The sequence below is a fragment of the Chanodichthys erythropterus genome, chromosome 16 (genome assembly GCF_024489055.1).
Source record: "Chanodichthys erythropterus isolate Z2021 chromosome 16, ASM2448905v1, whole genome shotgun sequence".
NCBI lineage: Eukaryota > Metazoa > Chordata > Actinopteri > Cypriniformes > Xenocyprididae > Chanodichthys > Chanodichthys erythropterus.
In genome coordinates, this window is record NC_090236.1 from 8,682,885 (window position 1) to 8,754,973 (window position 72,089).

At 38.0% G+C, this 72,089-nt stretch overlaps 3 protein-coding genes across 4 annotated transcripts; all 3 read left to right on the forward strand.

The window, feature by feature from the left end:
• The first annotated feature begins 4,673 nt into the window (after positions 1–4,673).
• LOC137002885 (CD48 antigen-like) lies at positions 4,674–17,511 on the forward strand. 2 transcript variants are annotated; one of them, XR_010891919.1, is made up of 8 exons: positions 4,674–4,743; positions 12,200–12,505; positions 12,738–12,998; positions 13,129–13,251; positions 14,007–14,062; positions 14,142–14,288; positions 14,447–15,849; positions 17,205–17,511. XR_010891919.1 is itself a non-coding variant. In XM_067362814.1 (7 exons), the coding sequence occupies exons 1-7, from the start codon at positions 4,701–4,703 to the stop codon at positions 14,633–14,635; spliced, it is 1,125 nt and encodes a 374-aa protein (XP_067218915.1). In that variant the 5' UTR covers positions 4,674–4,700; the 3' UTR covers positions 14,636–16,535. The 2 variants fall into 2 exon arrangements, 1 of the variants encoding a protein (XP_067218915.1); XM_067362814.1 differs by lacking the exon at positions 17,205–17,511 and having other exon boundaries at positions 14,447–16,535.
• Positions 15,974–40,887, forward strand: LOC137003735 (CD48 antigen-like). The gene is made up of 9 exons (XM_067364025.1): positions 15,974–15,979; positions 17,205–17,351; positions 31,649–31,724; positions 32,394–32,699; positions 32,977–33,237; positions 33,379–33,471; positions 39,826–39,884; positions 39,961–40,098; positions 40,266–40,887. The coding sequence occupies exons 1-9, from the start codon at positions 15,974–15,976 to the stop codon at positions 40,422–40,424; spliced, it is 1,245 nt and encodes a 414-aa protein (XP_067220126.1). The 3' UTR covers positions 40,425–40,887.
• A 26,811-nt stretch (positions 40,888–67,698) lies between these two features.
• LOC137003665 (CD48 antigen-like) lies at positions 67,699–70,600 on the forward strand. The gene is made up of 6 exons (XM_067363886.1): positions 67,699–67,822; positions 68,391–68,699; positions 68,982–69,242; positions 69,375–69,497; positions 70,051–70,107; positions 70,483–70,600. Exons 1-5 carry the CDS (start codon positions 67,774–67,776, stop codon positions 70,095–70,097), a joined length of 789 nt encoding a protein of 262 aa, XP_067219987.1. The 5' UTR covers positions 67,699–67,773; the 3' UTR covers positions 70,098–70,107; positions 70,483–70,600.
• The last annotated feature ends 1,489 nt before the right edge of the window (positions 70,601–72,089 follow it).

Below are 72,089 nucleotides of genomic sequence, written 5' to 3' on the forward strand. Positions count from 1 at the left end.
TGTTAACTGTTGTTACATTTCTGAGCGTTCCTGATTCTTGTCTGTCTTCCTGTCTGTCTTCCTGTCTGTTCCTCGTTTACGATACTCTGCTGCCAGCCCTTTGGACCCTTTGCTCTGTTTTGGATTTACGTTTGTTATCTGCCAGCCCTGACCCATTGCCTGTATCCTGACCACGATTCTGCCTAGCCCTTGCTGTTCCTGTTTGCCCCTGCTTTGACCCTGCCTGTACGACCACGCTTACTTTTGTAATAAAACTTGCAGATGGATCTTACCATGAGTCCCGTTTCATTACAGTTTACAAGTTATTGTTACAAATCAGTTTTTACTTCCGAAACTGACTTGCACTCTGATGCTATGCTGGATCTCAGGGACCACTTGATGTATGTGTTGACAATGAAAAGTTGTATTCTTTTTAACTGGTTATTCGAAATTAAGTGTTCATGATCGCATAAGGGAGTTGTACTCTGTTGGTGATTATTAGTAGGCCTATAGTCTACTGTTTATTGAAATGATAAATGTTGACTTATGAGAGAACTGTTTATCTATCTAGTAAACATTATTTCCATTCATTTTCAATGTATGTTTTTGGCTTTTTATAGTCTTTTGAATTTGTGAATAAAAAAAATAAAATACAATTTCAGTTACATGTGGGCTTAAGATGCTGTCTTTATTAATGAAATTGTTCAATTTATTTAATATCTTGTCAGATTCATTTGAAATGTTCTTCTCCTTCTTCATTGAAAATCATGACACTGTGCATTCCAAAAGAACTTTGTTAAAATGTTTTTGCGCGTTATTTATTTATTTTTTTTTTTTAATTGGTTGGTGCAATTTTCACAAATAATTGGTAAATATTAAACTCTTAATACTAATATCACAACAGATCATCTTAAGCGCACTTATTCAAAACATTTCAGCATATTTTTTAATTGTGTTAGTACAAAAATACACAAAATCACAAAGTATCCTTTTCACAACACAAAATAAGTGTTTCATCTATAATAAATGTTTCATTCAAAGTAACTGACTTTCATAATGCTATTACTATTAAACTTTTGATTTGCATCTCTTTTCGTTCACTTTAATTCATTTGTCTATTATTACAGTTTTTCTCAATTGCTAAAACACAATTTCTGAAACCTTGCTCCATTTTCTGAAACCATTAAACACAAAACCTCATCTTCAAGCACTATTTACAAAACCTCTGACTCCTCTTGCAAAATTAAACTTTCGCCTCAAAACAGTTTTACCTGTGTTCAAAATCAAGCACTGCTCCCAAATCATAAACAAAGTGATCAATATGATATACATTATCAAGCAGTCAGTAAACAATACACCAAAAAAACAGAAAACACATTGTTCAAAACATAGTTCTCAGGAAGAAATAAATTTTTAATCTCAAAACAAATGTAATATTTCTCCATCATTGTCTTTTGATGAACGAAAACATGTTCATACTAGTAGCTCAAAATTGATCAGAAATTACTACTCTGCTTTGCTCTTTGCAATTTTTTGTCTTTCTTCCTCCTCCTCTTCCTCTTTCTTGCCCTCCTCCTCCTTTTTTCTTGCCCTCCTCCTCTTCCTCTTTCTTGCATTGAACATCTCCTTCTCTTTATTTCCCTCCTCTTCCTCTTTCTTGCCCTCCTCCTCCTCATCGCCCACCTCGCATATGCACTCAACCTCGTCCTCTCACATTGTTTCTTCTATCCATTCTCAGACTTTCTCCTTCCCACCTTCAACAACCTGTTTGCTCTCTGAACTGGCTTATATTGGTTGTGTCACATCATTTGAAACAGGTTACTTCAATTTTGAGTGGTTGTGTTCAATGAATGACATGTGTTCTTTATTTGTATTCGATTGTTGCCACTTGGGTTTACCAGTATGGATGACGTGCATTAGAGTGCAGAATGTGTTTTGAGAATGAGAACGTGTTTAGAGTTTTGCTGAAAAGTCTAAGATCTGCAAATTGTGTTTTACCATGTGAAATGGTTTAAGCCATTGACAACAGACTGCACAATTAGCTAAATGAGGTCAGGCAACTGAGAACTTTGTTCAGCCAATGGGTTTTAGTGTTTTAGCAATTGAGAAAAACTGTAAATCTAATTTAATGGTTATTTAATTAATCATTTGGAACACCTATAGATTTCTATTATATTGATTTTATAGGCATAGTTTCTATAGAACATATTTGCAGTTTATGATATAACCAAATGCAACAAATTCTTTTCACATTATAAGCAATTTATCTTCGATGATAACCACAATTTTTAAAGTGTGTGTGTGTGTGTGTCTGTGGTCCTGGTAAACACTGTGTTGTGAACCAAATGTCCCAACAAGGATGATAATTCCAGTAATTTAGACCTTGTTTGGACATTTTTTGGTCCCCATGAGGAAAACGGCTTATAAATCATATGAAATAAAACTTTTATAAAATGTAAAGCTTTCTGTAATGGGTAGGTTTATGGGTAGGGGATAGAATATAGTGTTTATAAAGTATAAAAATCATTATGGAAAGTCCCCATAATGGGAAACCAACATAATTTTACATTATTGTATGTCATGTGACACTGTAAACAGAGGCATTACTATGGTACAGAGACTGCCACATTACTATAACTCACCCTTCATCTGTAAAGATCAACTATAGAACTGTATAGGTACAGTTAGAACATTTACTGTATTGGCAGCATGCCCTGTTCTAGCACAAAACCTCATGACTGTGTCATACTTTATCATACCTTTTGATAACACTGAATTACAAACATTATGGATTTTATCTTGCATTGTTTGCTATTGTATTAACTGAATGTTAAAAGTAAACTGAAAGAAGATCATACTGTTGTGTTTAGGTGATTAAACCAAATGTTATTGTTATATATCACAATAATCTTGTGTTTTAGTGTTGTTGTTTTTTTTTAATTTGCTTTGGTACTATTTTCACATTTAAGGTGTATATTTTCAAAACTCTTACAAAAATCCAAACTGATCACACTTGTAACACAGTCATTCTTTCACAACCTGATCTCATGCTTTCATTCTAGTTGTACAAATTGTCATTCTACATAATGTTTCAAAACACAAGATCATTGTGATATGTAAAGAGAACATTTGGGACATTTTAATCACAGAAACACAACAGTATGTTCAGTTTAGTACTTTTAACAATCAGTTCATTCAAAAGCAAACAATGCAAGACACATGTTTCAAATCACCCTTGATGCTGAAAAAATTACAGTTATACAGGCTACGGATGGCACATTAGAAAATGCACTTACATTACCTAAATTGCATATTTGACATAAAATCCATAATGTTTGTAAAAGTATCTATTCAGTGTGTTAATAAAAGGTGTGAAGTATGACACAGTCACAAGCAATTGGTTGTGAAAGGATGACTAGCTGTGTTACAAGTATGATCAGGAGTTTTGTAATAAGAGTTTTGAAGATATACATCTTACTTGTGAAAATAGTACCAAAAGTGAATAAAAAACCCCTCTAAAGTCAGGAAGTTGGGTTTTCCCTTCTGAAAGCAGCCATATTTTAGATTGTAGAGCAATCCATTGCTAAAAATAGCATTTTGCACGTTGGCAATATAATGGTGCAAACATATATAGGCTTCACATTTAAAATAATGATAGATTTAATAATTTCACATGATTATAAGGCATGGATCTAAATGCAAGCTGTTTGTAGATTAAGAAAACAACACTGTAAAACAAAGGAAAGCAAAATCAGAATACAAAAGATAATCCACAACATGAAGACAAAATCCAAATGAGCTCCAACTTAACAGTCTAAAATAAGTTAAAGCAAGAAACAACCAAGAACAAGGGAAACCAAAAGGCACAAAGGCACACGAGGGGCTAAAAAAGGCACAGTTGATATAAATGGGTTAACTTACGAGACACAGGAAGTAAACACAGGAAGTGACACTGGAAACCAGGGAGACAAAGGCAAACTAAGAGTCCTAAGATGTAACAAAATAGACAGGTTTGACATGACAACAATGCATATTTATAGCTATAAAATTCAGTTGCTTATAAGTATTGTCAAAATATTTAGGTCTGATTGGATGTTCATTCACAACCTAGCTTCTCGCTTTTATATAGCAGTTTTTATATCTGCATATTCATGCATATTATATAAACTGTGCCTGTTATGACTTGTTGTGTGTTGTGTATAGTTAGGGTCCTTAACCAAAGGTGCAAACAGGATGTGTGCTGGTGTAAAGAAGTGAGACATAGGGGAACAGTGAAGTGGAACACTGAAGAAAGACCCTTGGTGAATTTAAAATAAGTTAGATTGAAATATACACCCCTTCAAACAAACTACATTTACAGGCTTTAGGATAAGATATAAAGCCTGCTGAACAAAAGCAATGTTCATTCAATATTACAACAGTTTTGTGTTGTTTGACTTTGCTGTGTTTTTCTGGGACATCTTTGACTTTGACTCTTTAGGGTGAATCTTCTTACATGAGCTCAAAAGTCAGTGTTTTATCCAAATGTATCATATTTGTGCTTTGCCTGTTACAGTAGACTCCTTGCGATCATTGAACAAGCACAAGAGCTAATCTGAGTTTGATGATCTCTCGGGAAATTCTGACAGTTTCTCTCCACCTGTGGTTGAAAATGAAGTCACACTTCTCGTAGCCTAACTTCCTTTATCGAAAGACCCGCATGGGCATTTCTGTTTTCTACAATGGCGTTTAGGCTGCTCATGTTCATTTCTCTTCTTAAAACAGGTACAAAATTTAATCATTTCACAATGATAAAAAAATAATTTTATTAACGATTTTTCTTCTGGTGAAAATAACTGAAGTGAAAGGAGGTTTTAAGTTTTTTTTCACTTTGTTTTTTATTTGACAGATTGAGTCTTATTTAAATTATTTTGGCTTCACTTCAAAAATGTTTCATTTAATGTTGCCAGGATTTAATTTAACTGATTTGTTATACAGCAAAAACCATTGTTCATAAATAAGGGTGATTTACAGGATTTTTTTATTTGCTTTGGTACTATTTTCACATCTAAGATGTACATTTTCAAAACTCTTAGTACAAAAATCCAAACTGATCATACTTGTATCACAGCTAGTCATCCTTTCAAAACTTGATCTCATGCTTTCATTCTAGTTACATATTTTCATTTTACAAAATACACAACAGTTCTTATTTCAGTTTAGTACATTTACAGTTTCTTTTTTAATGGCTTTGGTGCAATTTTCACAAGCAATATATATTTTCAAAACTCTTAGTACTAATCTCACGACAGATCATCAAAGGTGCACTTATTTCAAACATTTCAGCATGTTTTCAATTGTGTACAACCAAGCGGCAACCTCCCCCAGTCTCTCGTGAAGCCAATACGGAAGTGACTTAAACTGCGATTCATCGACTGGCCGCTAGGGACAGGCTCCAAAAGAGAGCAGAATCTCATAGAGTCCCATGTTAAATTGGCCAAGTTTATAGCAGAAAAAAACATGTTTACAAGTTGGTTCAAATTGTGGTTTTGGTCTATACTGCTAATTTTGCCCTTCATGACAACTGTGAGGGGGGTGAATTTTTTTCTAACTCATTCGTTTAAATTATATTAAGCCTTAAAGTTCTGCATAATTAAGGGCGTGGTCACTTGAGTGACAGGTAGATGCCGCTGCTGTCTGTGAGCAATCACTTTACCTCAGCTAATTCCAGCCGCTGAATTTGGCATCTCAGCCGTATTTGTGCTCGATTATTTTACACTCACACAATTGTTTTATACTCCACAGATTTCTACAAAATAATTTGTTCACACAGAGTTCACACAGAGACTCTAATAGAAATAAAACTTAAACCTAACCCTACACATTTAGATGGTGTTTGTATTAATCCGTCTGTTTGCATCTGTAGATTTATTCTAAATTAACCAAAACAAGCTTTAAACACATCAAGATTTTTTTTCCTGAACTGTTAATGGTTAATGCATTATATATTATAACAAATGCCTGCAGAGGGCACCAAAAGCCTACTGATTTTTGTTGTTAGACAGCACAGCACGATCAAATCCACGATCAAAGCCAACCACCATGATTAAAAATATATTATTAGTTAGATAATAATATTCAGCCACTTCTTTAATAGAAATGCCACAGCCACTGTAATTTCGTCAACAAGAATATGTGGACATCAAACATGCAAAAACAGAGCGATTGATGTATTATCCTGTGTAAGCGTAGATTTAAGAATAGCATTATGTAGCTATTGCTGTATTATGATTTTTAAATAGTTTTAACAAACCATGCATCCTTAGAAAACTGTCTAATAATGCGGTTCATGGATGTGCGTCCATGGAATGCTCCTCTTCTGGTATTGACAGCCCAACCGATATCTTTACCATGGTTCAAAACGCAATGCATAGCACAATAAAATAATTGAAATTATAATATGACATAAATTTCATTAGTATCAAATCAGGCAGATGCGTTGATGGTGGTCAAACTATTAATGCAGCGTTATTAGGCCGTGTGTCCACCAAAGCGTTTTTTCCAGCTGCTAGCATACTTTTTCAACTGTTTTCAATGGGAGCGCCGCGTTTTTTAAACGCCAGGAGCATAACGAGGCGCTGAGCGTCTTTTTCACGCTCAAGCGCTGACAGCTCGGCATTTTTTACTGGTCGCCTCGAGTTGAAGAATGTTCAACTTTGAGTAAAACGCTGCGCTCATCACTGTCACTTTTTAGCCAGCCGTCCAATCAGAGTGGAGGAGGGGCGGGACCGGGACAAATACAACACCGACCAACTGTCACAACATTCTTGCTGTACAACGACATTAACAAGCAGAGAACGGAACAAAATGGGAATGAGAAAATTAATATTGCTGGTCTCCGAACATACATAGCAAGTAATTCCACATTGTGTGAACATTTTTAGTCTGAAACAAATTACCTGCAAAATCAGTTATAAGTAACAGTGACGCGGATATTCCGTATCATAGCAACAAAGCGTCTCAACGGAAAAAAACGCTGCGCTGCAGAAGCGCTCACAGATAGGCGTTTTAAGCAGAGCGCCTACCATTTTCAGCTGGATAAAAACGCTTTGGTGGACACACGGCCTAAATGTAAATAACCCTTAAACAGCCAAAACTTTCAGGTTTGTGAACATACTGTAGGCTAGCCTACCTGAAAGAAATTCACGGGATGCATCCATCTAGGGCTTTTTTTGTTTTTCGCTTCTTATCGCCAGACAGCAGTTGCATTTTCGCGGGAATAGTTGTCACAAGTTTTCAGCCAGCAGCAAACTCGAGGTGGGGTGAGGTGAGGTGGGGTGAGGTGGGGTGGGGTGGGGTGGGGTGGGGTGGGGTGGGGTGGGGTGTAGCGAGGCGGGGCGCGCCGCGCGTGTGGGAATGAATGGCGCGTCGCGGAGTGAGGGCATCTGAACTCGACAAAGCCGACCTTATAGTATTTTTTGTTATTTGTTTTATTCAGTAAATATATTTGTTTGACAGGGAAGCTGTGAGAAAACAGGAATATATATTCATTTATTTTAAAAAAGAAAAAAGGGCACTTTCTCTCGAAGAAGGAAAAGGGCAGGTGCTCAAGCCCCTTTTTTGTCTATGTGTGTATGTGCCTGGGCTGAGTTTTGGTTGTGAGATTTACTACAATGACAATGGCGGGAGGATATCACAATCTGACAGCTCTGCTTGGATATTATAACTAAAACTGCTGCACTATTTTGAAAAAATATACTTTAGACACGGCTCATTTGTTTGTTAGATACAGTTTTACAACATAAACGCTGCTCAGATTGCATTATTTCTTGAAGAACGATGACAGAGAGCAGATCATTCAGAAGAAATGTGATGCAAACAATGGATAATATATCAATATTTCATGGACAAAAAGTACTGTTTTTTTGTTTTTCATTGGACATTCATATTTTACTCAAGTGCCACAGATTGGATTCATCTCGCGATCTCTATTTCATTATAAAGGTATGAAGTCCCATTTTGATTTTCCATGTTGTTATTTGCACACCCAACACAAATTACTGGTGTTGGAGCATCTATATCTTAAAAAAAACACCGTAGATTGACAGTAAACCTTTAGAACTTTCTGGTGATAAAACTTATCTTCATTAATAATTTAGAATCTAAGATAGATAGATAGCTCCTTTGCTTGCTAACATGGTCACGTCGCGCTAGGCGGGCGTGGTTTCAGCAACCTGTCACATCAGCTCAAACCACCTCCCGCCTCTTTGCCCATTTTCAGTTATCCGGGAGTGACGTGCGGTGACGCGCAGCTAAGATGGCCGCGGCCTCATTTTCGCTTCAAAAGTGCTGTTCAGAAATCTATGGGTGATGTCCCGGACACTACGTCCATATTTTTGTACAGTCTGTGTGTACAACACACAAAATCACAAAGTATCCTTTTCACTACACAAAATAAGTGTTTCATCTATAAATGTTTCATTCGCAGTAACTGACTTTCATAATGCTATTAGTATCAAACTTTTGATTTGCATCTCTTTTTGTTCAGTTTAATACATTTGTCTATTATTTAATCCAAATGATCTAAATGGTTAATTAATCATTTCGTACATCTATAGATTCTATAGATATTTTCTTTGTTTGCTATTTCCGATATGGATAATAAGTAGGCTAATTAATTTTTATTTTACATTATAATCAATTTATCTTAGATTATAACCACTATGTTCAAAGTGTGTGTTTGTGTGTGTGTGGTCATGCCATGGTATTTCCAATGTTATGGGGACCAAATGTCCCCACTAGTATAGTGATACCAGTAAATTCTGACCTTGTGGGGACATTTTTTTTTTTTTTTTTTGGTTCCCATGAGAAAACAAGCTTATAAATCATACAGAATGATCTCTAAAATATCAGAGTTTTCTGTGATGGGTAGGTTTAGTGTAGTTGGATAGAATATACTGTTTGTACAGTATACAAACAGTATATGGACGTCTATGGAATGAGAACATTTACTGTATTGGCAGCAAACTCTCTCCTTGCCCAAAACCTCATGGCCATTTCATGACTTCATCACACCTTTTGATAACACACTGAATAGATACTATTACAAACCTTGTGGATTTTATGGCAATTTAGGTAATACAGTTTTTTTTATTCACTTTGGTACTATTTTCACATCTAAGATGTACATTTTCAAAACTCTTAGTACAAAAATCCAAACTGATCACACTTGTATCACAGCTAGTCATTCTTTCAAAACCTGATCTCACGCTTTCATTCTAGTTATAATCACTGTTTCAAAACACAAGATCATCGTGATATTTAATGAGAACATTTGGTTTAATCACCGAAACACAACAGTATGATCTTTCAGATTAGTACTTTTAACAATCAGCATTCAATAGCAAACAATGCAAGACAATGTCAAATCACCGTTGATGCTAAAATAATAACACAGGATACAGATGCCACAATTAGAAAATACACTTACATTACCTAAATTACATAACTGACATAAAATCCATGATGTTTGTAATGTTATCAGTGTGTTATCAAAAGCAAAAGGTGTAAAGTATGACACAGTCATGAAGTTTTGTGTAGAACAGAGTTTGCTGCCAATATAGTAAATTATTTCACTGTATATGACTGAATCTATAATGTAGTTGATCTTTACAGATGAAAGGTGAGTTACAATAATGTGACAGTCTCTACCATAGTAATACAATATGTTATGTTACGAACTCCACAAACACAACATTCGGTCGTAACACAGAGAGTGACACATTGTAACGTGTCGCCCAGAGTCCCGTCTCCTGCTCCCACAAACACCACAATGTCACAGGTTGAATCAGAGAGGAAATGTTTATTTCTTAAATAAAAATAAAAAATAAGGATAAATACAGGAAAATCAGTAGGTCAGCCAAAACAATAAACAAAAGATGGGTGTTCTATACTTTTAGAGATCTTCCCTGGAAAGAGATAACAAAACAAAAACACAAATCTTACCTCCCTGCTTAACAGAAAAAAAACAGGAGAAAATGGTCATTAAACAAAAAGGGCCTCCAACTAACAAACGGTCTGCACGAAAAGGGGAAAAGGGCAATTGAACATTTACCGGCCTACACCGCTAACAATTTGTACTCCACACGAGGATTTTGTTTAAAGGTTAATCCAGCAGTGTCACCCACACTTTGCTTGTACAACAACACCAAGGAAGCAGGAGAGGAAACTCATCGAGCCGACTTCCCTCCAAGCTTATATTCACTGAATGATCTTCGGCTCCGCCCACGTAAACAGCTGCACCTGCGTTTACACCAACAGAGTGCCCCAGCGATGACGCGTTTTTGTAGGCCAACCCGGAAGTTAGCAGCGCACGGGTTCCCTCGACTGAAAGCCTATTCATTTTTCCCATAGACTTTTGGAAAATCGCAGAATATAAGCTCTGTGTTTAACAAAGGATTATGACACTTACACGTTTTGTCTATCAAGATAATCTTTACAAGTTAACACAACATTTATAGATTTTGAAGCCTGAATAAAGTCGTCAGATATAAAAGGCTAACAGTAGGCTATAAACGGACTACAGCACACCATGGTCGCGGATCAACGTCGTCACCACCAAACTTCCTCAAACTGTATTTAGAAAACAACTTTATTTATAAACATGCTCGCTGATTATGATCTGTGCTGTGTATGAATACTTATCCACTTTTTCATGAGAAATGCTGTCCAAATGTCCTGTTTGTTATGGTGACGTCTAAAGTCCCTGCCAAAGGAAGTAGTCCCTTTTAGCAATTTGTTAGCAACCGCCGAATTTAAGACACAGTAAAAGTTTAAAAAATCACAAGTGGGTTATAACTGGTGTGTTTTATGTCATAGATCAAAACGTGAAAGTATTTAGAGGCTTTGTTTACCACAGACCTTATTTCAGGCGATATAGCAAAAAGCCATTCAAAAAACCCATAGACTTTACGGCGTTGGAACCAGAAGTCCTAAAATGCTAACACGCTTCCGGGTTTTGCCTACAAAAACGCGTCATCCCTGGGGCACTCTATTAGCGCGGAGTGACAGGGGGAGAGCAAGAGAGAAAGAGAGCACTTCACACATAAATAACTTTGCTCCACACAATAATGTTACACAATATCAAAAGTGATGTTCAGACCCGTAAAACATGGCACTATAATGTAAAACGATGCCATCTGTCTCCCTTGTTCTGAAGCATCTCTGATCAATCTGAAGTTATAGCCAATGATTGTTTCTTTTCCCTTACTCTGTCCTGCTCTGTGTTCATGTTGGGTCTCCATGTTTTATGGAGACTTTCCATGGACAGAATGATTTTTATACTATATACACGGTATTTTATCCCCTACCCCTAAACCTACCCATAACAGAAAACGTTCTGCATTTTTACATTTTATAAAAATATAATTTTGTATGATTTGTAAGCTGTTTGTTCCTCATAGGGACCAAAAAAATGTACAATGGACATTTGGTTCACAACACGTTTACCAGGAACACACACACACACACACTTTAAAAATTGTGGTTATCATCTTTTTATATAATTATAATATAAAAAGAATTCATTACATGTGGTTATCCATCAGAAATTGCAAATAAGTTCTATAGAAACTATGCCTATAGAATCAATATCTCTAAGAAATCTATAGATGTTCCAAATGATTCATTGATTAATCATTAAGTTCAGTTGGATTTAATAATAGACACATGTATTAAACTGAATGAAAAGAGATGCAAATCAAAATTCAGTTACTGTGAATTAAAATTTATATAGATGAAACACTTATTTTGTGTTGTGAAACAGATACTTTGTGATTTTGTGTATTGTTGTACTAACACAATTGAATATATTCTGAAATGTTTGAAAAAAGTGCACTTTTGATGATCTGTTGTGATATTAGTACTAAGAGTTCTGAAAATTTACCAATTGCTTGTGAAAATTGCACCAAAGCAATAAAAAAAACTGTAAGGTAAAATAACCAGATTATGTCACATAAAGGGATTCTATTATGGAATACATACGCCCTTGTACATACAATTTGATCATCATTATATTTGTGGTGGTTAGTCCTGCAGTTGGTTGAGGATTTGGGTTGGTCTTTATTTGATCTTGAACTTGGTCTTCAACTCTTCCTATTGGGTATTGTATGCTACAAAGCCCATTAGCAAACAGTTACTAAACATTGACCTTTAATCAAAGTCTTATTTTCTCTCTCCTCAGGGTTCAGTGCTGAGATCTCTGCGTTTGTTCAGACGGGAGATTCTATTCAGCTGGATATACAGACACAGAAACTACCAGAGTTTAATATTTTATTCTGGACAAATGAAAAATCAGAGAATATAGTTACGTATATACATGGAGCTAAAGTAAAACCTCACTCTTCCTACAAGGACAGAGTGGATTTCAATGATGAAACCTTCTCTCTCACACTGAAGAACATGCAGAAGACAGACAGTGGACTCTATACAGCAAGAACAAGTGGAGAATCAGAGAAGAATATTGTTACATTCAGAGTTTCTGTTATAGGTGAGTGATGTGTACTGCTTAATCTATGATGTTACTGCATGTAAGATCATGTTAATTATATTCAATTTTATTTGAAAACAATAAAAATTATGTAGAACATGCATGACAAAATGCTGTAACAAAATTTTATATGATAATGATGATGATGTTTGGTCCTGGTTTACTCAAGTTTTAAAACTGGCAAGTTATCTGTGTATGTGGTCTTAAACATTTTAGTATATGTGTGTTTCAGATGCAGTGGAAGATCCGGTCCTGACTGTAAACTCAAGCTTGTCCAGCTCTGACCCCTGTAGCTTTACATGTAAAGGAATTAACATTATTATCAGCTCCCTTTATAATAGTAGCAGCTGTTCTCCAGAGGAAATGACATCATCTGATAACTACACTCTAAGACTGAACTGCAGTGATGACTTCATCATGTGTAACCATAGCAACCCAGTGAGCTGGAAGAATGTAACAAAGAAGGTTGATGAATTCTGCACGGTTGATCAAGGTACATGGCCATATACTCACATATGGAAAAATAACCCAGAAAATAAATGAGAGAATGTTACTAAACACTGATCTGAAATGCCTGTTGGTTTAAATTTAGTGATTATTTTGCTCTTATCTTTCATGTCTAGAAAAACCACAAGCTGTTTTTTTTCAATCAGCACTTCCCTCGTGGTTTATCCTTCTTATTTGCCTATTGACAACAAGTTTGTTGGCATCAGTGATCGGCTGGTGTCTCTACAAGAGAAAAAAAGGTACAGAATGCCTATACACGAGTATATTTGTCTGAAAATAAAAAGAATTTACATATGTACTGTATGTAAAATGCCTTTTAATATTTTATAAAACATATAATGATCATTTATTTGTACAAAGATTATGCCGTCCATTAAGAATTTCAGCAGTAAGAAAAAGACTTTAAAAGTCCTTACATAAATCAATACTAAAATACACTAAAATAATTAAATAAACATTAACTAAATAACATAAAATGCAACACAATATATTTTTCACTAATGTACATTTCTGATTAAAAAAAAATTATTCAAATGTGAAGTGTAATGCAATGAATTCTGGGAATGCCCTTTTACTGTTTTTTTCTTGGTTTTTTTTTTTTTTTTTTTACAGGAAATTATATGTTAATTAGGTAACTCATAGTTTTTATTTGCAAAAGCCATCAATTTTATTAGTATTTTACAGTAATATTACATAAAATCTGATGTTAAGCTATTTACAGGTTTTCACCCGTATATTTTTGTTAACACTAACATGTTTTACTGTACCATTTTTAAATTATTTTTCTGTAAAAATTACAAACATTTTTTGTATGAACATTTTATTCATATATGGATGCCCTAATTATTAAAGTTCTAAATGCTTGAATTAAAATGCTAGAATGATATTTCTTTTGTTGTGCTTTCAATAATAAAGATATGTTATAAACATCTTTTAATCTATTGTATTTAAAGAGAGTCTGATGAGATTTCAAATGTTTACCCCCACTTTTCAGATCATTCCTACTCCCCTGACCAGCAGAGTGAACCTACGGTCTATGAAAAAGTTGGCGTAAGTTTCATATTACTGTCCTTTATTAACCACTGACAATATATGCTTAAGTGTGATATTGAATGGATTTTGTCTGCAGGAGAATATTAAGCCACAAATGCCACTGGATATGTTGGAGAAATCAAAAAAACCTTCCACAATTTATGATACTGTAAGAGAACATGGATCTCCTGATGTTATGATGGAAACCAACCAGTCTTCACCCAATCATGACTCAGTTAATCAGGTGAAGATTAAACTGTTACTCTAATTTTACTACAAAAATAATAATAATAATAATTTGGCTTAAAGGTCTTGACATTCGGCAGTGAGAACCTGTAGATGTTTAAATGATGTGTTGAAAAATGTAATGAATGCAATTGATTTTGTTCTTCTTTATTTCAGAGTGCAACACTAACAGAGAAGAGCCAGCCAAATGCATCCCTCACTATCTACTCTACCATTGAAAAGCAACCAAAATCTGAAACTGATTCACACAATCACACAATTTATGCTGCGGTCAATAAACAGCCAGCTGGAGATGAATCTGTACATCCAAAACTGGAACAAAATATAACAAAATTGGCTGTTTAATAAAGCTGAACTGTTAGGGGGAATTTTGTGTTTGTTCTGGAGGAACCTTTTCATAGTTCCTAGAACTATTGACTGAACTACCCGGATTTTGCACCGCAGGAACTAAGAATGATTTTAGTTCTAGGAACTCCTCAACTGGGGAACTATTCGGATAACAGCGAGGCACTGTTGTTCTGAGTGTAAATAAGCAGCAAGTACATTGTAGTTTGAAATTTTTCATGGTAAATTTGTAAATTAATCTAAACCAGTCATGTATAGATTTCTGTTAGAAATTCCTTAACATTTTTGCAGTCAACACCTGAAAACCTGTCTGTCCTTATGTTTTAAATTTGTGTTTAACTGTTCTTGCACCTTTTGTTCATTTGTGCAGCTAGATTCTAAGACAAAAATCACAATCCTGTATCTTTTGTTAAATTTTCTATTGCATAAATGTAAACCTCAAGAATTCAAGTATTGTCTCTAAATATGTATGTACCTTTCTGCATGGCATTGTACATATTGTATAGTGTAAGTCTGTTTGTACAGTGGGAGGCAGTGTTTGTTAATTTATTGAGGTATCAGTTATGGCTTGATTGTCAATGAATTAAAAGCCGTATATTTCTATATTGATGGAAACCATTTGCAGATTTAACTGCTGAATAATAATATAATATTTTCTGATCTCAGTCAGGCCTGAGTTTTTTCCCTTTGGCCACAGAAGCATCAATTTGCAATCAACATACACTGGAAAACTGTGATGTGGAATTGCGTAATTCACGTTTGGAAATAAAAATATTCCATGTAATCTCCCAATTAACATGAGGTCATAAAAACTATTTAAAACAGCACAATGCTGTTTAAAATATTTTTGGATGTAATGCCACAGGACTTGCCAATTTCCTGTTTTTGTTAACAAACTTAACACTTCTGCTTTCAAATCTTCTGACTTGTGATTAGATTACATGATTGTAAGTACATTTACTGTAGTCATTTCTCAGTCTTGCCACAGATGCTCATCACAGACATACTGTAAGTTTGAATATAACACTGAATATTCCTTTGGATGGAAATAAGAAACATTTTCATCAGAATTTTAAAAAGTGTTTTAGAGCAGAAAGTTCATACATGTAACATGTTCTATGCTCGTACACTGAAAATTGTGGTCTTGAAAATTGATATTATTTTAAACATCATGCACCCAGCAGAATGAACATACAGTATATGCAGAAGTTGATGTAAGTATCTGTTTTGTTCATGTTTAGTTTCATTGTCTTGGTTGGTTTCTACTCATGCTTTTCTTTGTAACTGTTTGCCTGTTCTAGTTAATCATCAGATGTGCTGTGTTCACGTCATGTCGTAATGACCGTAATTTCGAGATGACACCATGTGACGCTCTGAGCTGTTGAACTGTCATGGTTCCTGATTATTTCACATATGTTCCCTTTTTCATGAATGATCATTTTCAGTGTATTTAAGCCCTCAATATTTCTCATTTTATGTTTCTCGTGCTAATGTCAATGTTTATTTGTAGTTTAGAAAAGAGTCCAAGAAACTTCTACTGATACAAATAAGGTTAAAAAGCCTTTATTCACATCAAAGTGCCTTTGACTCTTTTCTAAAGTACAAGTATATGCAGCATGTTTTGTATCTCTAGTGTTGTAGTACTCGAGACCGGTCTTAAGACCATTTTTTGAAGGTCTTGGTCTTGTCTTGGTCTCGGTCTTGTCTTGGTATCAGACTAAAAGGACTCAGGATTTTATTTCAAGACCGGTCAAGACCACAACTGCGTATCACTAAATCACTTAATTGCCGTTGCATTGTCTGATTTCTTTGTTAACATCATTCATTTGAATGGATGTAAAACTTCCTGCTTCAAATGCAATCAAGAACTTATTTCTAATTTCCTTTATTTTGTTACTGTTGTGCCGGGTCAGAAATCAACAAGAGATTGTGTCAAAAATGTCACTAACATTAATACAGATGCCCACAATATTCAATATATGATTGCAAAAAAGTACTTGTATAAGATCTTAATATTTATATGATATAATTAAGCAATATCACAAGAAAGAGCATAATTGCAAACATGATATTGATTTTTTACAAACGTTCAGTGAACAAAATTTTATTTTTAAAAAATTAACCCAGCATTATTTATGCATTTGTAATTCAACCTCTGGAGTGTAAAGATGAACTTTATTGTTAGTGATTTCAATTGATTGATAACAGCTCTAGTGTCTTATTATACTGTAATTATTGATGAAAAATAAGACATTTCTCAGGCAGTAAATGTGAATCTTTCAGATGAATTTGAGGAGTGCTAATCTGGTCTTGGTCTTGACTCAGTCTCGCCTTGCCTTGGTCTTGGTCTTGTCTCGGTCTCAACCCCCCAAAGTCTTGGTCTTGACACAGACTGGTCTTTGTCTTGGTTTAGGTGGTCTTGGCTACAAAACTAATCTCTAGGTCTACAGAAAGTACAGTTTTTTGTAATAAAAGCCTGGCATATCTGTGTTAGTGTCTGTATATGAACACTGACCGTTCATTTCAGCCAAACCAACAGTTTGACATTTTAATTGCGTTGTGTCTGCAGGAGAACATCAAGCCACAAAAGTCACTGGAGATTTTGGAGAAATCAGAGAATCCTCACACAGTGTATGATACTACAGGAGAGTCAGAACAACCTGATGTTACCATGGAAACCAACCAGACCACAGCCAATCATGACTGTGTGAATCAGGTGAAGATTAAACTGTACTCTCACTGAATTGTATTTCCTTAAAAATGAAATCATGGTTAATTTGGATTAATTTGGAATAAAGGTGAAGATAATCTTAAATGAACAACTTTAATTGAATATGATAAAGTTATTATGCTTTTTTATGGGTAACTACCCACCTTCTGACAACCTGTATATGTATAAAAGATTTGTTGGAAAAGAACGTTTTAAATAAAAGTTTGTTTTTCATTTTTCAGAGTGCATCACTAACAGAGATAAGCAAAACCTCCCAAAACTGAAAGTGAAAGCACCATTTATGCTGTGGTCAATAAACCGTCAGCATCCAAATGTACATCCAAAATCAGAATAAAACATAATAAAAGTGACTATTCAACAAAGCTTAACCCTTTCAGTGATTCAGTGATGTTTGACATCATGTGTTCAAAGTCAGTGTTATTCTCAGATGTAAATAAGCAGTATATTTACCATGTGCAATATTCTAATGTATGGTGTGTTTGAAATATTTGAGTATGTAAGTTCTGTCTCTCTTTTCTAAATTAAATATAAGCAGCAATAAGCAGCACATAGATTTCCGTTAGAGATTTTCACTGCATTGCAGGCAACACCTGACAAACCACTTCCTGAAAAGCATTTGTCAGCCTATTTTGAGGGGACCCTGGGGGCGTTTACTTGCTCTTTGCTCTCATCCCCTGTTTATTATATTGAAAGTAATTTAGATGAGAATGTGAACAAAAATATACTGTACAGAGCTGCTTGCACTAAAGGAAGTATAAAAAATATACAGTAATAAACTAATAAAATAAATGTACCTTGTTCTGTTTCTTTATGAAGTCTGTCTTCATGTTTTAAACTTAAATCAAGCTTGAGTTTAACTGTTCATGCAGCTTTTATCAGAAAATATTTACATTGTTTCTCATTTGTGCAGCTAGATGCAATTTAGCATTATTGTGTGCCGTAGCAAGTGTATAATAAACTAAATCAATTGAAAATCTATCTATCTAAACTGCAATAGGTCTGTGCAGAAAAAAATGCTCCATTTCAGATAATACTGCTTTTTTAAAATCACACACTAGATGGCGGTGTATATATTGTACAGTGTAAACCTGTTTGAAGAAGATTGGTTTGACAAAAAATCAACACTAGTAGCTATATAACACTTGTTTTGTCCAAACTGCAAAAAGTACAAATCTGAAATAAAGGGGAAATTATTCCTGAGTCCTGAAAAGTCTATGATTAATTTAATGTTTAATTAATGGACACCCTGAAACCAACCATTTATGTAAAAAATAATAATAATAAAAAAAATCATTAACTGAATGCTGAATGCAAAATCAATGCTGTTTAACATGTAAACTGATACAATAAAAATGCTTATTTGGAAGCCCTAAAGAATACATACACAACACATAGGTTTGGGAAGTAACTGCTCCTCTTCTCTTGGTGTCACTAGAGTCCTATTCCAAGCAGTTGTCTCTTTAGGTCATTATCAGAAAGTCAGATCTCTATCCATTATTGTAAACTATTTCTACACAGATTATACAGAACATAGATTAGGCCAAAAATTGGCAAGATATATTGGCAACATGGAGCAAAACCCACACATAGAACAAAAACATTTTGACAAAATGTTTAACACAATGTAAAAATATTTTTAGAGCTGTCAATATAACTATAAAATAAAACACAAAAAATACAATCTCTCTCTGTTTGGAAATAATTTTTAAACTATATACAAATATCAAAAAATGAAGTGAAAGACAAATATTCTCTGCAATTATTTATGCATTATTCAAAGAACAATTAATTGTTAAAGATGAGAGCATCATTCTCTCTCCAGCACGCTAATCAGTCTGTAGATCAGTCCCAAAACAAAGAGCTTAAAAAGAAAGAGTGATTGTTATAAAACAGAGAAAAACCATCTGTCTTGTGATTTAAACAGATTATTTCCATATTAACAGCATATAATATATCCAAATACATGCTAATGAAAGAACAGCATACACATACAATTCTAGTAGATGAAAAATTAAAGGTGCCATCGAACGTTTTTTTACAAGATGTAATATAAGTCTAAGGTGTCCCCTGAATGTGTCTGTGAAGTTTCAGCTCAAAATACCCCATAGATTTTTTTTAATGATTTTTTTTAACTGCCTATTTTGGGGCATCATTAAATATGAGCCGATTTATGCTGTGCGGCCCCTTTAAATCTCGTGCTCTCCGCCCACGGAGCTTGCGCTTGCCTTGAACAGTGCATAAACAAAGTTTACACAGCTAATATAACCCTCAAATGGATCTTTACAAAGTGTTCGTCATGCATGCGGCATGCATGCGTCGGATTATGTGAGTATAGTATACTGTTATATTGTTTACATTTGATTCTGAATGAATTTGAGGCTGTGCTCCGTGGCTAATGGCTAATGCTACACTGTTGGAGAGATTTATAATGAATGAAGTTGTGTTTATGAATTATACAGACTGCAAGTGAAGACTTCAGATGCAAAAGCCTCTAAGTGCCGTCTGAAATTTTCTTCTAAAATGAGCATTTTTATCAAGCTCGTATGTTTATGTTCAGTTATTTCACTTTAATGGCAATGAAAAGGACCTATTAAATGCCATAAAGTGAAATAACTGAACATAAACATACGAGCTTGATAAAAAATGCTCATTTAAGAAGAAAATTTCAGACGGCACTTAGAGGCTTTTGCATCTGAAGTCTTTAAGTGTTTAATAATGAAAATAGCGACGGCTCTTGTCTCCGTGAATACAGTAAGAAATTATGGTAACTTTAACCACATTTGACAGTACATTAGCAACATGCTAACGAAACATTTACAAAGGCAATTTACAAATATTACTAAAAATATCATGATATCATGGATCATGTCAGTTATTATCGCTCCATCTGCCATTTTTTGCTATTGTTCTTGCTTGCTTACCTAGTCTGATGATTCAGCTGTGCACAGATCCAGATGTTAATACTGGCTGCCCTTGTGTAATGCCTCGATCATGGGCTGGCATATGCAAATATTGGGGGCGTACACCCCGACTGTTACGTAACAGTCGGTGTTATGTTGAGATTCGCCTGTTCTTCGGAGGTCTTTTAAACAAATGAGATTTATATAAGAAGGAGGAAACAATGGAGTTTGAGACTCACTGTATGTCATTTCCATGTACTGAACTCTTGTTATTTAACTATGCCAAGATAAATTCAATTTTTCATTCGAGGGCACCTTTAAGTCAAATGTCATAAAATGTGTAAAACCTACTTTCGCAAAGTCTCCACAGAAAAGCCGTGTTTGTTTAGCTGAATCTTCACCCGCTGGTTGCAGATCTGCTGGCCTATACACCACATAAGGTCTGTGCACCGATTAGATGATTTCTTGTATCTGAACCTTCATAACAAACATTCAACAACCGGGACAAAGTTCAATCAGACTGTTACAACATGATACATTTCAATAATATTTCTTATTATAGTGTTTGGTTAATTGCTTCCACTTAATTATGTAAAATGAGAAAATATGGGAATTGTATTGTATGCAACAAGTACAAACCCTGTGAAAGTTAGTGTGCATCCAGGCCTTGGGTGTGAGATCTGCAAGACACTGACTGCCATAGTAACCAGTCGGCTTCTAAGCTACAGAATAAACACAATATACCTGTATTATGATCAGTATATAGTACGACATGCCTTGCTGTCAACATTTTTTTGAACACTCCAATCACCACAATGTTTGTGAATGAGGGCAAATGTACAGCTGAAAGATCTTTGTAAAGACAAAGCTCTCAGCCTCAGGTGCTCAACAGACCCGGACAGCTCGGAAATCATAATTACAACATTTATGAGCATTTAGGCCATAAGGTGAACTAGGAAAAAGTGTCTAGAAAGTGATTTTCGTTTCCACACCTTGGCACTACTTTTTAAATGCATTTTTGCATAGACAACACCCTTATGGACTTTATGTTAGAAGTTCTCTGCAAAATATCCTGCAGTTTTTTGTCAAGATCCATAAATGTGTATAATTGTGAATTTAAAAAAAAAAAAATGAAAATCTTATGCTGCTGGTTTTGCTTATAACTTTATTTTTATTCATTTTAGCAACACAAAATCTCTCTCAAACTGTCCTTTACACATGTAGGCTACCTCAACATTTGAGACAGGTACTGGTGCATTATATACTCAAGTGTGAATGTAGACCATGAAATATGGCAAATTTGAAGAAAATACACTTTGCGGATTGGCACCAAGCAAAATTAAACATACACATTGTAAATTTAGCAAAACTGTGATGTATTATATATACATCATGTATTTCAGTAGGCACTGTGTAATCAAAGAAACATAAAGAAGCAGCACACTTTGGCCTAAGTTGGCTGAAATGGCTCAAAATGTGACCACACCCCCTTTAAATTATGAATAATGCCAAAAAATTAACAGTTCTACAATAGATTCGTTACAGCTTAAAATCAGCCTAAAATAATGCACAGCACATCTTTACTCATCAGTATCATATCACTATCATCAGAGCCATTTGTACAATTTTGGATCCAACAAAAATCAGTACAAAAAGTCTTGCAGACACACAGGAACATCTTCCAGTCTGCCTCTGGCCCTTAGATGCGAAATACACAATGTCTTGACAAATAGATTTTACTTTTAGGTTCAAATCATAAATAATAATCCAGGAAATCAGATTGTACAGTTCGAGGGGCACAAAAGATTTTGCTTCACTCACATTTAAATCATTTGATGTGGGTGGCCATGGACATGTCATGCCGGGAGAGTCACATGAAGCATCTTTATTATAAAGCGTCCTTGTGTCCTCTAGTATTTATAGAGGCACTGAAGTTTGTCTTTGCAGACCAGCTGTTGTACTTGGTGTGTTTTCACCATCACTTTGGCCAGTTATTCTGTACCTGATGGATGAAGTAGCCTGTCGATCATCTTATCTGTAGAAAGTGTCTCAACAAAAACCTGATGTTGCGCTTGTTGGGAGAGTGAAACACCAGCAGGGGGAAATCACGGATCAACCTCCTCTTCAGTTTATCCTGCCTGAAACAAAGATACAGCAAAAGATGATCAAAACAATATAAATAAAGATAGGCTATTCACACTGAAATCAGGTGTTGCCTGTAAAGGCAGTGAGTTAAAATACACTGTGTACCAGCTTATAAAATATCATATGATTATGATTATCATTATTGTAAATTCCATTGTAAATTCAAACTATAATTGTATTGACTAAATTTTAAGATTTTAAATTTAAAGATGGAATAGATCTATATTTAAGATATAATTATTTTAAAAAGGTAGCCTTATTTGACTAATTAATTTATGACGGTAATATGCTGGCGATAAATAAAAATATATATTCATCTCTGGCTTTATTGTTCAAAGTGTTATTTCATAGTCTACACATAAATGAACGGCAAGCGCGCATTAAACGTTTCTGTTTCTGTTCTGTTTTCAGTTAAAAGGGTGTCATTTAAGCGTTATTTGAGGTAATAATTAATTATTTTTACAACCAAAGTGATTCAGTCAAAAACTTTAGCTTAATAAATTTTATCTTAGAGCTCCTTTAAAGCCAAAACAAACTCTGTCTATTAATTTTCCAATTATCACAGTGAAGCTGCTTTGAAACAGTCTGTATTGTAAAAAGCGCTACATGAAGATGACTTGACCCTTGAATCGATTCTGCTCTATGCTTCACTACAGCTCATACTCTCCGCGCTGTCCAGTACTGCGCACAGCCTCCGGCACACTGATTTTGAGAGTTGGTCAGCTGAATAAGTAGGCTAATAAGTGTGCCAAATATGCCAAATGTGCCAAAAGCCAGTTGTGAGAGCAGATGCCACGTAAATTATTATTTAATACGATAAATTAGTATTTCACGACACGTGAATCACGGCACGCAAATGTATGTCTACACAGAAGAAAGCTCTGGCTAGGTTTTGCCCTGGTACGGGTTGTGTCGAGCCACTTATTAGTCTGGCTGTTTGATGAGAACGAGATTAAATGTAGTTGCAATAAACTCTGTAATAATTCGTACACAGGGTTAGGAAGGTTACTTTTAGAATGTATTTCACTACAGATTACAAAATACATGCTTTAAAAAGTAATCTGTAACGTATTTCGTTACATTACTCAAGTTTAGTAACTTTACTTTGGATACTTTGGAATACTTTGAAATACTTAACACAAAGGACCATATTAACTTGATGTTCTGTTTTAAGTTTACAACCTGCAAATAAAAATGACCTCTATCCACCAAGATTTGGTTTTCCACTAAATTGTATTTTTAACATCAGTTACAAAATATATATCTGCAATTTATTAGATATAACCTGTGTGTTGGTAAAGAATTTCAATATCTTGATAAACAAATTATGAAAATAGCCTATTTGTTTCTTTTAACATCACATCCATATATAATTACTAGTGATATATCATTCCTAAATTATATTTTTATATTTGTAAAGATGTGCATCAGAGGGATAACAAAATATTAAATAACAATAAAATATTGTTAATAATAAAGGTTGTTTTATAGGTGTATAGAGTCAAATTGACACAGTGGTTTAAATTGTTTTATTAACAAAGTTTGTAACATTTAGAATGTATATCAAGAAAATGAAATGAAATTAAATGATCTACCCAATAATCTCGAGAGAAGGCCTATATTCAAAGCTGACTCCTACAGTTTTTTTGCATCTCTCCACCACCACATTTTACAGGTTTGGAAAAAACATATGATCATTTTGTGTGAACTATCCCTAGTATAAATATGTTTATACTAATATTTAACCTTAGTGCACTGATAGCCACATTAATATTAACCATATAAACAACAAACAGCAAAGAAAAAAAATTGATTTTTTAAATAATCCTTTATTTATTTATTTATTTATTTAATAATTTATTTATTTTTATTTTTTAATTATTATTAGTGATGCACCTATTTTGATTTTTCATGGCCAAAAGAAGCAAATTGGCCGATTCTGATACTGGTTTCAGATTGTTTTTAAAGCAAATTTATTTGTTGTTTATTTGTTCAAAGAATATGTGTAGCTCTTTGATATTAAAGGCAAACACTGGATTTTTATCACAGTCCCAACAAATATGTTACGAACATCAGTTGTTTTTCATTTAAATTATTGTATAATTTCAGGATTAACAGCAAAAACAGCATGGTCTGACTTTAGCTTTGTGAAATTATGCTACATAAGACACCTGCACAAAACAATCAGCAGACGGACTGAATGAAATGTAAATTCACTCTCTGACAATAGGGAGAAGGGTCTGGCTGCAGACCATAAGCGAGTGGAGCTCCACTCGCTTATGGTCTGCAGCCAGATCCTATTGACAATAGGTGGCGCTTATGGAACAGCAGCGATATAGTGTTTCCATGGTTACAGCCATACACAATGCAGCGCTCCGCTGGAGATAAGAGAAAAAAACACCAAAACCTTTCTGAAGACAATTCCCTTCAGAGATACATTCATATCAACCCCAATTCAATATTTATATATTCTTCCTATATTATTATTACCTTTATATTATCTTCCTATATTATTACTACCTAAATTATTACAAAGCAGTTTGTTTGCAAGCCCGGAATAAAAATAGACCAAAATAAAACAAAAAAAACCTTTGGATTTACGACCTGTGGACTACTGCATCTAACCTACGCGCCATAGCCTACCTAAACATTTAGAATGAATGAATTATTAAGATTTAAAGTTTGTCTGTAGAGTACACCAAGAAGTTGGCTTTATAAAACATTATTTAAAGCATGATTAAGTGGATGTTAACTATATGAGGATTTCGTGTTATTTTTCAAAGACCTAATAAATTCTTATAAATATTAAACATAGGCTAATGATAACCATATGAAGCTCAACCTACGAGTAAATGGGAAAATAAGGAGTAAATAAGGAAAATAACATTTTCAAAGACCAAGATGTTTTTTTTTTTTTTTTTCAGATTAGATGTTGAATCCTTTGAAGCCGATAGAAGTTTTGTTGCAGGTATAGGCTTGCATTGCACTATGATGTTAGGCTACTGTACGTCCTTTTTCATGTTTATAAGTAAAACTGTCTTTGATTTTCCACTAGAGAAATGCGTTATGCCCTGTTTTCCCGTCCATTCTTTGCGTGTGATCTCATGTCTGCACCCTGCAGGTTGCTGATCTGAACAGGCTGCGCGCGCGTTTTTTTTTTAACAGACAGAGTCGGAGAATCATCAGCAATTGGCTCGTTGGTTAAAAATCCTCAAACAGCAATTACGTTAATAGTCTATTAAATGAAATAAATGACATAAAAATTCAAAGTAATCCCTTTGGTAATCTAAAATACTTTTTGAAAGTAACTGTAATTTGACTAGCTACCATCTATTTAAAATGTAACTGTAACGAAATACAGTTACTCAAATTTTGTATTTTAAATACGTAACGTCGTTACATGTATTTCGTTACTCCCCAACCCTGTTCGTACATGCATCGGATAGATATAGGCGATACTGTTTTGTTGCCCGGAGCTGAGTTCTGGAGCTAAGAACTGATGGCGCGGCTTGATCTTTGGTTGACCGATCAGTGGAAAGGGGCGTTTTATTCCCGCCCGTGTAGAGATCGAATATTCAAGCCGTTTATCCATTTTGGTTTTATTGTTTTTCCATTTGGCGGATTAGAACAAAGTGTAATTAAAACAAATATAAAAAATGTGAAAAAAATGACTCGAGATTTGTTTATTTATTCTCATGAGGAGGGTCGAATATGTGATAAATGGTTTCTTCTTTTTTCCGTGAAAAGCGAGAAAACAAATTATTCAAATGTACACGGTCCGTGTACTTTTGCGTCCATTCGTTTTTCCTTTTTTAAACCAGAAATGAAATGAATAGAATTAGCAGATACAACCCAATTTTCTTTATGTTAGATTAATATTTTATTAAAAATAACATAAATGATATACAACTTGTTTCTTAATATGTAAAAATGCTAAATTTAATTTCCAGTATTTTGCGTCATACACACAGACGCTAAAGCGCCCTCTAGTGCCTTTTCCTCTGACGTCAATAGAATGACTCACTTCAAGACAGGGGCGGAGCCAGGGGTGGCCGTGGCCACCCTTGGCCTAAGCTTGGCCACTCCTTTGGCCACCCCGCTCACAACTGCTGTTTCTGTCTGTTTTTTTTTTTTTTTTTTTTTTTTTTTTTTTGACGAGAATTGCGTTTATTTAAACGCAGAACCGTCTCTTTAAGACAACAAAAACGGGAGACAAAAAAAAAAAAAAAAAAAAAAAAAAAAAAATCCATGAATGAAATAAACATTTATCTATCTATCTAACTTTTCAGATGCGCACTCCAACTTCGCCTCAAACGCGCGCGGAAACGATACAGGAGCCGAATGAGCTCCAGCAGAACAACAGTGAACGGTGAACATTATATATAGCTTACGCAAATGTTCCTCAACTGGTGGGTTGCAAGACCGCGCAATTTTCGATCACGCGCAAATACGGCGCGCTGTATATTACTCACTATAAATAAAGCGCAAAAGAAACTACGAGCATGCAACGTCGTACAGTTCTGTCGTCTATTAAGTCATGAAATAACCAAAAAGGCGATTAAAGCTGCATTAAAACTGTGCATGCATGTATGTAGTGTTACGTCCTCGGACGTATGTAATATTCTGCGATTAGTGTTTGTTTTTCTTTCTTTTTTTTTCTTTCGAGTTTCCTTCTCATCTCTGCTCCAGGTTCCGGCTTCTAATTGTCTGGGAAAGTGGATTGGCTCCTCGCTGGTGATCGCATCCTTTAAAAGCGCGCTTCTGTGCAATGCAAAGGAGGCGCGGCTCTGTGTGTGTGTTCTGCGGGAGAATGCGTTGTTGTCAGCGTTCCTCCGGCCTGTTGTAAAATTATCTTTAATACTCCAGTTTGTGTACGATATTGACCCACTGTTTTCCCACCATATCTTTCTTGGTTATTTTCTTATGTTGTTGGTATTAAAAGGTAATCTGAAAATGTCACCACTCAGTAGGAGTTTGTTTTAGTTGGTTCAGATGTGTCGGTATTAAAAGGTAATCTGTAAACGTCACCATCCAGTAGAAGCTTATTTATTTGCTTAACGTGTCGGTATTAAAAGGTAATCTGTAAGTTATGCCACATTTTGTAGGGAGTGGGCACCTATTCTTGTTTAGAGTTTTCTCTTGGTTTTGAGCAGATAGGGAGACAGGGAAGTCTGTCTAGACCCCTAGACTGGGACGTAACAGTAGGCCTATATATATATATATATATATATATATATATATATATATATATATATATATATATATATATATATATATGCGTGACATGTCTCTGGTCTATTCTGCTATGTGAGATCACAATATAACGCACAAACTGATATGTAATTTTTTAATGCATAAATAAATGTGAGAACTGTGCATTTGTATTAGAAGATGCTAATTTTGCGTTAATGTATAAAGTACAAACAAAAATAATTAATTTTACATTTTGGCATTTATTTGCTGTTGACTTCCGCATCAGCAAATGGGAATTCAAAACACTTTTATTTCCTCTTTGTACCGAGTTTAATTTAGGTATGATAGAACTGTTGCAATTATTTATTTTGACAATATAAAAAGTTAACTGTATTCGGTTGTGTTGTAGGTGTAGCAGTTTTACTCTGGTTGTGTTTTGTTGCTCTCAAAGAAAACAATACAGGTGGAGCAGGTCTCAGGATGATTTATTCTGAAGAAGCAGGTCTGCAGAAATACACAGAGCACAATTAATGTTTTTTTGGGATACACGTCTCTCCCCTTCAGTGGTCCATACAGCATGGAGAAAGCAGCACTCTTTGAAGAGCGAGAGAAAGCACCACCAACGTTGTCAATAGCAAATGTGCTTCTAAAGATGATGAAAATACACCAACGTTTGTTATGATGACAAAATTATACCCCAATATGTGATTTCGTGAAGACAAAATTCCCATGCCCTTTGCCTCAGTGGAGATTTGACATGAAATATTTCTCAATTCTCATTGAAAGCAAGGCGTTACGGGCGCGTCGCTGGGACATTAATTCTTTATGTGGCTTAATCCTAAAACATCCAGCGAGAAACATTTTCTTTTCTTGTCATCACTAGCATCTGCTATAACTGCAACGTAAACAAAATGGAAGGACAATATAAAGTTTATAATGGTTTTCTACAAGTGGAAAACGCTGAACGTTGAAAGCGCGTTGCCTTCGACCTGACCTGCTTGTCTGCATAGGCTATCTGTATTGGTAATTTAATATCAGTTTCTTAATGCATTAGCGTTTTCTTCATAACTGTGTTTTATTTTCTAGGAAAAGGCTTAACGTGTTATTAATTGTGTTCATAGCGGGCTGCTTATGAGGTGTAGTGAATTTGGTCCTCCAATATCACCTACAATAAGCCACATTAAGGATTTTTCACGTTAAGCACGAATGTCCCGCTTCGCTAGACGCGTTTGCTGCCTGTAGCCTATCTCTTGGACATGCGGCATATCGGACCCCTCGTGAGTGAGAAGCGTGTGGAAATCAAGTCAAGATAGGGTGACCACCCGTCTCGCATTTTGCGGGACAGTCCCGAAATTGGGAGCTTTGTCCTGCGTCCCGCAAGACTTTAGTGTCCCGCATTTCATTTATGTCTGTAATTTTTTTCATCCCTGAAATTACAATACAACAGAAGGAAATATAATAAAAACTAGGAGCATTAAAAATCTATATTAAAAATCATATTCTAGCTGTGAAAAACCAACCAGCGCAATAGAGAGAGGTTTTCCCTCTGATGACAACTGAGTGGACAGCGCAAAGAGCAGGCCTCATCAAAGTCGGTAACACAACTACACCAGCAAGGATTTCATCTTCCATACTGGATAAGAACCTCCTGAGCGGCTCATAGGCTGCCCACATCAATGATTTAAAGCATGTAATCATCCAATCATGTTAAATATTTCCAACGAACGGCGGCGATCAAGCGCCACACACGGAAATGGTCGAGCACCTACAGAAAAACGAGATATTCTCCATTTGTTTTAAAATTGTGAAATTCAGACACGACTTTCTTCACACGTTAATAGTCAATTTAATGCGGGTTTTATGGCGTTATTATAATGAAAAATGTCGAGAGCGTATTATTGTATCACGAGAGCTCATCAAATGTGCGAGCAATCTCTCCGCTTACTGGCGGTTTCCCTTGCACAAAACTGGACGCGCGCGCGCTCTCGCTCAGATATTACATCTGCGCGCTCAAACTTTGTCCTCCTGCACAGGGGCGTCGGACTGGGGGGGTAAAGGGTACCGAGTACCCAGGGCCCGAGGCAGGGGGGGGGCTTTAGAAGTCAGTTTTATACATACATATACATGCACTAACATTTATAGCATTTATATACAAATAAAAAAGTTGCTGTCCAAAACTAAACTTGTAGTTAGGCACTGGTTTGGTATAAAAAAAAGTCATTTTCATGCTGTGCAGGGTCCTCTCGAATCAATGTAAATGGTACGACCCGCAGGTCAGGTGCTTCTGCGGACCTGCGGTGATTTGTGAATCAGTTAATGAGACAGGAGCTGGAGTTAGCCGTGATATGAACTAGGAAGACAGGGGAAGAGTCATGTCTTTCCTTAAGAAAGGAAAATCAGGGGCTCAAAAACGAAAAGAAAAGAAGATTAAAGAGAGAAAGGCAAATGAGGGCAAGCAGTTGCTCACTCAGGTTTTTGAAAAGAAAGGTGAGCTACAAATGCATCATCGAGCATTGACATTGTTTTAACATAAATATCTACTCCAGGTAGAATAGCATACATTTATGTTCGTACTCTATTTGAATAATATACCAATACTTTATAGTATCACACCCTACATAGCCAGCAAACAATATTTCTGAGTAAATAACGGAGTGAGAAGCAGACGGAGGCGGAGCCTGCGCAGCTTGTCTCCTTTTCTGCTGCAGTTCTCCCCAGAGTCAGAACTTTACATGAAAACACTGTATATTTCCCTCCATTGTCAAAATAACACCCGCGAAAACACAGATCGTTAGCGCCTATTTTACCGCATTGTTATGCAAATTAGCTCGCGCACGCTCTTACATTAAGTACAGGATTGTTCTCAGTTTAATGCACATCTTAATGATTGAAAATGACTTATTTTAAAACGTAATTCAAAGACTGAATGTCTAGTTTGACGGTTAGTGTACCCTGTGATTCTATAGTCTGCATTTATTTTAAACAGACAAATAATCAGCAATTAACTTGTACTTAGCCTACACTTTAAAACTGGTATTGTGACAATAAAGGATATTTTAGCAAGTTAGTAGTACTTTTGACAATGAAACAAAAATATATTAATCAGAGTGTGGCTTATTTTGTTTACATTTTAAGTGTTTTTATGATGAAAATGCAATACCCCACCCATTGGTATCACTATGGTATTTGGTACGGGGGCCCAGCAAGATGGTTTGTACCCAGGGCCCAAAATTTGGTGCTACGCCCCTGCTCCTGCATGCAGCCGTGAATCTATCTTCTCTCCAGGATTTAATGTTGCCATAAGCGCAACATTATGGGCACCCACCGGCAGAAACATTAATCGGCGTATGCCAAGTTTGCCAACAACTGTAAATCAATATTTAGAGAAATAGATGTAAATTTAAATTTTCACTTTCATGTGTCCCGCAAAATCACATCTACTGTCCTGCAACAGATCAATAGCCAGGTGGTCACCATAAGTCATGTATTATCATGTTTCAGAGACATGGCTCTCGAAAGTGTAAATTGACATTTTTTCGACTTTAATCTGTCCATTTTTAATTTTGGTTTATAAAGATGCAAAACGTAATAAACAAAAATCTGAAAATAAGTCAATATTTATTTTGTGCACATGAAATTTGTGTATTCGGTTTTAATTTAAATTTTGGTATTCACCATGGCATTTAAAAATACAACAACCGTTCGTTTTTTGTTTTTCTTGACGAGGTTAAAAAACGAAAAAGGAATGGACGCAAAAGTACACGGACCGGTACACGGACGTAAAAGCTATGAACCTTGTGGGGAAAAAAAAGTGAATTTATCTAAAATTTGTGTATCTAAAATCTATTTGCATCTGTTCTGGGCCATCTGAGAATTTTTTCTCACATGGCACAAGGTGTTTTATCCAAAAATCAAAAAGTCCTACTATAGTAATGATTTAAACAATCACTGCTATAGCCTAAAGCAAAGTGGAAATGACCAGTTTTTCCAGTCTGGTCCTGAGACTAAGTCACATTACTTCTGATTTAATTTCCTCATTGATAGACCTGCACAGAAAGGGCATTTGCTACAATGGCATGTAGGCTGCTTCTGTTCATTTCTCTTCTAACTTGCAACACAGGTACAAAATTTAATTGTTTTACAAAGAAAAATAAATTTTTGATTAATGTTATTTTTCTATTGACAATGACTGAAGTGTTGGACAGATTTAAAAATATTTCTCTAAAAAATGACTTAATTCTTAATGTATATTTATATGGTCTTTGTTTTCGTTCTTTTTTTTTTCTTTTTTTTTTTTTTTTTTTTTTTTTTTTTTTTTACAGATGAACTGAGTTTCTTGATACAATCTTGGGTTCACTTTAAAAAAATCACTAAAATGTTGCCAGGATTTTAGCAATTTTAATTTGTTATAGCAAAAATCAGTGAACAGAAAATAAAGGAAATAATCAAATAATGCTGCATCGTGGGATTGTACCAGGGTGGAATACCCATAAGCCCTTGTACTTGTGTAATTTGATCAGCATTGTTTTGGTGGTTAGTGTTATTGTTGGTTGGAAATTTGGGATTTTTTTATTATTTTTTATTTTTTTATCTTGATCTTGGCTTTCAACTATTCTTTAAAGAGAAAGATTTTTTCTATTATAGGTACTATGCAAAACCCATTAACTGAATTAAATTCCAACTAAAACCTTTAGCCTGTAGCAGCTGTATAATTACTGTATGATAACAGCAGCAAGCAAACTTACTAAACTTTGTCCTTCAAACAATTGCTTATTTTCTCTCTCCTCAGGGATCAGTGCTGAGATCTCTGTGTTTGTGCAGATAGGAGATTCTGTTCAACTGGATGTACAGAAACATGAACTGCCAGAGTCTGATGATTTATTCTGGACAAATGATAAATCAGAGAATATAGTTAAATATATACATGCATCTAAAACAGTACTTCATCCTTCCTACAAGGACAGAGTGGATTTCAATAATGAAACCTTCTCTCTCACACTGAAGAACATGCAGAAGACAGACAGTGGATTCTATAGAGCAAGAACAAGTGGACATTTAGAGAAGAATATTGTTACATACAGAGTCTCTGTTATAGGTGAGTGTGATTTGTATTGCTTATATGGTGTAACTGCATGTAAGATGAAGTCATGTTCTGTTTGTTTCATTTGAAAAATAATATAAAATATGTAGAGCACAACAAAATGCTTTAATATTCTTTCAAAAAAATATTGATTGAAAAAATGATTTTTTTTTTTCTTTCTTTAACCTAAAAACTGCTGCACATATTTTAAGTGTTAGTGAGTTGGCAAGTTCTAGCACTTTTGTTTGTAGTAAAGGTCTTTAAAACTTTTTAATATGTATATGTGTTTCAGATGCAGTGGAAGCTCCGGTTCTGACTGTAAACTCAAGCTGGTCCAGCTCTGACCCCTGTAGCTTTACATGTAAAGGAAGCAACATTATTATCAGCTCAATCTATAATAGCAGCAGCTGTTCTCCAGAAGAAGTGACATCATCTGATAACTACACTCTAAGACTGAACTGCAGTGATGACTACATCATGTGTAACCATAGCAGCCCAGTGAGCTGGAAGACTGAAATAAAGAAGGTTCATGAACTCTGCACTGTTGATCAAGGTATACTATCCACTTAAAAACACTCACGTATGAACAAACAGAAAATAATTGAAAGAGCGTAACTAAAAAGTGACCTCAAATGCCTGTTGGTTTAAAATTCTCTGGAAAATTTAAACTGATTTTTTTTTCTTCTTCATTCAGCACATCCCTCATGGTTTATCCTCCTTATTTGCCTATTGACAATGAGTTTGTTGGCATCAGTGATCGGCTGGTGTCTCTACAAGAGAAGAAAAGGTACAGACTGTCTAACATACAAGAGTATGTCGTCTGAAAATAAAAATAGTTCACATATGTACTGTATGTAAAACTTTTAAAAATAATTTTATGAAACAAATACAATGATCACATTTATTTGTACAAAGCTTATGAACTCATGCCGCATCCATTAATTCCAGCAGTAAGAAAACACATGAACAGTCCTTACTTAAAGTTTGACATCAAAAGCGAAATCCTACTTGAGTATTACGACTTGATTCATTATCCAAAAGTAGGCTAGGAACTGAAATAATTTCACTTCCCTTGTACTATTTTTCACAGATCAGTTCAGGTTTCAAGGTTACAGGTTAAAAAAAAAAAAACGTTGTGTTCCCTTGCAAAAACAATTCACAAAGTTTCTTAGGGGAACACGAAACATTTGCAAGAGAACGCAAAAGCATTGAATTTTTATTTCCCCATCTCAGAGGGCCACTTCCCTGCAGAGTTTAGCTCTAAACCTCAATTTAACACACTTGAAGCAGCTAATCAAGGTCTTACTAGGCATATTAGAAACCTCCAGGCAGGTGTGTCGAGGCAAGTTGGAGTTAAACTCTGTTAAAACCCTTGCTCTTGTTCTGGTCATAACATGATCACATGAGAATGCGTATCAATAGTAGCCTACGAGTTTGTAATCTCGTAGAATATATACGCCAAAATGAGTTTTGGCATGCTTATGGTACGCGTTTTTTCGCCTGCATATGATACGCACTTTATGGCGTGTAGGCCTATATGCTATATGATACGCTCTTGGGTAGGATGTGGGTGGGGGAGTGGGGGTTTCGTACGTATAATACGCCATAAAGTGCGGATCATATGCATGCGAAAAATATACGTAGCCTACCAAAACGTCTCGGGTTACAGATGTAACCCCTGTTCCCTGAGTAAGGGAACGAGACGCTACGTCGAATGACGTGATGGGAACCCTCTGCATTTTGTGTTCGTGAAGCACCTCTGTATCCAACCAATGAGCAAACGTGACGTCAGAGGCGGGTGACGTCACTGACCAGGAAACTATAAAGCATACCCAGAACAAAGAACGCTAGCTTCTGGAATATGTCTGAAGCAAGACGCTCACAGGTATGCCGGGGGTATGGCAATGTGACGTAGCGTCTCGTTCCCTTACTCAGGGAACAGGGGTTACATCTGTAACGCGAGACATTCCCGTTCGTGGGAACTATCGACGCTGCGTCGAATGACGTGATGGGAACGCTATCCCAACTACGCCGTATCACCAAGTACCTGTCTGTTATCTTGTAGACAGAACTGAGGACCCCAGAGAGGAGCCTAAATCCAGGTTGTAAAACCAATAAATGTGTGCTGGGATGATCATCCAGCAGAACCACATATGTCATTAATGGATACTCCTGACATTAAGGCCTTTGAGGCCGCCATACCCCTAGTCGAGTGAACCCTCATAAGCAAGTGAGATAGCCTCGACCACCCACTTGCTCATTCTCTGCTTAGATGTTTTTCCCCACAGGGCAGCTCTGTGGACATATGCATCTAAAGCCCTCACTGGGCAGAGCAGATTGAGTTTCTCCTGATCCGAAGTTGTAAATGGAGGAAGATGGAAGGCCTAAAGTACGATGGAACCTGGGACTTTGGTGGGGACCTTAGGCATATAGCCTGGTCTAGTGTGCAGGAACGCTTTGACCATTCCAGGTGCAAATTCCAAACACAAAGAAGCAGCTGAAAGTGCTTGAAGATCTCCTATTCTTTTAAGAGATGAAATAGCCAGTAGAAATATGGTCTTTAAGGGTGAGGAATTTCTCTGAAACTTCCTCTAGTGGTTCGAAGGGATCCTCGGCTAACCCTTCTAATACCACGGCCAAGTCCCAGGCCGGAGTCCTTGTACGTACTGAAGGCCTCAGCCTCAGAGTACCACGGAGGAAGCGTATAAAAAAGGGGGTCTCGACCTACCGAGGAATCCCCCAGAGGAGTATGGCCAAAATGGCCGCATACACTTCCTCGTGGAGGGAGCTCTGGAGTGGAGTATGGTCTTCACAACCTCAGTTGGGAGAGCAGCATGTATGAGCCTGGCCCCCTCAGAGGCCAGGCCCACAGTCTCCATAGTTCTGGGCGTGGATGAATTATCATGCCGCCCGCTTGAGACAGGAGGTCCTGCCTGAGAGGAAGCTCCATCAGGGAGCCATCTAGAAGTGACACTAGGTCTGAGAACCATATTTTGGTTGGCCAGTACAGGGCTATCAATATTAGACTGACCCCTTCCTGGCGTACTTTCTCCAGAACTCCCGGGAGCAGAGCGAACGGGGAAATGCATACAGACGCAGCCTCGGCCACGTCTGTACCATGGCATCCAGACCCAGTGGTGCTGAATGAGATAGGGAGAACCACAGTGGACACTGGGTTGATTCCCCTGAAGCATAGGTCGATTTCAGCTCGACCAAAGTGAGCTCCACACCTCAGTATGGAGACTCCATTCCCCGGGCCTCGGCCCCTGCCTCGACAGGGCGTCTGCTCCCACATTTTAATGCCCTCAGGTCTGGGAAGAAGTATTTTACTGCAAGAAATACCGCCATCATTTCCAGCCGATTTAAGTGCCAGGAACTGATGGTCCTCCCAGAGACCCTGAGCTGAGCGACCACTCATGATCGCCCCCCAGCCCATGAGGGAAGCATCCGTCGTAAGCATTACGCAACGACAAGAAGTCCCAAACATGGGTTCTGGGACAGGAACCAAGGCTTTTTCCACATGACCAGAAGAAGAAGGCATCGCCGCATGACTTTTGATCTTGAGAAAAGGATTTCCCCTCGAAGAAAACCCCTTGGTCCTGAGCCACCACTGTAAGAGTCTCATGTGCAGAAGGCCAAAAGTTATCACGTTGGACGCAGCTGCCATAAGACCCAACAGTCTCTGAAACTGTTTTACAGTGAGTGACTGGTCATAAGAGACAACCGTCGTGTTGTCCGTACGGACCAACACGTGGTGGCCCCTCAGGTCTGGTAGGAAGTGTTTCAGTTCTAGAGACACCGCCATCATCTCCAGCCGATTTATGTGCCAGGAGAGCTGATGGTCCTCCCATAGACCCTGAGCCGAGCGACCACTCATGATCACCCCCCCCCCAGACTGTGAGGGAAGCATCTGTCGTAAGCATTACGCGACGACGAGGAGTTCCCAGCATGGGTCTCTGGGACAGGAACCAAGGCTTTTTCCACATGACCAGAGCACGAAGGCATCGACGCGTGACTTTGATCATGCGAAAAGGATTTCCCCTCAGGGAAAACCCCTTGGTCCTGAGCCACCACTGTAAGGGTCTCATGTGCAGAAGGCCAATAGTAATAACGTTGGACGCAGCTGCCATCAGCCCCAACAGTCTCTGAAACTGTTTTACAGTGAGTGACTGGCCTAACTTCACCCCATTCACGGCTCCGAGAATGGAATTCACACGAGCAGGAGACAGCTGCGCCTGCATCGTGGTAGAATCCCAGATTACTCCTAGATAGTTTGCAATCTGACTCGGAACCAGCACACTCTTTTTGGCATTGAGCCTCAGCCCAAGCTTTTTCATGTGCGACATACAACATCTCGATGTTGAACTGCCAACTGTTCTGTTTGAGCTAATATCAACCAATCGTCGATATAGTTCAGCACGCAGATGCCCTGGAGTCTCAATGGAGCCAGCGCTGCATCCACGCACTTCATGAACGTGCGGGGTGATAATGATAGGCTGAAAGGAAGAACCCTGTATTGGTAAGCTTTGTCCCCGAAAGCAAACCTGAGTGATGACCGGCCCTCCTCGGAGGATCGGTGGAGACCGCTGCGCCCTGAAGCACACTGGGTGGCAGGGTTAGCAGAACAGCCCCCTGAGGGCGCCAAAGAGGGATGAGTACCAAGTATTTTAATACCCAACCCTCTCTGGAGGGGACTGCCCTCCAATGTCCCGCGCCACTGGCATCAGGACTTCTTCGAAGCCTTCTTGGTGGTAATTACAGTCCGCAGATCTGTTACCCCACAAAGACTTCGGCTGTGTCGCCTGTCCCTGTCCCCAAGCTTTCTGCGGGGGACCAAGGGTGGCGACACTTTCTTTTAAATTCCTCAGAATTTAATGTATTCAATATTTCATTTAATCCTCAAATTAAATGCAGCCAGTTCTAAATATATATATTTTTGAATAGACTGAATATATTTAGAATACAAAAAAGAATTATAGCTCGTAATAATTCGCAAGGTATTTTAGGGAAAGAGAGAAAGGGAACTCCCGTCTGCTCAGATCCCTTAATATATAAATATATATACACATATACATACACACATGCATAATTACGGACACGTGATACATGCGCAGCCTCGGCAAACGCAAGACCCGAGCCGTATATTCATTCTTGCAGACTTAATCTACGCGCTGCCTCGGCAACGAGAGATCCGAGCTTAGACTTTTATTCCCTCGAGAATAAAGCCAACAGGAGTCTACAAAACTCCCGCTAGTGCATACTTTTCTTCGGGACATTTTTATGAATGAACACTGTCACTGTCAGTTTTTTTTTTTTTTTTTTTTGAGCTGAAGTGCATGCTCCACTCCAAGCAAACGACACATAAATCGTGTGTATCCCCACTCGCTTTGTAGTGTAGCACAGGGGGAAAATCAAACTGCTATTCACGATTGATTTGTTATAAACGTGTGATTTTGAAACACGATATATGTGTGACTGTGAGGTGGCGATCCTCAGATCGATATCACAATATCCACCTCCTCAGAGCTGGACATGTGAGTATCGGTGCCTCAACCCGGGGGAAGAAACCGCAGAGCGTGCTTCTACCTGGGAGACGGCACTGAACCTGGCAGGTGAAGGCAGAGAAAGGGCGGCGCCCGTCTCTTACCCCTCTGTCAGATCCATTTGTGAACCCCACGAACGGAGCCTCCGCCCTGCCTCAGCAGAAGCGGGACCCGATCCGCGGGGAACACTGGAGCACAGTGTCCTGAGAGTGAGTTTTTACAGTGCACACAGACGCTCCCTCGAGAGCTGCCTGGGCATATTCACTCCCACTTCACTGCTGTTTCTCGCCATAATACGTGTCTTTTTTCTATATAAATATATGGATTGGTGTGAGATACTCTTGTCCTCAGACGAAGAGATTGTGATTATTTATATGTGATAAGACAAACAACACCAAATAAAACACACAAGATACAGAGAGCGCTTGCTGAAGACAACAGAAGCTAGCGTTCTTTGTTCTGGGTATGCTTTATAGTTTCCTGGTCAGTGACGTCACCCGCCTCTGACGTCACGTTTCCTCATTGGTTGGATACAGAGGTGCTTCACGAACACAAAATGCAGAGGGTTCCCATCACGTCATTCGACGTAGCGTCGATAGTTCCCACGAAAGGGAACTCATTTTGGCGTAGCCTATATATTCTACGAGATTACAAACTTGTACTATTGATACGCATTTTCGTGTGATCGGGCTCGTTTTGGTTGATGTGTTCGTACACTCTTCCTGGAGAAGTGCCCATACATGGAGAACTTTGTGACAGAATTAATTCTCTAAAATGAGCAGGAAGCTAGTGTTATAGTGATTTGTATAGATCTGATGAAAACAGGACAGGTCTAAAAGGATTATATTCTTTTTCAAGACCTGCCCTGTTTTCATCAAATCTAAAGTTAGTAGATCTCTTTTGAGGTAAAAAATAAAATAGTATTAAACATGTTTAAAAAAAAAAAAAAAAAAAAAAGAAAAAAGAAAGAATGTAAATAGACCTATAGCTACATAAGAGTGTAAAAATAAAAATGTAAAAATCAACAATGGCCAAAAATCCGTAATGTTATAGGCCTAGGCTACTGTATATTAAAAGACACGTTAGAATAATTCTTCAGAATAATAGCATTTCAGATAAAATTAACATTTTGAGTTTGTGACAATTTTCTAAAATGAAAAATATATATATATATTATAGTGATGTAAATAGTTCTTTTATAAGACCTGCCCCCTTTTTTATCAAATTAACCCTTCAAGGAGGATGGCGAACGAGCTAAAAAAAAAAAAAAAACGCATGGCAAACACAACACAACAACACGCGCCGAAGCACATGGCGAACGAACACCCACATCACACGCCGAAGCGCGTGAGCAGAAAAACAAGACAGCCATGAGCTCCGGACAAACAGCGGTACAAACACAAGGCAGATCGAACCGCCGCGCTGACAGAAATAGCATTAGACATCCCCTTTAAAGTTCTAAATGCTAGAATTAAAATGCTAGAATGAATTAGCTTAAAAGTTCAGCTGCTATGCTTTTAATAATAAAGATTTTGTAATAAACATCCTTTAATCTATTGTATTAGAAGAAAGTCCGATGAGATTTAAAATGTTTTCAGATCATTCCTACACCTCTGCCCAGCAGAATGATGAACATCCAGTTTATGAAAAAGTTGACGTAAGTTTCATATTACTATCCTTTATTAATCACTGATAATAGATGCGGTCTGACATTGATTGGATTTCGTCTGCAGGAGAATATTAATCCACAAAGGGCGTTGGAGAAATCAAAGTATTCTTCCACAGTTTATGATACTTTAAAAGAACACGGATCTCCTAATGTTACCATGGAAACCAAACACACTTCACCCAGACATGACTCAGTGAATCAGGTGAAGATTAAACTGTTATTCTTATTACTAGAAAAAATAAATAAATACATAAAATAATAATAATAATAATTTTGGATTAAAGGTCTTGACATTCAGGCACATGTGTAAATGATGTGTTGGAAAAATGTTGTAATGAATGCGATTGATTTTGTTCTTCTATATTTCAGAGCACAACACTAACAGAGAAGAGCCAGACCAATGCAGAAGTCACTAGTATCTACTATACCATTGAGAAGCAACCAAAATCTGAAGCTGATCGCACCATTTATGCTGTGGTCAATAAACCGCCAGCTGGGGATGAATCTGTACATCCAAAACCGGAATAAAGTATGGTCTTTTGATAAAGCTGAATAACAGCGAGGCACTGTTGTTCTGAGTGTAAATAAGCAGCAAGTACATTGTAGGTTGAAATTATTCATGGTGAATATGTAAATTAATAATAGTCTGCCTTTTTTTTTAAAATAAAAGCAGTAGTAATGTATTTTTGATGTAAATTTGTTGCACGTGGCTCAGACAGGAACGCAAAATCTCACATAGCTTTCTGTTAGAGATTCCTAAACAACTTTGCAGTCAACACCTGAAGTATGTTAGTCTAGTTAGTCCTGTGCATATTAATTTTACCTTTTTTTTTCCCACTTGTATTTGTTCTTGTTAATTTTTTTAGTCTGTCCTTATGTTTTGAACTTGTGTTTAACTGTTCTTGCACCATTTACCAGAAAATATGTTTACCATGAAAATAAGTTTTTTTTTTTGTTTGACAATAATACTCAGTTGCAAGTGTATATTACAAGAAATCACAGTCCTGTACACATCTTTTGATAAACATATTCTATTGCATAAATGTAAACCTAAAGCTTCAATTTTGTTTACTGACTCTAAATATGTAGTTATTACATATCAGTATAAATGTAATAGTGGACTCTGGGATTGAACATATTTCATTTGGGATGATACTACCTTTCTTGAGATGATACTAAGCCAGCGCACTAGATGGCATTGTACATATTGTGTATAAGTGCACAGTATAGTACATAATTTGGGGCACAACTACTCTTTTTGTTTAACCAGGGCCCTTAAGAATCGCATGACAACGGCAGATCCTGAATCAATGGTCAGAAAGTAGTTTCGCATAAAAGAGGCTCTTTTGTACACTCCCTGGTTTTTCTTACTTGTTACGTGTTACTAAACTGTAAAATATTACACAAAAGCTTTAAAGCTACAAAATTTAAATGTTTTGCAGCTACAGGTCACATATTCACAACAAAGGCGTAGCTTGATGACGCCGAGTTTGAATGCAGAATCTTGGGAGATGTCGTCTTTACCTCACAGTCAGTGGAAAAGGATCGGGACGGGACTCGGGCAGAAATCATATTCATGAGATTATTAACACCCAAAATGGCAGAATATTTGTAGTCTGGGATACCTCGTCTCATCTCATTTCGTTTTTGTCCTCCTGTTTTGTCCCTATGTTCCTTTTATACTAACAATGCTGAAGGCTGAGTGACTATACCTGTCCATTTATGAGGAAATCTGGAAACTCTGACTCTACTTGGTCAAAAACTGTCTCCACATTTCATATCTGCTGCAGCTGTGAGTCTCCCTCCTCGAATGCCAGCCTCGATGTAGGACTTCATTACATAATTCATGAGAAAGCCTGGAAATTAACTTTGTCTTGTTAAATAACCAGCTCTGCATTTAATATCTGCTCGCCTGCCTGGGGTGGTACATTTGGGAGCTTCCCTTTCAAACATCAGCCTCGAAGTAGGCCTTTGTTAATTGACGAAAGTCATTCGACTCATTGAAATGTTTGTCTGAGGACAAAATATCGAAATGTGTGGCAATGTCGTCTCATATTATTGTTGTTACTCATGGCATGAAATGTTCAATCAAATCCAGGTCCTGAACCTGAATGTTTGTATGTTCCCTCTGAGTTTTCAAGTCGTCCTTGTTTGAAAGTTGTTCATTTGAATGTCTGTAGTTTGATGCCTAAAATAGATTATATTAGAATACGGGTGATGTCTACGAAGGCAGATATTATTGCTATATCAGAAACGTGGTTGAAGAAGACCCTCTCAGATAATGATATTGCCATTCATGGCTACAATATATTTTGTGTAGATAGGAAGAGCAAAGGAGGGGGTGTTATTATATATGTGAATTGTAGACTAAATGCCATTTTGATAGAGTCTACGACTGTTCTTAAGTGCTTTGAATTGCTGGCTATTGATTTAACGTTAGGAAATACCAGATTAACTGTTGCAAACTTAAAAAGGCAGTGCAATGAATTGTGGAGGAAAAGGTATTTTAAATAATTAGATCAGCAAGCTTTTATCCATGATATTTTTCATTTTGATTGGAAAAAGGTTTGTTTAATTCCTGATGTTGAATTGGCGTGGTCATATTTTAAAGATTCATTAATGGGAATTTTAAATAAACATGCACCCTTGAGAAAGTTCAAAGTAAAGGGGAGGAACAATCCCTGGCTTTCTAATGTATTATCCACTCTTTTGCATGAACGGGATTTGGCCTGGGCAAAGGCAAGGAAATCCGAGCAAGAAAATTATTGGGTCAATTTTAGATATTTAAGAAATAAATGTACTACACAAATACTCAAAGTTAAGTCACAGTTCTATCTTGATGAGACAAGAAGAAATTTAAAAACGCAGCTAAATTCTGGAAAACTATAAATTCAATGAAAACAATACAAAACACTTCCTAAAATTGTAAATGTGAATAATGTACGAATAACAGATAAAAAGATATAGCTGATTTCTTTAACAATCACTTCGCCTCTGCCGGACTACTTTTTAAGTCAGAGCTAGAACATCTTTCAATTTCAAGGGAGAAGGTTTTATTTGCATAAATTGTAAAAAGTCATCTGCTCCTGATGGACTTGACCCTTTCCTCCTGAAACTTGTGGCTAATATTGTTGAACCAATAACTTATATTTTTAATTTATCTTTGGAAACATACCTTGATCTTGAAAAACAACATAACACCACTTTTTAAAAATGGGGATCCAACTATTATGTGTCACAGACACGTCAGGTTCCACCTCACTTCAGTACCCGCGCACCCAATCACCAGCATACTAATCACCGCCACCTGAAGCTCATCACATCAGTCATCAACACCAGCACTTAAACCCCACACTCACACACACTCACTGTCCGGTCTCGTTTGTGTTACACCAGTTGTAAACTTACCTCAAGGACTCCCTAAGCGATACTTACCCAGCCTCAGCATCTCCTTCGTCTCCATTGTCTCCAGTCTCCTCGTGTGTCTACCTGCCAGTGTGTGTGAGTGTTTCCATCAGCCTTCTCCAGCGTCTCCATCTTCATTCATCTGCAACTTCAACAAGGACAGTATTATCACTCATTCCACCCCTGAGATCTTCCACCACCTCACTCATCACCCGTTTTGCTCTGCTGATTGCCAAATAAACTTCTTAACTGCTTTTATTCCTGTCTCCGGTGTCTCTGTCATAACAGAAGACCGGACCATAACAGCTAAGCATCAGCATGAGCCAACAGGACCCCTTTCAGGAGCTCGTGGACGTTTTACGTCGAGCACTCACCTCACAATCACCATCACCATCACCAGCACCCACCGCCGCTGCCGCTTCCGCATCCACCGCCGCGGCTGCTTCTCCAGTCTTCACCGCCAGTCCCATGGCCAAACCGGCGCCCTACTCTGGATCGGCGGAGGAATGCAGCGGATTCCTACTGCAGTGTGAGTTGGTTCTGGAGATGCAACCGCACCCTCTACCCCACCGACACGGCTAAAATAGCGTTTATAATATCACAACTGCAAGGTAAGGCCCTTCTATGGGCGGATTCTCTCTGGACTCAAAGAAGCTCTGTCGTTAAATCATACCCTGCATTCGTCTCTCACTTCAGAGAAGTCTTCGGAAAACCCCTAACCGACTCGTCCACTGGTGAGAAATTGTATAACCTTAAACAAGGAAATAAGAGTGTTAATGATTATGCCTTGCAGTTTCGAACGCTAGCCGCAACCAGTGGTTGGAACGAACAAGCTCTCATCACCACCTTTCGACAAGGGCTGGAGCCCAACGTGCGGTTGCATCTCGCTGCATACGAGGACTCCCTAGGACTCGAACGCTTCATCCAACTCGCCATCCGAGTGGGTTCTCGTATGCAGTCGTGCCTCCTAGAGCACCAGAGCCAGCTACCAACCACCACACTCCTCCGTCGGTTCGAACCCGTCAGCTCCCCAGAACCAGCAAGTGAACCAATGCAAGTGGATAACTCCCGCTTATCTTCTACAGAAAGACAGAGACGGCTGACCCTGAATCTATGTCTATATTGTGGTTCCCCTGGGCATGTAATCTCCACATGCCCAATTCGTCCTCCTCGACCCGTGGTGAGTGCCATCATTCCCTCAATCCAAAAAATGAAACCACTCACTACTGTAGTAAACCTTACTGCGGCTAATGCTTCTATTTCAGTGGTGGCGCTCCTCGATTCAGGGTCAGCAGGAAATTTCATCTCCGGCGCCCTCTGTCGACACCTCGGGCTCAAGACCTCGCCTTCTCCGAATGTTTACAAGGTCCACTCCATCACGGGCAAACCATGAGCCGAAGGATGATCCGACGGATGACTGGACCGCTTCAGCTGCAAGTGGGTATCTTCCACACTGAGAACATCCATCTGCTGGTTCTGGAGGAATCCACCGCTGACGTGGTTCTAGGGCGTCCGTGGTTGGAACAACACAACCCCACCATCTCCTGGCGCACGGGCGAAGTCCTGAAGTGGGGCGACCACTGCTTCTACAGCTGCTTCCCAGACCTTCCTACTCCAAGATCTCCTCTCTCCAAAGACCTCTCCATTAACGCAACCTCCATCGAAAGCCCTGTGGATAAACGCTCCGTCGACATTCCACCCGATTATGCCCACTTCAGTGACGTCTTCTGCCCGCAACGCGCCTCCAAGCTTCCTCCACACCGGCCATGGGACTGCGCCATCGATCTGTTGCCGGGTGAACCAGTGCCTAGGGGACGCATATACCCCCTGTCAGTACCGGAGGAGAAGGCCATGGAGGAATACATCAAAGAGGCCCTTAACCAAGGATACATCCGCCCGTCTACTTCCCCTGCTGCTTCAAGCTTCTTCTTCGTGGCCAAGAAGGACGGAGGCTTGAGGCCCTGCATCGATTATCGCTCCTTAAACAAGATAACCGTCAAATTCAGGTACCCACTTCCCCTCGTCCCAGCGGCCCTGGAACACCTCCGTGGTGCCACTGTGTTCACGAAGCTGGACCTCCGCAGAGCGTATAACCTCATCCGGATACGCGAGGGGGACGAGTGGAAGACCGCTCGTCACGCCCACCGGCCACTACGAGTACCTCGTTATGCCGTATGGCCTGGTCAACGCCCCCTCCGTATTCCAGGATTTCATCCATGAGGTGCTCCGGGAGTTCCTCCACAAGTCCGTCCTAGTGTATATAGATGACATCCTTATTTACTCCCGGAGCCTGGCCGAACATCGCCACCACGTTGTGGAGGTCCTCCAACGCTTACGGCAGTTCCATCTATTCCTGAAAGCAGAGAAGTGCTCATTCCATCAGCCCTCTGTCCACTTCCTGGGATACGTGATCGATCACAGTGGCATCCGGATGGACGAGGGGAAGGTTTCCGCCATCCAGAACTGGCCAACCCCAAGTACCATAAAAGAACTCCAACGCTTCCTAGGTTTCTCCAACTTTTACCGCCGTTTCATCAAGAACTACAGCACCATCGTCAGTCCACTCACCAACCTACTCCGTCATCAGCCCAAGTCTCTGTCCTGGTCCCAACCTGCCAACGAAGCTTTTGAACACCTCAAGAAAGCCTTCACCACCGCTCCCCTCCTCGTGCACCCCAATCCAGACCTGCCATTCGTCGTTGAGGTGGACGCCTCCACCACCGGAGTGGGAGCGGTCCTATCACAGCAGCAGGGGAATCCAAGTAGGCTCCATCCATGTGCCTTCTTCTCCCGCAAGCTCAACCCGGCGGAGGTTAATTACGACATCGGGGACCGGGAACTCCTGGCTGTCAAGCTCGCCCTTGAAGAATGGAGGCATTGGCTGGAGGGAGCTAACCATCCGTTCCAGGTACTCACTGACCACAAAAATCTCGAGTACCTAAAGGCTGCCAAACGACTAAACCCTCGCCAAGCCAGATGGGCGATGTTCTTTTCAAGATTCAACTTTACAATTTCCTACCGTCCAGGCTCCAAAAATCTCAAAGCTGACGCTCTCTCACGTCTCCATGCACCCGAAGAAAGGAACGAAGACCCCGACACCATCCTGCCCGAATCCATATTCATGAGCCCCATAGAGTGGTCAGAAGAGACACTCCCCTCCTCCAATGCCTCCTCACGAACTCCGCCGGGTTGCCCCCAGGGCTTGCATTACATCACCCGGACACGACGCACTCCACTCCTGCACTCCGTTCACTCTTCACTTGGCACTGGTCACCCGGGGGTCAATGAGACCCTCTCGCTGCTCAAACAGCGCTTCTGGTGGCCAAACATGGCCAACGACGTCAGGAGGTACGTGCAGGGCTGCAGGGAGTGCGCCATCTCCAAGAGCCCACGCCATCTTCCCACCGGCAAGCTCCATCCTCTGCCCGTTCCTGAGAGGCCCTGGTCACACCTGGGAGTCGACTTCGTCACCGACCTCCCAGAGTCTGAGGGTAACACATGCATTCTAGTCGTCGTAGATCGTTTCTCAAAGGCCTGCCGACTCATTCCCCTGGAGGGTCTACCCACAGCCATGACCACAGCCGAGTTAATGTTCAACCATGTCTTCCGTCATTATGGAATCCCCGAGGACATTGTCTCTGATAGAGGACCTCAATTTATCTCCCGAGTCTGGAAGGCTTTCTTCTCGCTCCTGGGTGTGACCGTCAGCCTATCGTCTGGATACCACCCTCAGTCGAACGGGCAGACGGAACGGAAGATCCAGGAGATCGGCCGCTTCTGCGTACCTTCTGTCACGGCCACCAGAACTCCTGGAACCAGTACCTGGGTTGGGCCGAGTACGCCCAGAACTCCCTCCGTCAAGCCACCACTGGATTAACACCTTTCCAATGCGTACTCTGTTTCCAACCCCCACTGTTCCCCTGGAACGGGGAACCCTCCAACGTTCCTGCCGTCGACTACTGGTTTCGGGAGAGCGAGAGGGTATGGGACTCAGCTCACCACCAGCTGCAGAGAGCCCTGCGCAGGCGCAAGATGACAGCCGACCTTCGGCGCTCCCACGCTCCAACCTACCAACCGGGGCAGAAGGTCTGGCTGTCCACCAGGGACATCAGGATGCGCCTGCCCTGCAAGAAGCTGAGTCCCCGCTTCATTGGCCCATTCACTATCCTGCGACAGATCAACCCCGTCACCTACCGGTTACAACTCCCTGCACAATACAAAAGAATTCATCCCACCTTCCACGTGTCACTATTAAAACCTCACCACCCTTCTGTTCTTCCCCTCCACAGAACCTGACGTGGCAGCCGTCGAGCCCCTTCCACTTATCCTGGACGATGGAACTGCTTACGTGGTACGAGAGATCCTGGACTCCCGGCGCCGTGGTGGTCTCTTGGAATACCTGGTGGACTGGGAAGGCTACGGTCCCGAAGAACGCTCATGGGTCCCCAAGAATGATATCCTTGATCCTGCTCTGTTACAGACTTTTCACACCAACCACCCGGACAGACCTGCCCCACGACCTCGAGGACGACCACCACGACGTCGGGGTCCTCGGCCCTCAGGAGCGGGCCGTGGGAGGGGGGGTACTGTCACAGACACGTCAGGTTCCACCTCACTTCAGTACCCGCGCACCCAATCACCAGCATACTAATCACCGCCACCTGAAGCTCATCACATCAGTCATCAACACCAGCACTTAAACCCCACACTCACACACACTCACTGTCCAGTCTCGTTTGTGTTACACCAGTTGTAAACTTACCTCAAGGACTCCCTAAGCGATACTTACCCAGCCTCAGCATCTCCTTCATCTCCATTGTCTCCAGTCTCCTCGTGTGTCTACCTGCCAGTGTGTGTGAGTGTTTACTTCAGCCTTCTCCAGCGTCTCCATCTTCATTCATCTGCAACTTCAACAAGGACAGTATTATCACTCATTCCACCCCTGAGATCTTCCACCACCTCACTCATCACCCGTTTTGCTCTGCTGATTGCCAAATAAACTTCTTAACTGCTTTTATTCCTGTCTCCGGTGTCTCTGTCATAACATTATGGACAATTATCGTCCCATCTCAAAACTCTCAGTATTAGCCAATATTTTTGAGCCATTGGTTAGTGATCAGTTAACGGACTTTTTAACAGTAAATAAATTCTTATTCCTTCTCAATCAGGTTTCAGGAAAGGGTATAGCACCATCACAGCAGCCACAATGGTAGTTGATGATATTGTTAGTTCTATGTTGTGCAGCATTTTTTATTGAACTCTCAAAAGCTTTTGATATGGTTGATCACACCATTTTGCTAAAATGTCTGTGTAAAACTGGGATTTCTGATAATGTTATTGAATGGTTTAAAATTATCTGTCTAGTAGATATCAACATGTCACTTGTGAAGGCATTATGTCAGGGGAGGCAGAACTAATAGTTGGAGTCTATCAAGGTTCCATATTAGGGCATTTGTTGTTTGTTGTTTACAATCTACATAAATGAGAGTTAAACTTGGTTTTTATTATAGAAATAAGGCTTGTTTTAATTTAAAAGTAAGAAAGGAACTTGTTGCTGCTACCTTTTTATCTGTTATAGACTATGGAGATATTCTGTATGCATGCAGCAAAGTCTGTTTTATGCTCACTGGATTATCTACCATTCTGCCTTGCTTTGTTACTAAAGCTAAGTATTCTACACATCATTGTAGTTTACAGTTTATCAGGTTGGCGTCCGCTCTCAATTCGTAGACAGCATCACTGGCTTATTTTTATTTATAGGGCAGTGATAGGATTGTTGTATTCTTATTTATCAGTTTTCTCTTTGGTAGAAAACAATAGATACAATCTTAGGTCAAAACAGCATTCTTTTACTATACCTGTTATAAAATCTTAATTTGGTAAAATTGCCTTCCTTTACAATGCCCCTTCAACCTGGAATACTTTGCAGAAACAGTTGAAGCTAGGCATTATTATCCCAATTAATCATTTTGAATTAGGCTATATGTCACAGAAACCTTCAGCTATAAGTGTGATATATAGGCTGGGTAGGCTGCTGTTCTGTTTTGTTTCTGCCTGTCCTGGTTATTGTGTCATATTTTGTTTGTTATTTTATTTAACTTGACCAGGGACCATTTGAAAAAGACAGTCTCTCAATATGTTTTCCCCTGGTTAAATAAAGGAATAATAATTAACGTTATGAAGCAGAACAGGGCGAGTGCTGTTGGAGCTGAACGAGGCAGCTGGAGCGATTGGTAATGAGAGACGAACGCGACACATAAATAATGCGACAAATAAATATAAATGTAACCAAACAGCTTTTCTCTTGTCTAATAAAACATATAATATATTAAAGCGTCTATGGTGTTTGCATGGTTTCTACAAAATAAAACCGGAAACCGAGGGTAATGCAGATATGACGCGACGGCATTGACAGGCGACTCCCGGACGTCCCGTATCCTTGGTTAAAAACCCGATTTTATCACGATTTACAAACAGTTAGAAGTATTTGGGATATTGTAAGTAGTGGTGGGCTGAGCGAGGCTTCGTGAAACACTGAAACATTTGAAGCAAATGTGCCATATTGTGTTGAGGCTTCGAAACAAACCGACAACCATCTCCATGGTGACACATAGTGGTCAATTGCACTTTATCTGAAACAACCTTTACAACAAGCCTTATACAAAAATAAAAAATCTTGTTTTTTTGTTAATGTGGTGAGTTTTTAACATCTGTCTGACAACTACATGATGTTGGTTATGTAACCCTCCTCAATATGAATAGGTAATTTTGGTCATGAAAAATCAAGATTAATAAAACAAATTAAGCCACAATATCTCACATTTTTTTCCAAAAATATTAATTGCTCTGCTGTGTAAGGAACCCCGCATCGGCCCAAAAACGGAATCCGACACGCCTGGGCAAAGGTTAACGCGTGTATGCCTTTTCAGCGTCTCTGAATGTTCACTTAATTTCACTCGTTTAATCTGACTCCAATTTCAAATGATTATTACTCTTAGGTTGTGTTTCCAATTAGAAATTAATCATTTGTTATGTATTAATTTAGATATTCGATTATTCTGATTACCTTATATCTTCAATTATTTCGTTCACTGCAGTCCCGGTATCGCTTTAGAAGAGTTACTTCGGCCGATTGAGCACTCTTCCCGGACACAAACTCGTCAGTCTGACCTTAAACATTGGATGCAGGGTAAATATCTACCTTTAAGTCGGTCGCGCTCTGCTTACTCGTAACAAAAAGCATAGTTTTTTTATATATTTACGAAAACTGCAACTTATTTAAGGCAGTGATAGTCAGAAATCGAAATGAACTTAATTGACATGCCCCATGCTCCATCTATTAAACCTTTCGTATGAACAATCCTGAACACAGATTTGAGGTAATACCTTCGCTTTGATCTACTAGAAATAATGGATTAAGAATAATACAGAATCAACCAAATATAACATTTTATTTGTCAAGTAAAAATATATCATGCCAATTACATTACAATTAGACAATTAGAAGCCAATTCAGAAATGTTAAATGCATAACATCGATTACTCAAAGAAATGCATATACACACAGTGATACGTGAATGTCTTCAGACATTCACCCATCTCTGTATGGGGGTTCTGGTTACAGAAGTTCCCACATGACTGCTTTGCTCTTTACCTTTTATACCAGGACCAGAGCAAAAGGATCGTAAATGTTTATTACACCAACACCTGTTTTGGGGGAGAGGAGAAGAGACACCACCCAAAAAGAGGACAGGATTTTCCTTAGTTTTCCATCTTCTTCATAATACTAGTGACTGCTGTGAAATTGAGACCATTTTACCAATCGCACCTGAGACATTTAAAATGATACCAAACATGAAAGGGAAAATCAATATATATACAAGTTACATGTATGGGCGGGGGGTGGTTTGCAAACTGTAGATGTGTGGGGGCAAGGCGCTGTCCTATGCTATTCTTTTAAGATCTTCTCTCCAGATACGCTTTATTGCTTTACTGCAGGATGCTTGATCTCAGTTTTCGTTTAGCAGGAAAATCAAGCCTTACAGCTGTGTAGCCTACTTCTACTTCTTTTTTTTTTCTTTTTTTTTAACAGATAATTTATTCAGCCTTTGAAAAAATCCTCTCACAAGGGACACTTGTTGCTGGCATGCACAGATATTTTTTAGCAAGGACATACAAATGAGGGAAAATTACAGCTCTCTTTTTCCAATACTTATAGGATCATGAGTTCTGGGCAAAAATGCAAGGTACTTTTTCACTTCTACTGTGGCATCAGCTGTAGCACTGTGTATCATCTGGGTTTCACGGATATGATTATCAAAAGGTTCCCATAAACTGTCCTGGGTTTCTGCTGGTGTTGTTGTTAATGATGATGATGATGATGATGATGATGATGATGGGCCTGATGTTGACTGTGGCTCTAAATGAAAATAAAAAAAACAATTAGTTACAAAGCATAAACTGACAGCATATATGAAGTATAGGTCACATAATTATTCAGATGACATAACTCCATAATGTTAGATGAAGACTGAAACTGCTCACCAGGAGTTGCTGTGTCTGAAAGCATCAGCGAAGCACACTCCAGTGTGATGTGCTTTTCAGCCTCCTGGGCTTTGGCAGGATTTCCAAAAGCCACATTTTTTAACCTTGGCTCCAGCAGTGCAGCCACTGAATGACTCTGAATGACTCATACCCCCCACATCTGGAGTGCAGACCTTCTCTGTTCAAAACAGAGCAAACCATATTAATTATATTAATAATAACATAATAATAACATTCATAAAAGATGCTAAGAAAGGCGAGGATTAAACTTCAAAACCTGCCTTGAATTAACCTAACAAATGAGTTGGGGCTAAAACGGTTTCATAAAAGGTCATTGAAGTTCATGCAGTCCTGCCAATTTGATCCAGGTTTACCTAGCCAAGGTTATTGTGGCCTACCTAATTGTACAGTTGATTCCTGTACTGAATGTCCTTTTTTCTGTGCAAGCCTATGCTGCAACATCCTGTAAAGTGGTATAAGTTTTGAAGCCTTCACTCTCTGTTCCTCTGACAACTCTGTTGTTGCTAGTTTAATTGGTTGCAGTAGTGACAAGGATTCTTGAATAATGTCAAATTTGATAGCGCAGCACCTACTGGCTCTCGTTGCTCATACAAGTCAAGTCAAGTCACCTTTATTTATATAGTGCTTTTTACAATGCAGATTGTGTCAAAGCAGCTTTACAGTGATAACTGGTATATAATTTTAAATATAATCTTAAAGAATGTTGTCAATGCAGTCAGATCAAAAGAACTGTTGAATAAATGTCAAGAATACTGTTGAATATCGAATGTCAAGTCAAATGTCAAGTGTCCCCAACTAAGCAAGCCAAAGGCGACAGCGGCAAGGAACATAAACTCCAACAGGTGACATCAGGTGGCAAACAAGTGTTAAATGGAGAAAAAAAACCTTGGGAGAAACCAGGCTTAGTCGGGGGGCCAGTTCTCCTCTGGCGAACAGTGCTTTGTTACGATTCAGGTTGCTATCATAAGTCTGATGGGATCGCAACATTCAAAGTATTTATTTCAGTTCCATCCAGTTGAGGATCGTATTCATCACGCCGGTATGGACGGTCTGTTGAGGAACTGTGCTACTGGCTGTTGTGTTGCAAGCGTTGCAGCATGTTGAAAGTGCTGTTCCATCTCGTCTCAACCTCCTGTACCAGTTTCAGAGTTGGTCTGCCCATCAAGCCCTGCATCTCCACAAGCTTGTCCTTTGCTTTGCAACTGTCAGTCACCATATACACTGAACTTTATTTCCCATTCTGCCATTAGAAAAGCTTTAGCCTCCATGAGATGCTGGGCTGTGTTGGGTTTGGTAAAACCTCCTTACACCCAGTAAACCAGTTTCCAGCTTTGCCTCTGGTGTTATAGTAGCAAGTTGCACCAAGGCATCTGTCCATATTAATGGAGGACCACATGTCAGCTGTAAGGCTAACAAATTCTGCCTTTTTTAGGTCGGAGTTGCACATGTATGTTTGTTTGTTCCTGGGATTTCGGTGATGAATACTTTGTAAACAAGTCCCAATTTGCAGATCGTGGGTGGTGAGTAAAGTCTGTGTTTTGTTGGCAATTGGCGCACAAGTGCATAAAATGTAAACAAGACAAACGCTTTTGTTCCCTTTGTATTTATAATGACGTCGCAGCTAGCAGACATCGCAGAAACTGCACACGCTCTTTAGCTCTGCTCACAGCACTGACGGCAGGCACACCTTCAGGAGCTCTGCTTTTTCCGGAAAGACTAGGTTTAGCATATCTATCTTTTATAAATATGACAAAACTAAAGTCTTTTTGGAGATACGAAGGATGCATTGTTACTCTATATGTACTCAAGATTAACATGAGATTGGCAGAAACTATAGTTTAAATAGTTAAAATTATATATAAAAAATATATAACACTGGCCTAGTGGTTTTTGGATATTTTACTGCAAAATTTTACATATTGTGCTTTTACCACAAAGACTGTTTAGGCATTACAGTTACCAGTGTAATCACATTTTTGCTTGTGTTCTAGTTAATCATCAGATTTGCTGTGTTCACATGTCACAATTACCGTAGTTTTGAGATGACACCATGTGATGCTCTGAGCTGTTGGACTGTCATGGTTTCTGATTAGTTCACACATTTTCCCTATTTCGTAAATGATCATTCTCAGTTGGTCCTGTGATGTGACGTTGCGTAATTCACTTTTGAAAATAAAAAAATATATATTCCATGTAATCTCCTAGTTAACATGAGTTCATGAAAACTACATTCACAATAATTATAAAAGAATTAGCACAATGCTGTTTAAAATATTTTGAGATGAAATGTAGCATGTAACACCACAGGATTCCAGGAGAACTGTAAACAGTTTGACATTTTTTAATTACATTATAAATGACAACCTAGATGTTTAAATGATGTTGAAAAAAAATAAATCTGCACATCCAAAATCAGAATAAAAAAACAATAAAAGATACCTTTTAATAAAGCTGAACCATTTCTGTGATTCAGAGTGATTCATCATGTGTTCAGGAAGTCAGTGTTATTCTCAGTTCTAAATTCTGCCTTAATAAAAGCAGCAGTGAATGTATTTTTAGTGTAAATTTTCAGAATTGTTGCATGTGACTGAGATGGGAATGGAGAGTCTTACGTAGTTTCTGTAGAATTATGCTAAAGATTTGTCATTGCCCTTGCAGGCAACACCTGACAAACCACTTCCTGGAAAGATATCAAAGTATTTTGAAGGGACGGTGGGGGTTTTAATTTACTCATTCGCTCTCATCCCCCTGATTAGTATATTGAAAGTAATTTTGAGGAGAATGTAAACAAAAATATACTGTACAGAGCCACTTTGCACTAAAGGAAGTATAAAAGATATATACGTAATAAACTAATAAAATAAATGTATCTTTGTTCATGAAGCCTGTCTTCATGTTTTGAACTTAACTCAAGCTGCTGTTTAACTGTTCTTGCAACTTTTACCAGAAAATATTTATTTTTTTTAACTAATTTGTGAGGCTAGATGCAATTTAGCATTATTTTATGGCTTAGCAAGTATATATTATAATAAATCATATAAATGGAAGAAATTCCAGTGGAGTTCTGTAAAAAATTGCTTTATCATTTTTGTACTCTTTTGACAAACATGTTCCATTAAAGTAAACCTTGTGCATTATTCCCACATATTCGGAGTATTTACTTTTACACTATTACAACCCTCTTAGATGTGTTGGCTTATATGGGAGAGAGGAGGTATTAGGTTTTAAAATAAATAGATGTAGTGTTAGAGCCTATACAGGATTGAACATGTTGAAGGACTGAGTGAAATTCAGAAATCTGCTAAATAAAGAAAACTTTAAGAGCAGAAAAACACACATATCTCAGAAATGATCGTAGCAGAGATGCAGCTCTCCTTCAAATTCTGGCCCGCTCAGTTCCAAATAGAGAACACTACATTTTCCTCCCTCTTGCCCTTTAAAAAGACTTTACAATCAAGGAAGCGAACTAATGACCTCACGGTGCAATTAGAGAATTGAGATTAAATGTTTCAGGAAACAGCAAAAACGAAACCAAAACAGAACAAATTACAGTAATATCTTCATAGATTAATTTGGATTTTTTGTGAGTCAGAGGATTTTTTTTTTTTTTTTTTTTTTTTTACTGAAGTCAGGTTTACCCTTCTGTAAGCAGTCATGTTTTATATAATAGAGCAATCCAATGTTAAAATAGCATTCATCTGCATTATACAGGATGTTTCTGCCATTTCATTAGGCCTACGAATGTTATTTGGCCACCTAATGGAGACCTCTATATCAGTTTTCAGTCAAACTGCAGCATAAAGGTGCAAACACTATAGATTCACATCTAAAATAGGCTAATGATAGATCTGTTATTTAAATTTATAGCTTTACAAATTAAGTTGCTTATACTGTAGCCCAAGTAATGTGAACATATTTAGGCCTGATATATATTGAACATTAAAGCTGCTCACTGTTATGTACCAGTGTTTTGTTTTAATAGCGTATTCATAAACTGTGCTCATGCTGGACAGGTTGTGTATAAAGAGTCCTTAACCAGTGGGGGGATTTTTAAAAAAAGTAGTTGTGAAAACAAAATGTGTGTAAGTGTAAAGAAGTGAGATGTGGTGAACAGTGAAGTGGAACTCCGCAAAGAAAGTCCCTTGATGAATTTAAACAAAATAAAAATCAGATTGAACTGTACAACCTTTTAATCAAACCAAATTTACATGCTTTAGGACAAGGGTTCTCAAATTTTTTGGGGCCAGTGATTATGCAAAATAAAAAGATCCCACTGTGCAGCATCTTCCTCAAGTGTGATATTCTGTAGTGCAGAAGAATATGGACACGAAAAGATACTGTATAATTGTATTTATTAACAGATGTTTACATGGGAACATAGGAGCAGAGGGCTGTTTCATAAAAGATGCTAAGAAAAGTAAGGATTAAACTCCAAAACCTGACTTGAATGAACCTAACAAATGAGTTGGGGCTAAATATCCATATGTACAATTTTAAACCTACAATTAAGTGTATTTTTATGTTTGCAGTAACTGTAAATGGACTATTGTAATGGGGAAGTCAATAGGCCATTTACTGAGTCTGTACTGTACTACAACTGCCAAAAAAAAAACAAAAAAACAATGCATTCATATATTTTAAAATAATCTAATTAAATCTTGGGCATAAAACATTTAGCCAGTAAGAAAAGGAAAAATAGCAGGTTACAGATATATAAATTCCCAGAGGTCTATATTTTAGTAAATATCTTTTCATAGGTTTTCCTGGCTCTGAGGCACGTGCTTGCACAGACAAATTCAAATCTGTGCAAAAATGAAAATTTTATGTTTATCTGCTTACTCACATCGCATCCAAGATGTGAATTTGTTTCTTCACAAATTATGATTTTTAACTCCAACTGTTGCCGTCTGTCAGTCAAATAATGAGAGTGAATGGGAACTCGATCAATGAGAGTCAAAAAACATGCACAGACAAATCCAAATTAAACCCTGCGGCTCGTGACGACACATTGATGTCCTAAGACATGAAACGATTGTTTTTTTGTGAGAAACCGAATAGTATTTATATCATTTTTACCTCTAAAACACCATTGTCCAACTGCGTTCAGCACTCGCTTAGTGAGGTCTGATCGCGCTCTGACAGTGGAGTGAAGTCTCGAACTCATTGTCAGAGCGTGATCAGACCTCACTAAATTATGTTCGGTTTCTTGCACAAACTGATTGTTTCGTGTCTTGGGACATCAATGTGCATTCAGACCTCACACACCGGATGCTCAAGGCAGTTGAGCTCTATTTAGTAAATTTTATCACTTTGATAAGAATTTTTTTTATATATATATATATTTTTTTTTGGACTGATAGTGGTTAATAAAGTCAAATAATTGTATGTGAGAGAATCAGCTATAATATCATTGCATTCTTATTGGTCAGTGTAAGAGGAGCACAGCTTAGCCTGACAGTTAGCCTGCCCTGGACCAGGCTATTTCCCAGTATAATTTGCCAGAGTAATTGAGTTTGAACTATTTTGTTTTATGAAACAGAATTTGCTGACAATAAGTTTGACTAACTAGAATAAGCCTGGCTTTTTTCTAATCTTGTTTTATGAAACAGCCCTGCGGATCTGCCACCGAGCACAGGGAACAACAACAACACCCACAGAACTGGGCTACTTTTACACTGTTGCCATAGGTTATTTTTAATTTCCACTGGTTGAAGCGACCCCAAATAACATGATATTTAACCCCTGGGATGCAAATTTTATCAGGGAACACCACCAAAAATGCGATTGGGCTAGTTTAATGAAGGAATTGGGCGGGTTTTGTTGTGGAAACCTGACAACACTGCTTACGCTGAGAGATTCAGCCACTTGTTGCCCTCTAATGGTCACACTCCCAACTAACATTATTCTTCACTACATACCCTTCCCCCAGATAACACTAGTCTCCAACAATTTAGTCAGAACTTGTCATAATAATTCAGAAGGCCTAGATAAGCCTTCAGTTCACTCACTGTCTGAGGAGCCGGCACTTCTTGAATCACCTGCACCTTTTCTGCAACCAGCTGGACACCTGCAGCACTGATTCTGTGACCCAGGAAGAACACTTCCATTCCCAGAAACTCACACTTGTTCCTCTTCAGCCTCAATCCACTTCTCTTTAGTCTACTCAGAACTTCCTCCATGTTTCTCAGATGTTCCTCTTCACTGGACCCTGTGACTAAAATGTGATCCAGGTAAACGGTGACATGTTTCAGGTTCGGCAAGATTCCCTCCATGGTGCGTTGGAAAATGTCTGAACTCGACGCCACTCCAAAAAGCAGCCTGCAGTGTACAGTCCCTTGTGTGTGTTAATAGTCACCTATTTCTTGGCACTCTCATCCAGCATCATTTGCTGATACTCATGGCTCATGTCCAGTTTGGAGAATTGTTGGCCTCCAGCTAGCTGAGTGAACAAATCTTCCACTTTAGGAATAAGATATTGTTCCACACTAGATGCTCTGTTTACCATGAGTTTATAATCTCCACAAATCCAAATAGAGCCATCTGGTTTCTTAACAGATACTATGAAAGCTGCCCACTCTGCAAACTGCACTGGTTCAATGATTTTCTCCTCAACCAGTCTCTGGAGCTCAGCCTCCACCAAGGTCTTAACAGCAAATGGAATATGTCTAGGCTTATAGAATAGTGGTTGGACCTCTGGGTTGGCATGAATCTTAGCTGTGGTGCCTCTAAGTTGCCCCGCTCTTCTCTAAGCACCTCTGCATGTCTGTCTAGCACGTCTGCTAACTTGAGTGCTGGCACTGCCATTACTTGATTCACCAGCTCCGGCAATACGTTTTTTTTTTTTTCTTACATTTTTGATTTCCACAGTTCCTGTAGTCTGGCCCAGCACCTCCATCTTTTCACCAGTGTATGTCTTCAGTTTCAAACTGCAGGGTCTCCATTCTGGCATGTCTGTTTGTTTCCACAAGTTAGAATATTGCTCTTTGCTCGTTATGATCATCACTCCACAACCGTTGTCAACTCCTCTTCCATGCCATTCACATTCATCTTCTGTTTGAAAGGAGACACTTTGGCTTGGACTTGGGATACACTATATATTGTGTTAATATCGCTGGTTTCCTCCCTCTCGTCACTTTCCTCCTCTCTAACAAGATGAGTTCTCCTACCTTTCTCTTTTTTTCTCTCCTTTTAGTTAACTCCTTGATGATTACGCCTGAATGAGAGTATAGTTCCTAGCCATATCATATCAAATCACAACTTTTTACTTTCCGTCGGTCTTAGTACACAATGTAACTACAGAAGAGGCAAGTTTTAAATATCAAAACTCTTTGGTCATTTTGAGTGAGATGCTAACAGTCTAATCAGATTCAATGAACTATGCTAAGCTATGCTAAAAGTGATACCGCCAGGCCCGGAAATCGGCAGAATGGGTTCGAAAACGGTAAAACTCAACTGTTTAACTCTAGGGGAGATGGAAAATGAGCCTATTTTCAAAAAGAGTGGAGTGTTCCTTTAAGCTATTCCCAGACTAAAATGCATGTTTGAGCTGTTTTAAATTAAAGCAAATTGCACTGACATATCTTAAAATATGCCAGTGCCATTGTTTTGTCTCAAAATGCACACCAGTAATGTCTTTTTATGATGTACGTTTATAAAAGCTACTTAAATATCCTAATTGAACTAAGGCCTAATCCTTGTTTTGGCTAAGCCCTGTCTGTGAAACTGGGCCAACATCTTTTTGTCGCCCTTTTGAATACACTCTATGCACTGCTGTCTGTCCTCTAAGTGTCTTTGCATTTTTTCCTGCCTCTTCAGTTAACAATCCATATAGATCTCTCACGTTTTTGTTTGCAGACTCCATTGCCTGGCAGATGGTAAGTGCCTTCTCGAACGTTAACTCCATTTCCACCAGCAATCTTCTCTGCATACAGTTGTCATTCACTCCACAGATGAGTCTATCCCGCAGCATTTGTGGAAGTGTGGCCCCATACTCACAGTGCTGTGCTAACTTTTTTAATTCCACCACAAAAAACAGCAACAGTTTCTCCCTCTTTCTGTGTACGTGAGTTAAACTTTTATCTTTGCACAATTTAACTTGGTTTAGGATTGAAATGATTTTTGAGGTCATTTACTAACTCTGCATATGTTTTGTCTCCTGGCTTTGCAGGGCACAGTAAACTTCTCAACAAGCTATAAGTGTTAGCCCCAACTCCGCTTAACAGCACAGCCTTCTTTTTCTAAGCGGCCTTTGTCATTCGCTTGAAAGAAGTACTCCATCATTTCTATGTACTCTTCCCAGAGCTGTGACTCACTGTCGAACGGGCTCACCTTTCCCACAAGCGTCAACATCTTGACTCTTTAGTCATTGCCTTTGTCTCACGCTGTCTGTTTCACTGCAGTGAACTCATACAGCCATTCAACACTCAAAGCATTTCTTCCATCACTTGAACACCGTGAATCCTCGTCACCAATTATGATATTCTGTAGTGCAGCAGAATATGGAGATGAAGAGATACTGTATAATAGCTGTGTATTCATTAACAGATGTTGACACTGGAACACATGAGCTGGATCTGCCACCAAGGACAGGCAACAAAAACACTACTTACTCTGACAGCACTTGTTGCACAAGCATGCCCTCTAGTGCTCACACTCCCAACTAACATTACTTCACAACCATAGACAATATCTGAGCTTGTGCACGGTGTATAGGACTTTCTTCTTTCAGACGAATACAATCTGAGATATATTTTAAAATATCCTGGCTCTTCCAAGCCTATATAATGGCAGTGAATGGGGGGGCCCTCACATTATGAAGCCAAACAAACCCTTTAAGCTGCAGCTCAAATAAACCAAGCAAATTTAATTCTCAGAAATGGTTGTCTCACACACACACAAGTACTGTCCCACTGTACTTACACACAGTTGTAAGAATCTCAATGATAAATAAACAGTCAAAGCGGCATTACGTCACAAAATGCAAATATTTAGGGTGACATTTGAAAGAGGGCCCCACCGCTGGAGCAACACTGTGCTAGAGTGTCGTGGAAATGATGCAGAGTTTCTCCCCACCTACTTCTCAGTCACAGGACTTCTCACACATATTTAACTTCCTTCATTTAAAGAAGCGCAAAGAAACAGGCTTTTTTTTCTTTCCTGCAATGGTATTCAGGCTGCTCATGTCATTGGTTCATCTTATATACACAGTTACCAAATAGAAATCATAAATCTTTGATTAATGATCTTTTGACAAAAAATACTGAGTTTTAAGATTCTCTGGGGTAGTGATTAGGGGCTCAGTTCCTTGCTCAAGGACACCTCAGTTGTGGGTAAGAGGTGAGAGTGGAAGAAAGCGCTGTTTATTCACACCCCCCACCTACATTTCCTGCCAGTACTTAGACTCTAACCCACGACTTTTGGGTTACAAGTCCGACTTTCTAACCATTAGGCTACAACTACCCCTAAAGATTGGACTGAAATGTCTGTTGGTTTAACTTCAGACCAGATCAAGTTTAAAATGCTTTAAATGTAAAACCGTCACATTAAAAAAAAATTAGGACTACCTTAGTTTTCCCCCTTGCTCCATTGAGTCTATTTGCAGATTTAACCACTGCATATTACATTAGGTTGTGGCAATCACAAAAAAAAAAAATAATAATAATAATAATTAAATTTACACAGTAGATGGCAGTGTTCCTGTATAGTGTAAATGTACAGTACATCATTTGTATCACAACTAGTCGTTGGTATAGTGGGGAGCCATATTTTGGAAACCTGTTTGAAGATGGTTCAAGGTGGTTCTAGGACAGTTAACAAGTTTGTTTGCCCATATAATCTTTAGGTTAGCTAATTTGGCTTGCTGTCCACTGATGAGGGGCTCGATGAAGCAGCTTCAACTCGAGCTCTGATATACTGATATAAAAACTTTACATTTAATTTTTTTATTATTATTATTTCAGAAATACTGATATATTGCTAAAAATAAAATGAGTGAGCAGTACAAAATCTAAAATACAGGGGGTATATAGTGTAGCATCTGAACCTTTATAACAAACCATGCAAAATAACTTTATAAGTTTATGAGTTTTTCCACAACTGGGACATCTCTCAAAGTTCAGTCAGACCACTTAATTATGTAAAATGACAAAATATGGGAAATGTATTTTAACAAGTTGAAAAGTCAGTGTGCAGCCAGGCCTTGGCTGTGAGATCTGCAAGACACTTACTGCCTCCTCTAGTAAGCAGTCGGCTTCTAGCTATAGTATAAACATGAAATTTTACAATCAGCATATAGTACAGCAATACTTTGCTTTCAACATTTATTCGAACACATCCATCACCACAGTGTTTATGAATGAGGGCAGATGTACAGCTGAAAGTGCCCTGTAAAGGCAAAGCTATTCCAAGCCTCAGGTGCAAATTCTTGTTTCACTTTCTCTTTTTCACTTCCTGACAAAAGACAGGAGCCTTTTTAGCCCTAATTCAATATAATGAAGAACAACAAAGCATTTGGATTAGGTGTGTTTATTTATGCATTTTATCATTCTTTTGCTGCCACTTCAGAATGTAGTTTGGTAGAACACAAAATGCATTTATAGTGACAACATTCACAGTAACAACTTTTGCATAATTTGACATGCAGTAACAAGACATCATGATAAATTCTTTTTCTTACCTGATTTCTGTTAGACCAGGACAGTCTCTGTAGCCTGACGTGGTCATACTCAATTCTAGTCAGAATATGAGTCTGATACTGCTCCATTGGGCTTTGATTATGGGGGCGTATTTCAACCGATCCAGGAAAGACCTCAATTGGATAGACCTACAACCAATCAGAGCTACAGAGTAAGTGATGTATGTTGAGCGACGCATAGTTGTCAACAGAACTCTTCTTAGCGACCATTGGGGCCAGCTGATAAATCAAACTTTTGCCGAATCCCGTAGGAAGGACGGCAAAGACATCTCTCCCATCGACAAATGCCTTGATCGCGGTCCTCTGTTCCTCTTTTAAAATTAATGCGCTGTCGATATCTTCTATAACGGACGCGATGGTGGAATCTACACATCTCAGTTCTTCAACAACAGCCATCATTGTTGTAAACTAATTGACCTTTTGCAAAGACTCGTCCCCTTTAGTTACTGTTGCTTTGTCCGACAAGCCGTGGCGCTGTCACGCCACACAGAGTGGAAAATACATCGCGGAGCAAAGAAGAAACTGACAACACATTGACAGACGAGACAGAGCAGGTTACTTATGATATTAAACAAAGTCCCAGCTTTCAAACTGTGTAGTTATTAAAAAAATTCAAACAATAAAAACCGTTTTGTGGCTCTTTAAGTTTTTGTGAGTTTTATACCCTGATTTTGAACACAAATTGCAAGCTCACCACTGGTTTAAAATAAGATCTCTTTTGCCTATGCTGTTGGTCTGTGTGCTGCCAAAACAGTTCTGACCTGTTGAGGCATTGGCCCACTACTAGACACCTGAAAGTGTCTTGTGGTATGTGGCACCAAGATGTTAGCAGCTGATCCTTCAAGTCCTGTAGGTTGCGAGGTGGGGCCTCCATGGATCCCACAGATACTCAACTGGATTGAGATTGAGGAATCTGGAGGCCAGGGGCAACACCTTTAAATCTTCATCATGGTGTCTACCTGGCAAGCATCAAATTTACATTCACATGAATGGCCGGACCCAGGGTTTCTCAGTTGAACATCAGATGGGATAGCCTGTGTTGCCCTTGTGCATTGATGAGCCTTGGGCGCCCACCAAAATGTGCCTTGTTCTGTAGTTTGTCCCTCCTCGGACCACTGTTGGTAAATTATCACCACTGCTGACCAAAAGTGACCCACAAACCTTGGCATTTCAGAGATACTCTGACCAGACTTTCCTTGCCATAACAATTTGGCCCTTGTCCAAGTCACTCAGATCTTTATTCCTGCCCATTTCTCCTGCATTCAATACTTTAATTACAAGCATTGATTGTCTTACCATATAATCTACCCACCTCAATGTGGCCTTGTTAGGAGATGGTCAATGGTATTCTCTTCACCTGTTTTCACCTCTTCACCTTCAAGATCTGGAGTTGTCCTATAAACCACAAAATTCTAGATGACAAGGAGAAACAATGTATATTACAATTAGGCCTACTAAATGTTTATGTAAATGAAATTGTGTTGATACTTCTGTTATGTTAAACTGGTCAATCAATAAAATGAATAATACAAGCTTTATACAGATGAGATATAAGTGTTTCAGATAAAATTCTGAATACAGGAGACTTCATGCTCCACATAGACCAGGGATGGACAACTCCGGTCCTGGAGGGCCAGTGTCCTGCAGAGTTCCATCCCTGATAAAAACTCACTTGCCTATAACTTTCTACTAATCCTAAAGACCTAGATTAGCTGGTTCAGGTGTGTTTGATTAGGGTTGGAGCTAAACTCTGCTGGACACTGGCCCTCCAGGACCGGAGTTGTCCATCCCTGACATAGACTTTATGCTTCATTTATTTACATTCATACAGATGCGAATGCAACACTCTAAAAAATAAAACATTGGTTCAACAAAAAAAAAAAAAATATGTTAACATTTTCCACTAGAATTTTTTACTTAAGCCAATTGGGAGAATCACATTAATTCAAAGCAATATTTTGAGTTGATCCAACATACTGTTTTAAGTAAGGTGAAGACGCTTTTTTGCCACAATAAAAACACATTTCTAAGTAACATGAACTTACCAAGCACCGCTTGTCACCATGATGGTAAATCTCCAAAAAACCCACGTTAACAACAAAACACTAATTACTGCTAAATCTCCCTTACCATTAATCTTGTGCAAAAAACATTATATGACACTTAATTTTATCATTTACTCTCCCTTTCAAGTGCCATGGGCAAAGCATGATGGGAAATTGAAATCCCAGCCCAGTTTCACTTAACTTAAGTTTGTCTAAATTAAAAGAAGTGTTCATACAACTCAAAACAATGAAACATGTTTACATGTCATCAGACTGTATTTTACATTAACAGAACTTAAAATTAAATACATTTTTTATTAACTGAAAATGTTAAGTCATGATAGTATATCGACTCAATAGGCATAATTTGTGTGTCATCCAAGCTCAATAAAATAACAATTACAAGTAAAAAGTCTAACAGCATTTCAGAACTTGATTTTTTATTTCACAGCAATATATATATTTAAGTAATGACTAAAGGTCCCCTGAATTCGTTTTTAACTCTGATGTGAAAGTGTTTACAGGGCAAAGATGTGTGACCATCACAGGATATAAACACTACATGTAGGCTACACAATTTGTTAAAGTCCTTAACCTAATGTGCAAACAGGATGTGTGCAGGTGTCAAGTAGTTGTCGAGGGGTGAACTGTTAAGTGGAACACTAAAGAAACACCCTTGGTGAGTTTAAAGGAAAAAAGTCAGATCGAATACAACCCTTCAATCAAACTAAATTTACAGGCTGTAGTAAAAAGTTTGAAATCCTGTGGAACAAAAACAATGTTCATTTATCTCAAATATTTGTGTTGTTTGACTATGGCTGTAGTAAAAAGTTTGAAATCCTGTGGAACAAAAACAATGTTCATTTATCTCAAATATTTGTGTTGTTTGACTATGCTGGGGTGCGTTTCCCTGAACTACCATACCGTATGCCCTAATCCCTTCAAATGGACTTCTGCGTCATCTTAACGTGATAATCAAGGAGGAGTAGATTGTGCAAGCTGTGCCCTTTGTTTAACGTTAGTTTATTTATTTATTTTTGGTTTATTGCACCATATTGTACTGTATATTGTATCTATGAATTTTAAACATTTGAAAGGACTGAATAAGGGCTGTAAAGTACTTGTTGAAGTACAATGTCGTTTTGACCATATTAATGTACTAAATCTTACTTGTATAAATATTACAGTAGTATAGAAAAATACTATACATTTATAGGAAAAATTGAACTCCGAGCCCATTCTGTGACGTCAAACAACTTCCCTGTGCAAAGGATCATGGGGCCCCAAAGTGTCCATCAGTTGTAGGCCTATGCCCTTCGAAATTCTTCATTCCGAAGGGCCCTTTGAAGTGGTTATTTTTGAGCACTTAGGCACTTCGAACGACCCTTCAATATGGCGGCCACGGTTATTTTTACTCCGAGTCGCCCTTCGGAGGGCAATACTGTATATCCCGTTTGGAACGCAAAGATAGTACAATGCTCATTGAACATACCAACTGGCAAGTCACGAATCTTTCCCGAAACCGTAACCCGAAACCGACAAACCGTTTGCGCAAACCTGTCGCAAACCTGTCGTTCAACCACGGTGGTGAATAACGTCACACAGGTGGTGGCGTAATAACTTCTTTAATCCTTAAATGCATTACTGTTTCGCCAATCATTCTTACATATTCGGGTCTTTATCGACCCGGATCTATATCTAATACTGATGGATCTCTACCTGTCGCGATAATATAAAACTCCTCTGACATTAGAGTAACAATTAAAGAAGAATAAAATAAAGCTTATTTTGTTACCCTTTGGAGCTTGAAAGGGCTCCGTTCGAGCAGATGTTTTATGCCATCATCACTGTCCTCGTCAGAGCTCATTTCCCAGTAAATTTAGCAAATAATGGGCTAGTTTTATGTTTGAAGTCACGAATATGAGCCCATTCGCGATCTCAAACGTATTCTCAAAACTATATAATTTTCAACATCTTCAAAATCAATATTTCCATCACTAACAACTTCACCAGATCCATCCAGTAACAGTTACAGTCATATTTGATTGCGTTCAGTACTTGTTCTGCAGTAAATCGCTGAGCCATTTCATGTTTCTCTTATTATTTCTTTTTCTGTCTGAATGAGTCGTCACTTCAGCATTGTGTACCAGACATTGCCACCTTGTGGAATAAAGGTGAATTGCACTTATTCCTTCATCTAAGATTCAATTATTGTTGTGAAGAAAAAATATACATACACTCATACACACCTCGGGTCGTTTGTGACCCTATACAATTTTTACAAAAAAATAATACAAAAATAGGCATTCTTTTATAATTTTGTTGTTTTTTTCTTGTTATATTCTTTATAATGAATTGATTGAGGAATACCAAGAAGGTTGATGTCTAACTTTAAAAAATGAACGAGGAGGAGGGTAGTGAATGATGTCACAGGTCACTAAAGACCCGAGGTATGCATTTAAGGGTTAAATGAATTTGTTTGAGATCAAATTAATGCTAGAATTTCTGCTATAAATTACGGGCATTGCACAAGGACTAATTCTCATCTTCCTCAGTTATTTTGCTTTCCAGATTAAATCAACGCACATGGCACTCTTCAAAAACGGTGCTTTAAATCTCTTGACAAGATTTAAAACATATAAATGACATGTGTATATATTCAAAATAAAAGATAGGCTATACATTGTACTTAATGTCAGCTTGCTTATTTTGCTCAAGATAACTATTTATTAAGTCCACAAGTCATAAAAACAATAAACTATGCTTCTAACCACAGCTCGAGAGCTGTCGTTCCAACCACACAAGCTTGTGATGCAGTTTGCGAATGTTCGTTTGAACTACGGTTTCGGGAAACACTAAATCGTTGAACTGTGTAAGTAACAACGGAACTTGCGATGTTAGTTGGTTAAAGATGCTTTTGGGAAACGCACCCCTGTGTAGTTCTGGCCATCGTTACATTCTCACTCTTCAGGTGTGAATTTCTTCTCACATGACACAGGGTGTTTTAGCCACACAAAAAAAAAAAGAAAAAAAAAAGAATAATAATAATATTTGCACTTTTCAGAGTTTTTCCTATTTGTGGTCCTGAGACTGAGTCACATTACTTCCCACACATTTAATTTCCTCTGTTGAAAGACCCACACAGAAACAGACATTTCTGTTTGCTACGATGGCATGTAAGCTGCTCCTGTTCATTTCTCTTCTAACTTACAATTCAGGTACAAAATTCTATTTTACAAAGATAAATAAACATTTGATTAATATTATTTGTATCTATTGACAATGACTGAAGTGACTGACAGATTTAAGATTCTCTCTAAAATAACTTCTTAATGTTTATTTACTGTTGTTTTTTTGTTTTTGTTTTTTTTACAGATTGAGTTTCTTGAAATGATCTTGATTTCACTTCAAAAATATTTAGCTAAAACATTGCCAGGATTTTATTAATCAAAAATTCAGAAATAAAGGAAATAACCAAATCAGATTGTGAGATTGTATGATGGTGGAATACTCATAAGCCCTTATACTTATGTAATTTGATCAGCATTGTTTTGGTGGTTAGTGTTATTGTTGGTTGGGAATTTTGACTTTTTTTGGTCTTAAACTTGGCTTTCAACTATTCTTTACAGAGAAAGATGTTGTTTTTTATAGGTACTATGCAAAACCAGTAAATTCCAACTAAAACCTTTAGCCTGTAGCAGCTGTATGATTGATGTATGAAAACAGCAGTAAGCAAACTTACTAAACTTTGTCCTTAATACAAATGCTTATTTCCTCTCTCCTCAGGGATCAGTGCTGAGATCTCTGTGTTTGTTCAGATGGGAGATTCTGTTCAACTGGATATACAGACACAAGAACTACCAGAGTTTGAATTTTTTTCCTGGACTAATGAAAAATCAGAAGTTATTGTTAGATATACTAACGGAACTAAAACAGTAAAGCGTTACTCTTCCTACAAGGACAGAGTGGATTTCAATGATGAAACCCTCTCTCTCACACTGAAGAACATGCAGAAGACAGACAGTGGACTCTATACAGCAAGAGCAAGTGGAGAATTTGAGAAAAATATTCTTATATACAGAGTATCTGTTATAGGTGAGTATGATTTGTATTGCTTATATGGTGTAACTGTAAGATCATGTATTGTTTGTTTTATTTGAATAATAATACATAGAGCAAAATTCTAATATTCTTTCAAATATTTCTCTTGTTTTTTACATTTTCCATTTCTCTATTGATGTTTTTTTTTTTTTTTTTTTTCTTTAACTTAAAATCTGCTGCACATATTTTAGTTGTTTAGGTGTTAGTGGGTTGTCAAGTTCTAGCACCTTTGTATGTAGCAAAAGTCTTAAAAACATTTTAATATGTGTGTTTCAGGTGCAGTGGAAGCTCCGGTCCTGACTGTAAACTCAAACTTGTCCAGCTCTGACCCCTGTAGCTTTACATGTAAAGGAAGTAACATTACTATCAACTCCATCTATAAGATTAGCAGCTGTTCTCCAGAGGAAGTGACATCATCTGATAACTATACTCTAAGACTGAACTGCAGTGATGACTACATCATGTGTAACCATAGCAACCCGGTGAGCTGGAAGACTGAAATAAAGAAGGTTAATGAACTCTGCCCTGCTGATCAAGGTATATTCTATCCACTTCTTTCACATATAAAGAAACAGAAAATGAGTGAGAGAGTGTAACTAAACAATGCCTGTTGAAAATTCTCTGGAAAACTGATTATTTTTATAATAATCTTTTATCTTTCATGTCTAGAAATACCACGAGCTGTTTTTTTTCAATCAGCGCTTCCCTTGTGGTTTATCCCCCTTATTTGCCTATTGACAATGAGTTTGTTGGCATCAGTGATCGGCTGGTGTCTCTACAAGAGAAAAAAAGGTACAGCCTGTCTAATCTTAACATGCTAAGAGTATGTCGTCTGAAAATAAAAGACTTCACATATGTACTGTATGTAAAAAAAAAAAAAATATTTCAATCATTTTATGAAACAAATATAATTATCATATTTATTTGCGCAAAGCTCATGAACTCATGCCGCATCCATTAAGCATTTCAGCAGTAAGAAAAACACTTGAACAGTCCTTACTTAAAGTTTGACATCAAAATTGAAATCCTACTTGAGTATTTTTTCTGACCCAAATGTAGTTTTGCAAGACCTAGGAATGGAAAGAACTTCACTTCCCTTGTATTGTTTTTCACATATCAGTTGACCTTTTATTTCCACTCCCATCTCATATTTTTTTTCCACCTCCATGTCCCTCCAGTCTCAGTGCGGTTAACCACCAGTTGCCCTAATTATTAAAGTTCTAAATGCTAGAATGATGTTTATCCAAAGTTTAATTGTTGTGCTTTCAATAATAAAGATTTGTAATAAACATCCTTTAATCTATTGTATTTGAAGAGAGTCTGATGAGATTTAAAATGTTTTCAGATCATTCTTACACCCCTGACCAGCAGAATGATGAACATACGGTATGAAAAAGTTGCCGTAAGTTTCATATTATTGTCCTTTATTAACCACTGATAATACATGCTTGAGTCTGATATTGAATGGATTTCGTCTGCAGGAGAATATTAATCCACAAAGCTCGCTGGATAAATTGGAGAAATCAAAAATTCATTCCACAGTTTATGATACTGTAAGAGAACAAGGAACTCCTGATGTTACAGTGGAAAGCAACCAGACTTCACCCAATCATGACTCTGTAAAGATTAAACTGTTACTCTACTTTTACTACAAAAAAAAAAAAAAATCATTTGGATTATAGGTCTTGATATTCAGGCACATGAGAACCTGTAGATGTTTCAATTATGTGTTGGAAAAATGTTGTAGTGAACTCACTTGATTTGTTCTTTATTTCAGAGTGCAACACTAACAGAGAAGAGCCAGCCCAATGCAGCAGCCACTATCTACTCTACCACTGAGAAGGAACCAAAATCTGACACAATTTATGCTGTGGTCAATAAACCGCCAGCTGGGGATAAATCTGTACATCCAAAACTGAATTAAAGCATGCATAATAAAAGTAGTCTGACTTAGAGGTGCCATAGAATGGAAAATTGAATTTATCTTGGCATAGTTAAATAACAAGAGTCCAGTACATGGAAATGACATACAGTGAGTCTCAAACTCCATTGTTTCCTCCTTCTTATATAAATCTCATTTGTTTAAAAGACCTCAGAAGAACAGGCGAATCTCAACATAACACCGACTGTTACGTAACAGTCGGGATCATTAATATGTATGACCCCAATATTGGCATATGCCAGCCATTCAAGGCATTAGACAAGGGCAGCCAGTGTTAACGTCTGGATCTGTGCACAGCTGAATCATCAGACTAGGTAAGCAAGCAAGAACAATAGCGAAAAATGGCAGATGGAGCAATAATAACTGACATGATCCATGATATCATGATATTTTTAGTGATATTTGTAAATTGTCTTTCTAAATGTTTCGTTAGCATTTTGTTAATTTACTGTTAAATGTGGTTAAAGTTACCATTGTTTTCGTTCAATGTTTTCATTTCATTGTATTCACGTCGCTATTTTCATTTTTAAACACATTTTTAAACATTTTTAAACTTAAATTTATTATTTTGAGCTGAAACTTCACAGACACATTCAGGGGAAACCTTAGACTTATATTACATCTTGTGAAAACGTGTTCTATGGCACCTTTAAATAAAACCAGCAGTAAATGTATTTTTTATGTAAATTTGTTGCATATGTGACTCAGACAGGAATGCAAAATCTCAGATTTGAAAACCACTTCCTGGAAAGTATGTCTATAACATTTCCTCCCACTTGTATCTGTTCTTGTTCAGTTTCTTTGTTTTTGACTCATTATTTATTTTTTATTTTCCTTTTTATTTTTGCATTCTGTCCTTATGTTTTTAACTTGTTTAACTTGAACCTTTTATAAAAAATATTCTGGTAATATAATAGTTTTTTATTCATTTGTGCAGCTAGATTCCAAAACAATAATGCTCAGTTGCAAGTGTATTACAAGAAATCACAGTCCTGTACATCACAGTCTTTTGATAAACATTTTCTATTGCATAAATGCTTTTGGGAAACCTGTTTGGTTGCACCAGAGAAATTACACACTGTACTCTTAAAAATGTCACCAAGATAACAAGCTTTTGTCAAAAATGCAACAATGATTTGTTATTGTATTGGAGGCATCAGTTATCGATTGTTTATGAATTACATTTACATTTACATTTATGCATTTGGCAGACGCTTTTATCCAAAGCGACTTACATTGCATTATACTATACATTTGTATCTGAGTATGTGCAATCCCTGGGATCGAACCCATGACCTTGGCATTGTTAGTGTTAGCATTAATTAATTGCCAATGGAAACCATTTGCAGATTTAACTGCTTAATGACATAATATATATATATATATATATATATATATATATATATATATATATATATATATATATATATATATATATATTC

Coding starts and splice junctions, on each gene's coding strand:
- LOC137003735 (XM_067364025.1), top strand. Junction 33,238..33,378: donor ACTCTGCACTGTTGATCAAG/GTATACTATCCA, acceptor TTCTTCATTCAG/CACATCCCTCATGGTTTATC. Junction 33,472..39,825: donor TCTCTACAAGAGAAGAAAAG/GTACAGACTGTC, acceptor AAATGTTTTCAG/ATCATTCCTACACCTCTGCC.
- LOC137002885 (XM_067362814.1), top strand. CDS start 4,701: ATGGCGTTTAGGCTGCTCATGTTCATTTCTCTTCTTAAAACAG. Junction 12,506..12,737: donor ATTCAGAGTTTCTGTTATAG/GTGAGTGATGTG, acceptor TGTGTGTTTCAG/ATGCAGTGGAAGATCCGGTC. Junction 13,252..14,006: donor TCTCTACAAGAGAAAAAAAG/GTACAGAATGCC, acceptor CCCACTTTTCAG/ATCATTCCTACTCCCCTGAC.
- LOC137003665 (XM_067363886.1), top strand. CDS start 67,774: ATGGCATGTAAGCTGCTCCTGTTCATTTCTCTTCTAACTTACAATTCA. Junction 69,243..69,374: donor ACTCTGCCCTGCTGATCAAG/GTATATTCTATC, acceptor TTTCATGTCTAG/AAATACCACGAGCTGTTTTT. Junction 69,498..70,050: donor TCTCTACAAGAGAAAAAAAG/GTACAGCCTGTC, acceptor AAATGTTTTCAG/ATCATTCTTACACCCCTGAC.